We start from the raw sequence: 71,936 nt of genomic DNA on the forward strand, positions 1-71,936 counted from the left end.
AATTACAGAAAGTGCTATCTAGTGACAGGTAATAAATAGACATTTCTCAAATAGTGACACAATGTATTAAAACCTTTTTAAATAACCTTTTGCAACATAAGTGTCCAGGACAGGAAGTCTTATTTTACTTTGTTTCAATATTAAACTCCTGAATTTTACTTATCTCTGGCTCCAATGCTGAATTCAGGGAACTGAAACCCCTGAATTACTTTGAATCAGGAGCTTCCATGTCTTTAAATTTCACTGTCCTAAAACACAATAAAAATAGAGATAAAATTATTATACAATCATTTTAAATCTATAAACAGACACATGTTAAAAACAAGCATATCAATAAAGTAAACTTCAAGCACTTACTTAAATGAATAACATAGGTGTATATTCTCTGTTTAAACCTCCCGGCGTTAAAGTGCCCAATGTATTAATCCAACGCATCTCTAATTTCTTAAGAATTTGTTGTCTGTCACCGCCACGTCTTAGTGGCTCCACATTATCTATAACTTGATATCGTAGTTGTGAAATCGTGTGTTTCTTTTCATGAAAATGTGCAGGTATCGGTAAATGTAACAATTTACAACGTATGTTAGATTTATGTTGCTTTATCCTTTCTTTCACCTTTTGTGTCGTTTCACCCACATACGCCAATCCACATGGGCACTTAATCAGGTAGACTACAAATCTGGACTCACAAGTATAGTATTTTTTAATCAAAATATTTTTACCCATATGGGGATGTGTAAAAAAATAACCTTTAGTAATATTATTACAATGTGCGCAAGATAGACAGGGGAATGTCCCCTTTTGGGGGGGTCCTAAGAATTGTTGTCGAAGTTTCTTTTGGGGACCTATATCTGCTCTCACCAGAAAGTCCTTTAAATTTTTATTGAGTTTGTAAGCCATTAAAGGAACAGATGAGAATTCTTTGACATGTGAAACCCCTGTTTTGAGGATTTCCCAATGTTTTCTCAAAATGTTCTTAACTTGATCACTTGCCACCGAATACTGACTTACAAAGGCTAGTCTACTTTCTTTTTCTGTATTGTCTCTCTTTTTAGGAGTCCTTAATTGTACAGATGTTATATCTTTTATAGTTGTTAGATCTTCCAGTAATTTACACTGAGAGTAACCCCTTTCTATGAAGCGTTCTGACATTTCTTTTAAACGGATGTCACACTGTCGTTCATTGGAAACGATCCTTTTGACCCTCTTAAATTGTGTCATTGGCAGAGACTTCAATAATGACCGCGGATGGAAACTAGTATTATATAACAAATTATTCCTATCCGTCTCTTTTTTATACAGATCTGTTTCCAATAGTGTGCCATTTTTTTGTATCATAACATCCAAAAAATTCAATTTCTCCATATCATGACATAATGTGAAATTCAAGGTAGGTACCACAGAGTTCAAGATATGGTGAAATTCAATAAGTGTACTCACCGGTCCATCCCAAAACATTATAATATCATCGATATACCGGTGATATAAAGAACAGTATTGTTTGAATAGTGTATCAGTGTAAACATAATTTTCCTCAAAGTCTGCCAAATAGAGGTTGGCATAAGTAGGGGCCACATTACTCCCCATGGCTGTCCCCTGTAATTGTTTGTAAAAGTTGTCACCAAATAGGAAGTAGCTGTCTTTAAGTACTATTTGTAATAAATCCTAAAGAAAATTTTTTTCTTTTTCTGTAAATTCTGAAGATTTTTTTAGCCAATTCTCTACTGCAATCAAGCCTGCTGTATGTGTAATAGACGTGTATAAGCTACTTACATCTAGACTCACTAACACTGTCTGAGCATTAACTTTACAGTTATCCAGAATATCTAGTAATTGGTTAGTGTCCTTAAGAAAAGATTTTGTTTTACGAACAATGGGTCTATCCAAGTAAATGGACAAAGGAGAGAAAACTGAGTCTGTATTGGCCACTATGGGTCGACCTGGTGGATGTTGTAGGTCCTTGTGAATTTTTGGAATGGTATAAAATACAGGCGTGATGGGTTTAATTTTATACAAATATTTTCTAAGATTCTCATCTATCACTTTATCCACAAATGCCAATTCAACTACCTCCTTGATACTTTCTTGTATACCACTTAAGGGATCACCAGACAATAGACAATATACTGTCGCATCTGCCAATTGATTATTGATCTCATTAACATAATATTCTTTATCAAGTATCACCAACGATCCCCCTTTATCGGCAGGTTTGAATATCACATCATTATGCTTCAATAACTCTGTTAAACCCTGTCTTTCACCAGCTGTTAAATTGTTTCTCATGCTGAGCATTGAATTGGACTTCAGTTTGGATTTAAGTTTTTGTACATCACATTTCACCAATTTAATATATGTCTCCACTATTGGATCCGCATTAGCAGGGGTAAAATTGCTTTTGTTACGTAACCCTGCTTTCTTTAAATCCAATCTAGAGTCACTAATGTCAGCATGAGATAGTGTTTCAAACCCCAAAGTATTAACCTGTGAAAAGAAGGACTTCAACCTCAAATTACGAAAAAATCTCTCCAAATCTACGTCTAACTGAAATGTATCACAGCTTTTTAAAGGGCAAAAAGAAAGTCCTGTACTAAGTAACCCTATTTCCCCCAAAGAAAAGTCATGTTTTGAAATGTTGATTACCAACGTTTTTTGTGAGTCCGTGCCTTCCGATATGGTTGCTCTCTCCGTTCCTGATATCCTCCGATATCTCCTGCCGCCCCTCCTTTTTTTCTTGTAGATTGTCCCGTGCTGTACCCTAAAAAAGAAGAGGACGAAGATGCATCCGAAGTGGACCCGCCATAGCCACCGATCGCCAGAGGAACACGTGTATCATCCTCTCTTTCATTCCTTCGGTAGTTTCGCCAGGGCGTCTGTTCCTCTCTCCTATCCGTGGGATATGGCGTCCACTGCTCGATTCTGTCTGGCGAACGCGTCTGCCGGTATCCTCTCCTATCAGGTGAATATGCGCGCTGTTGTTCTCTTCTTTCAGGTGGACGCATAGGCCTATACTCACAAGGGAAAAATGGACGCCTCGGCGTCTCAGACATGCCGGAACCCCTCTGCCATTTGTACACCCGGCCAGCGGTGTAATCCGCTTCATCTCTCAGAAACTTATATCGTTTCCGCTCCTCAATTGCCACTCGATGTTTAGAGAGGTTATCTTGAATCTCTGACAAACAATCACGCTGGCCTGCACTCGGAACCAGCTTCTTCAATTTAATCTCAGCAATCTGTAAACGCTGTTTGGTATTGGCGATTTCCTTCTGCAAAAATTCAATGTTTAAGAGGATAATATCAAATGAACATTTGTTCACAATTTGTTCGTATTTCTGTGTGAATTCCTCATTGTCATTGAATATGGTAGGACGCAGGTTAACTCTCAAACCCCTGGGAATACGCCCAGCCCGATAATACTCAGTCAGTGTGATAGCATGTAAATCCAGGCCAATTAACTTTCGGCTTTCTTTTTCATATTCCTTAATCACATCTGAGTTAGGTAAAGAGAGTAAAAATGTATTGCTACCTGTATTGGATCCAATTATCCGGGCAGCCTGTTCCTCATTGTATGTAAACGTAAGCGCTTGATGTTCCAATTGTGTTTGTTGGGTCATCTTTGAAAAACACCACTTGAGCACCACCAGCAGTATAAAGTCCAGTAAATGTAGATAAAGTGTGCTTCAAAAGCGGACAAGGCTCTTTTATTTTATTGTGTTTTAGGACAGTGAAATTTAAAGACATGGAAGCTCCTGATTCAAAGTAATTCAGGGGTTTCAGTTCCCTGAATTCAGCATTGGAGCCAGAGATAAGTAAAATTCAGGAGTTTAATATTGAAACAAAGTAAAATAAGACTTCCTGTCCTTGACACTTATGTTGCAAAAGGTTATTTAAAAAAGGTTTTAATACATTGTGTCACTATTTGAGAAATGTCTATTTATTACCTGTCACTAGATAGCACTTTCTGTAATTCACCTCTTTTTGTGGCAATTCATTAATACGAAACATGTGATTTGATATTGAAAGTAATTTGATATGGAAATAGTTCACTGTGACTTATGTGGAGGTGGAATGATGTGACTCCTCCCTGTGGTGGGTATTTAAGCACGTTTAGACACTGTTAATTAATAGCTTGACAAAGGGCCTGTGTAGCCCGAAACGTTGCCTATGGCATTTGAGTAAAGTTTTTGCAATTTTTCAAAAAATACCGGAGTGCTGCTGCTTTATTTGCTACATGTATACATTGCCCTGGCAGGGGGTATAGCTTGCACCCGGGGCCGCAAAGAGACTTGTCCGCTTTTGAAGCACACTTTATCTACATTTACAGTAGTAACACATTAGTAACATATCTAGTAGAAAAGCGATCTATCTACAAGGATATTGAATGAATTGATTAAAAAGGGGGTCTGATTTACGTCAGTGTGTAGAAATTATTAGATTAAGAAAACAAAAGAACACCACTTATTTATCAATTTCTAGTACTGTATTTCTATTGAAAGGGTCTCAATTGAAAATTCTAAGACTGGATGATTGCTACCACGTACTTGTGTAATTGGTTAGAATAACCAAATAGTGTTCTGTCACCTTACTTGAAATAACCAACTTTATACCATTAGTTGTTCTAAAACATTGTTTAATTGGAAAGTGCTAGTGCAATAACTTAATAATTTAAGTACAATTCTACCCTTAATAAAGTGCTTTAGTGATATACTAATGGTGAGAATAATGAATTACTAGAAGGCTTCTAAATTAGTAGTTAATAATTAATACCTCTAAACCTCTTAAATTGTATAAGGTTATAACCCGGTGAACTATTAATAAATTATAATGTGCTTCATTGTTAATATTATAAATATCAATTCATCCAGTAAAAATTCATAATATTACTCCAATTGCTTGGATAAGTAAGCTTTCAAAAAATAATAATTCTTTATTTTCTCAATTATTCTTTGAAAGTGGTCAAATTTTTTTTTAACCTTTTATTGCTCAGAAATCTTTCTAACCTCAACATTTAGATAGGAAGGTAATGCCAAGACCACTGTCCCTGAAGTCCTGACTTCTCCATCTTTGTGGGGTCCCTAGATTATCAAAATATGAGACAGATTCACTGGGACTTCTCCACCATCTAAATTATTCCTTTTCCTACTTGTTCTTTTGTTTTCTTAATCTAACATTAGTAACATAGTAACACAACAGTAACATTAGTATGCACTAACATAGTAACACTGTAGTAACGGTAACACAGTTGTATTTAGTAATATACTCTGCCTGTCCTACTCTGCCAGTGTGTGCCACACTCTGCCTGCAGAAGGACCTGCCCATCAACACTTCTACCCTACAGCCTCCATGTCCCATTTGGGGAAAGCACAGAAATACTACCCTCACCCGCTACCAACCTCACCTGCTACCAACCCCACCCGCTACCAACCCCACTCTCACCTGTTACCAACCTCACACACTACCAACCTCACACACTACCAATCCCACCCTCAACCAACCCAAACGTCACCCGCTACCAAGCCCACTCTATACCAACCCCACCCTCACTCGCTACCAACCCCACCCACAGTCCCACACTGAGTAGTGCCAAATAAATATGAGTCAAATTCATGGAGACTTGTGTCATTGCTTTGGGATTGGGGGGGAAAAGGAACTTTCTGCACAATGCTTTGCTTGTGGCTGGTGATGATGGGATTAGTAGTGCGGTACAGTCCAGAGAACAGTTTTCTCTTTAAACATATGCCCTCCCTTTGTCTATTGCATCTCCCATTCTCTCCCCAACCTACTTAACTGCCACCCCTCTAGCCCTGGCAGAGTGGCAGGAGGAACTTGACAAATAGACATGGAACTGCTCCTGAGAGCCGAGTGCATTTCCATCTGTTCCCTTGGGGCTACCCAGCGCCATGTGTTGCACATACAGTACAGAGACAGGGAAAGAGAGATGGGGGGCTGCAGGGTGACTTCTAGACCAGGGTTTTTTAATTCAGTCAGAAGATGAGCTGAGAAGAACCAACACCAACATATTCCATAGTGATGCACTGATTGTACATCAGTCCCTGCCCCAATGAGCTTACAGTCTAAGGGACCTATCACAGTTCCCCAAATATTTGGCTCAGCCATTGATCTCTCACACTGACACTAATTATCCTACCTACAGACTTGTCCTCACACCAATAGAAATATTTTCATTAACGCCACACCCCAATAATCCAACTTCAGGACTTCCATAAACACCTGGGGCACCAATCCGGGCACATAATTTCCTCCCTTACTGGAAACCTCGGGCGGAGTCCAGTGCGGAACAATGATCCTATTTATATAGGATCCAATTAACAGAACTGACTCAACTATCATTAAAATATCACAGTCCGGCACCGGTTCTACTCGTATTGTGGCACGAGGCACATTGGAGGTTCTGGACAAACCATATAATTAGGAATGTGAAAAGCCTGCCTTGTACCTGGATCAGGGATTGAAGCTCTTAAGGAATCCGGTCACCCACTGCCACCCAACAGCGAGGGTCCCTCTTGGAATAAAATAGAGTCGAAGTGGGTTCTACTGGATCAGAACTTCTCAAACTTATTTAATTTAAGCCCGACTTGGTCAATTTGTCAGTCTCCCCAATTCTCACCCTAACTACCCCATTATATTGTTATAGTCAATAAGATAAAGGGGTTTAAGAAAATACTTTAGTTCCCCTTTAAATTAAACCATAAACTCTTCTGACTACAGGTTGGGACCCTAGGAGTCTGCAAGTTTGACCTTAGTTGACTCACTCATTCCAATGTGGGAGGGGCTACACCGTCAGTCTGTCGAGGGCTTTATAATCAGCCTTGCGATGAAGTGACTGAACTGCCTGCGAGGAAGAGGAGCCAGTGGCACACTCACGTTGTACACCAGAGGTGAGTATGTACTGACATTAACTACCAACACAGCAGTCCTGTCCTGCTTTATGGCAGCTGAGATTCTAGCTATCTGTATAACAGAGCATTCTGTCCCAGTAGCTGCACAGATCCTATCTGATCCCCATTGGAAGCAGCAGTCCTGTCCTGCTTTATGGCAGCTGAGTTTCTCGCTATCTGTATAACAGAACAAGAGAGATAAGAGAGCTCAGCGATGCAAAGGAAGCAGAGACATGGGAGGGTAAATTCTGTGGGTAGTTATTTTGCAGAAGAAAATCACTGGTTAGCTGAGCATAGAAACATAAAGGGGAATAAAACAGGGGTTACAACACCCCATTGCCAAGTACTGACAGAAACAGCAGTGTCAGTATTTGGAATGAAATGATCCACCAGTTGGGGCAGATTCTATATCAATAACATATAATAATAATATAAACAAATAATATAAAAGCAGAATTGAGAAGTAACTGTGGTGCTGGTGGGTCTCAGTGAGGAACAGAATTTTTCTTGTTCCATTGGACCAGTGAGTCCTGTGTTATTGCCAATATTACTGGGGGCTCCTTAGCCAATTCACAGGCTCATTGTGTCTTTACATTTACATCACAGATGGACTCACTGAAATGGATGCTGTCGTTATTCGGAATCTTTCTATTGAGCACAGAATTTCCAGCATGTTCAGCATTGGCTGCAAGAGGTAGAGTAGCCTTTATACATATAATCTGTGTATATAATTTATGTGTATAATGCATCTTATTGTCTTCTTGTATATGTGTGTGTGTATCTGTATAGGTGTGTGTATGTGTATAAATGTGTGTGTATATGTGAGTATATGTGTGTGTGTGTGTGTGTGTATATATGTGTGTGTATATGTGTGTGTATGTGTGTATATGTGTGTTTGTGTATATATGTGTGTGTGTATGTGGGTGTGTGTGTGTATATGTGTATATGTGTGTGTATATGAATGAATATAATTGTATAGGTATATAGTAAAGGTGTGTGTGTATTAGTGTGTAGGTGTATAGGGGTGTAAAGGTATATATGTGTATATACACATCCTGTACGGTTGCTCATTTGTATGGGGGATGGAGTTTTTGGCAGTGATGTAATGGGGCGGGGCTTATACATGTATAGAAATGTAATTAATTACTGATATTACAGTAGAATCCTCATTTTACAGTTTTCAGAGACCAGGAAAAAAAATTGTGTAAAATAGAGAAAACTGGTTAAAGGAGAAGGTTGGGGCCAGAAGTTGAGGACTCCACCCCCTGAAACAAGTGCAGACTAATTGGACCATTTGCTCACAGAACCAGGGCCCAATATGTACTGTATGTACTTAGCATATTAACCCTTTTCATCACACCAGTAAGGATTGGAACCTGGAGTTTTCCAGATAAGGGGTATTTCCCTAAATTAGATCTTCATACCTCATAGTTGAGATTAAGTACAAGGTACTGTACTGTTTTTAGAAGAGGAGAAGGATTTTTTTTTTTAAATGCCATTATTTTATTAAAATGGAGTCTATGGGAGACGGCCTTCCTGTAATTCAGAGCTCTCTGGATAATAGGTTTCCAGATAACGGATCCCATACCTGTACAAGTTGTGCTAGGATAAATGAGAGGTATAGAAATGTTTGCATCTGTGAAACACTGACAATTAAAGGGGAAGTTTCCCACTTAATGTGTTAACACTGGTAGGAAAAGAGGCAGAATGTATACTGGGCTGTTGGGCTAACAATTCAATTCTCTGTTATTATGCAAAATTTATATTTTGGGTTCCAGCCAATGGAACAGTATGACTTTCACATCAGTTTTTGTTTCCCACATTAGGACTGTATGAGAAGTTGTTCCAGACTCAGTTTCTGGAGACTCACAATAATTACCGAAAAAAGCACAACGTTCCTCTACTCAAACTCAATGAGGAGCTCAGTAAATCAGCTCAGCAATGGGCCAACTACCTGCTGTCCATCCACAAACTGCAGCACAGCAACAAGGGCGGAGAGAACCTTTATTTTAGGTACAGCTCCAGCACTGGGACCCTGGCAGGTAAATGCCCAGATAATAATAATAATAATAATAATAATAATAATAATAATCCCATTGATGCGACTGCATGTGTTACATTATTTCCTGTCCTTATACAGTTTCCCCATCAGCCCATCAGGTGTCTCTAAATTTCTGCACTTCCCAGCTCTGACCGCTAGAGAGCGCTCTGACACAAACGCCTTTATTCTATCTATTTTATCAATTGTCCATGGAGACTTCATGGAGCTGTTTGGAGACAATTATATTATATATTATATCTATTTCTCACATATCATTCTGCATCAGACCGGATACAACCCTGGTCGCAGGGGGCCCCAGCAAAGACCCCTGACTATCACTTGCACACATCCACCCTCAGTTGGCGACCAGTGACTGGGGCAAGAGATGGAAGCCGGGGGCCGGTGGTGACAGGTCTGGACAGGGAGTAGGTCTGAGCTGGTGAGGCCCATGAGAGCTGAGCCCAGTGGGTTTTTCCCACCCTGTGACACTAACATTCCATTCAGGGGTGTAACTACAGAGGAAGCAGACCATGCTGGCTTTGACTGCAGGGGGCAACAGGAGATGTAGGGGCCCCACTAGGCCCTAATTCATATACAATTTCAATAATTATTGTTAAAACAGGTCAACCTTGACATTTTGGGGGACTGAAAAGTAATTTGCCCTGGGGCCCAGTAATATCTAGTTACGCCATTGATTCCATTGGCTGGTGACCTGCCACTTACAAAAGGCACAATATACAGAGAACCTGTATAAAAATACCCCTTTAAATACAGCAAATGGGAGCTCAGGGTAAGTACTGATGAGGGGAGACTGGGGTCACTTGCCCAGGTACAGAGCTCCCATCCTCTGATGTCACACAAGTAGTCTTCCTCTGGGTAAGTACTGGGGGGACGGGAAATTAGATTCAGTTACCCAGGGGGGCTGGTCCTGCCTGACCACGGGAAAGAGAGCAGCCCAGAAGCAGAAAGTACAGTAAAATCAGATGTCTGTGCCTGGGTAAAGCTGGCCATAGATGTTGAGATTTTTAAAAGATCAGATCCTGATCGTGAGACCACGATCTTCTCAGAACGATAGTACGATCGTACGAATTTACCATCAACTATACAGACAAATTTGCCAGGAAAACAAAGGGGAGCTGCATGCTTGGCCCTGCAAACATAGATAGATTGCACTGGGACCGACAACGATTTTTTGACCTGGCCGATCAATTTCCTGACAGATGTCGGGCGAAAAATCGTAAGATGTACGATCGTTCAAATCCCACCAACCGCACGATAATTTCGAAGGATCGGTCGGGCTTCCCTAAAATCGGTTGTTCGGCAAGAATAATCGTCGCGTCTATGGGGAGCTTTAGAGATTGGAGATTGGATTCATATATCCAGGGGCCTGGTCCTGTCTGACCATGGGACAGAGTGCAGCCCAGGAGCAGGAAGTACAGTCAAATCAAATGTCTGTGCCTGGGTGTGAAGTCCTTTAAAATCACAAATGATCAATTGTTTTTGGTTTGCAAATAAATACATCATACCCAGTCTGTGACTTTACCCCATTTCTAAATTCCTTTGCTAAATTCTAGTCCCCAGTGAAGCCAGGCCTTATTATAAAACAAGGGCTTTTGTGATTCTGGGAGATTCCCAGGTAATTCTACTGCAGAGTCAAAATGGCCAGTGTAACACAGCTCTGTGCAAAGTGACTGTAGAGATGTTGTTATGGGGCAGTTATAAGTGGGATATGCTCATACAATATTGGGGGGGGGTCCTGTCTAATAAAGGTGCTATAATGACTCTCCCTTTGATGCAGGAAATGTGGCTGTGGATGCCTGGTACAATGAGGTTAAGGCTTATGATTACAACAAACCTGACTTTAAACCAGAAACAGGTAGGTAGGAGCCTGTCCCTTCCTGAGCAATCTCATAGGCTCATGCAGTTTCTTGGTGTGGCCACCAGATGGCAGACATCATGTGTGTGTATTAATGTGCCCGGGCATAAAGGACAAGGTCAAAATGGGTTTACTTCCCCTTTGAATATTGTGCATCAGACAGAAATCACATGTAACCCCTTTTTCCTGTGCACCCCCACAGGGCACTTCACTCAGGTGGTCTGGAAGAACTCCAAGGAGCTGGGAGTTGGGGTAGCCACTGACAACAAAGGGACTTTCTATGTGGTGGGACGGTACAGCCCAGCGGGGAACGTTATTGGACAGTTTAAAAATAACGTCCTGCGCCCCAACTAAATATCAAATGAGAGGACCCCTCTGGTGATGGGGTAAGTGTGACTACTGATTAATGATTGTACAGACACACACACTGTACCAATTACATCTCCTGCGTGTCCTGAGGAGGATGTGCAATTGTGCCTCTTATTCAATTAGTATATTTCTCCTCTTGGGCTGCTCTCCTTCCACAGTTCAGGCAGGAGACTGGAGCTTATTGCAGTTGGGTGCAATAGCATTTATATACATTATGGCTCCCTGAGCAGTATGTGTTTCAGAACATTAAGAGATTTGGTGCAATTTTTAGTTCGTTTTTTTGTTATTTTTCATGAATGATATAGTTTTGATACTATCATGCCATTGTCTCCTTTGCAACATATTTTATTCATCTGCATAACATTTGTTGTCATTTTGATTTCATTTGTTTAATATGAAAATCAAATAAAATATTTTAAACAGTAAGAGATTTGGTGAATGTGAAGCTTATAAATTCATTTTTAATCTCCCTTTATTTCCCCCCCCCCAGCTGCAAGTCTGTCCTTCTGTTCTGAATTACGTGAGCTGCGTCTCCTCGAATACTCCAGGGCTAAATGGGGCCCAAAGGGTTAAAGATTTCCGAATCCCCATGGAAAACCAGAAGATATCATCCGTACAGTCGGCTTTCTGGCTAACAGGAGGTGGTGGTTAATGGGTCCTAATAATCAAATGGGTTGATGGGTCCACTTTGGATGAAACCTGCGCCCATTTCCATTAGCCCCATGATGAACCCTATAGTATGTCTGGGGATTCCTATCTCCCGCAGTGATTACCTAGGTACAGAGCTCTGATTTTCTGTACTTCCTGCTCTTGGGCTGCTCTCTTTTCTATGGTCAGGAATGCTGCGTGACTTGCAGTAGATCTGACTGGAATTTTCCCCTTTTACTGATGCATATCGGCCATGTGTATCTGGAATTCCTTCTAGTGGCTAAAGACAATGGGAAGGAGAGCAGCACAGGAGAAGGATCTGAGCTCTGTACATGGGTAAGAATAGTGGGGTTCTCTTACCAATGGGGAGGTTTTAGAGGAGTGAACAGAAATACACCCTGTACCTTGCCCAGGTACAAAGTTAAGATCCTACATATTGGAGTGTGAGCCTTAGGGGCAAGCCTGCCCCTGTTCCTTTTCTCGTTGCCCTTACAGTATCTCCTCTCAGTATTTAACTCTTCTTCTGCTGCTGATTGATTATATATTTTTTGGGCTGGAAAATAAAGAAATGTGCATTTGGAAGCAGCTGTGTGTGTTCTAGATCAGTACTTACCCCTTGTCCTATCCATGGGTGAGGGGGTAACACCCTACAGCAGTGCCCAACTATGACAAGCCAGAGCCAGAATCACCAGAGAATGACTTTGGTTTCTCCCCATTAGGCCTGGGATCCAGTGCAATGCATGGCAAGTACCTAGAGGCACAATAGTGTCTGTGGCATCTCACACTGCCAGCCTGGAACCTACCTGCATTGCATGGCCTGGTTAATACGGACTATGCAACAATCAATAAGCAACATGGCAGCTCCCAGCCACCTACAGGATACTTTCCCTTTAATGAGATTCGCTGCCCCAGGAGTTGCCAGGGATAATAATAATAACCTTCACTGTAAAGCAACACTTTTGGCAGCTCCAACATCTGGAAACAGCAAAAGCTCTTACTTTCTCTGGCTCTGCCAGCCAGGCGCCCATTTCTGCTCCACACCCAGACGTCCCACACAGACCTTATCATGCGCCACAGATAAAGACTTTTCACTGGTGGGTGAAAGAAAAGAGACTACACGGGCCCCGGGGACATCAATATGAGGGCAAATAAGCTACTGTGAGGGTTCTGGGAATATTATGCTGCACCTTGAGCCTCGCCAGGCAGCAGTGCTGTAAACGAGCCTCTTAGATGCAACTGATCCTGCAGTAGGGTTTCCACCTTTTCTTGAAAAAAAATACCAGCCTTCCTATATATTTATGTTTTTTCCCTATTAATAACATTGGGATCAATACTATCCTGCAGTGAGACTACAACTATGATCTTTTACTAGAAAGGAAGTGGAGACAGTCACACGAGCACTGGGAAATACACTCCCTGTGCAAAGGAAGTAGAGACAGTGACACCAGTACAAACCTCCCAACATTTTGGAAATTAAAAGAGGGACAAAAAATTTGGTGTGCGTAGTGCGGCAAATTTTTTTTAGACCACAGACCACGCCTAGTTTTGTGGCCACACCCCCTCATTACCAGGTTATGAAAGTTTTCAAATATTGACAGCACCAGTCATGGATTTCTTTGCTTAAAATGCCTTTATTGAGACATGGGCTCAGACCCCGATACACTTGAGGCCAAGTGTATCGGGGTCTGAGCCCATGTCTCAATAAAGGCATTTTAAGCAAAGAAATCCATGACTGGTGCTGTCAATATTTGAAAATTGTGAGTGAACGGATACATGGTAGAAACCGTTGCACGTGCACCCTAAGAATTGGCAGGCTACAGGTGCTGATAAGTTAGAAACATTGTTTCTTTTTCTGGCTGTTCAGTGCAGAGAAAAACTGGTCTATCCAGTAGAAATGAGGGACTGCAGGTTGAGCTGTCAAAAGAGGGACTGTCCCTCTAAAAACGGGACAGTTGGGAGGTATACCAGAGTGCCAGGAGATATTCTTGTATTTCTGCCTGTTGGAGGCATTTGCGCTCCTATGTGAGGAGTAGGCAAGGTGAGAATCAAACAGGTAGAGGTATGCGGGGAGTCGTGTAAATGTCCCTGATAATTACAGGAAAGAGGTGACTATAAATAGCAAATGTAAACACTCAAGTGTCACCTGCCAATCAGGTTTGTCCAAACACACAGGTCTCCCAATCGTGTCACTAAATACACAGAATGTGTAACGAACAGCTACACTATCCCAACTCCCGGACACCTTCTCTGCTCCACACTGACCTGATCTTTCAGCACTACCTTGTGCCACCTCTAAAGCCCTCCATGCAATGGCATCCCTCCAGCAGAATTCTGTACTGGAACCTGTTTTTTCACAGAACAGATTTTTCTTCTTAATTTTGAAATTTGATGCAAGGCCAGCATTTTCTTACTTTCCAAAGTGCCTTCAGTCATGTGACTTGTGTTCTGATAAGCTCCAGACTCTCTTTACTGCTGTACTGCAAGCTGGAGTGATTTCACTCACCCCCCCCTGGCCCCCTCTCAGCAGCCTATCAACAGAATAATGTACAGGTAACAAGATAACAACTCCCTGAAACCTCTGCTGAACTAACAGCCCCTCCATGTTTCTATTGTCTGTACAAGAATGCAGACAATTAATTATTTTAAATATACCCAGAGTAATATCATGATAAAAACTACACCATAACAATCATAGCCGGAACCCTTTAACCAATGGCAATAATCCCCCAGAATTGCAACATTTCCTACATCTTGCAATTAAAGGGGAAGTAAAATCCGTCAATTAGAACTACAGACATATAGCAAGAAATATTGATCTTGGCCTCACCCTATACCAGGGGTCCCCAACCTTTTTTTTACCCGTGAGCCACATTCAAATGCAAAGAGTTGGGGAGCAACACAAGCATAAAAAAGTTCCTGTAGATGACAAAAAGGGCTGTGATTGGCTATTTGGTAGCCCCTATGTGGATTGGCTGCCTATGAGAGGCTCTGTTTGGCAGTACACCTGGTTTTTATGCAACAAAAACTTGCCTAAAAACCAGGTATTCAAAAATAAACACCTGCTTTGAGGCCACTGAGAGCAAAATCCGAGGGGTTGGTGAGCAACATGTTGCTCGCGAGCTACTGGTTGGGGATCACTGCCCTATACTGTGCAAGGCAATATGGCAGCCCCCACCCATATTTATAAATACTATAGACTTGCTGGTTACCAGGAATGCCACTAAAGACAAACACTACAAGGAATTAAATGAGATTATGGTTGTTCTGCTCAAATGAGCAGAGTGAAAAGCCCGACCCATGCAGGAAGGAGCCGTTTCTGGCACAAAATAAAGTCTGATTTATCTGTTTAAATAATCAGGTAGAAATGTAGCAGCGGCAGTTGTTCTGGTTCTGTGTGCAGAAGGCAATTGCTCCTTTTTCCAATGAAAAGATGACATAATGGCTCAGTCAGGTGGCAGCAGGTAGTGTTGTGGCTCAGACCTGCGGGCCCTGGGGGGTCTCCAAATTACTCCCAGTTATACAGAAACAAACCTAGAAATGTTAAAAGCAAAGTCATTTAGAACAGGGATTTCATTGCCACCAAACCAGGCACCTTCCATCCATGCTGCCAATCTCTCCCTGCCCTTCCTTGCTGCCCCCTGTACCATCTAGTGAGGCAGCTCCCTGTTGAAGACCGGTATCTGTAACTATACAAAATGTTTTCTTTCTGTTCATTTCTTATGACCCTATGACTGTAGGCAAATAGCTTGCCAAAACAGCGGGTCTTAACATGTGTACACAGCTTTAATCAGCCGGCTTCTGCTACATTGTTGCAGGAGTCAGAACCAACAGAGACTAGAATTATATTGTTTTTCATTGTGCAAAAGTTTTTTTGGATGGTGCCCCCCCCTACAACGTACAAAAATCTAAATGAATGATCGCTCCCCTTGAGTTGCAGCAACAGTAATATGAGGTACATGAAACAATGAAGCCAATTTGCCTGCAGATATCAAGTGATATCACAATGTCGCTGAGTAAATTGAATTGCTGTTTGATGCAAAATAGAGAAATGTCAATAAATGGACTCCTGCCAATAGCAGCCTCCTGGTTAAGGGCCGGCACAAATAGAGTCGGGATACAGAGTTAGTGCAACTCCCAGCCAGCCTGGCCCTGTGTTGTGCTACCTGCTTGGCTAGTAAGACTCCCTACATGCCATTTATGGGAGGGGGCAGAAGGGCCCCATGGGTGTGTTGCTTTCTGGCACCCACTGTATATCAGTCCTGGGGCGAATGAGTTTGCTTCCTGTGAGTAAAGGAGAGCCCGAGGCACACACACACACATTGTATAGCAGCTGAGAGTCAGGAGGTGTGTGTATTCAATGTGACAGAACAGTCAATAGACGTGACACAGCACCCAGGTAAGTTATCGATAGCATGTGGGTTTTATATACTGGCATGGAATAAACACAGAGGAAGGGATGGGGGTAGAGACATGATATTGGCCCTGTATTTATCCTGCCATGGGTTCTGGGGTATTATTCATGGAATAGGTACTGTATTCATGCCGCAGTGGGTTCTGGGGTATTTTACATGGAACTGGCCCTATAATTATCCTTCTGTGTGTTCTGGGGTATTATACATGAAAGTGGCCCTGTATTTATCTGCTGTGTGTTCTGGGGTATTATACATGGAATTGGCACTGTATTTATCCTGCCATGGGTTCTGGAGTATTATACATGGAACTGGCCCTGTATTTATCCTTCTGTGTGTTCTGGGGTATTATACATGGAACTGGCCCTGTATTTATCCTGCCGTGTGTTCTGGGGTATTATACATTGAACTGGCCCTGTATTTATCCTGCTGTGTGTTCTGGGGTATTATACATGGAATTGGCACTGTATTTATCCTGCCGTGTGTTCTGGGGTATTATACATGGAACTGGCTCTAAATTTATCCTGCCGTGTGTTCTGGGGTATTATACATTGAACTGGCCCTGTATTTATCCTGCAGTGTTCTGGGGTATTATACATGGAATTGGCACTGTATTTATCCTGCCGTGTGTTCTGGGGTATTATACATGGAACTGGCTCTAAATTTATCCTGCCGTGTGTTCTGGGGTATTATACATGGAACTGGCTCTACATTTATCCTGCTGTGTGTTCTGGGGTATTATAAATCGAACTGGCTCTGCATTTATCCTGCTGTGTGTTCTGGGGTATTATACATGGAACTGGTCCTGTATTTATCCTGTTGTGTGTTCTGGGGTATTATACATGGAATTGGCACTGTATTTATCCTGCCGTGTGTTCTGGGGTATTATACATGGAACTGGCTCTAAATTTATCCTGCTGTGTGTTCTGGGGTATTATACATGGAACTGGTCCTGTATTTATCCTGCTGTGTGTTCTGGGGTATTATACATGGAATTGCACTTGTATTTATCTTATATGCAAATGTATCTAATTTTAATCCAATGAGAACTTAACCTTCAGTCAAGTGATAAAATCGGTTAAAGGGGTTGTTTGATTTTAAATATGTTGTTTGCCTAATCTGCCTGATGTATAAAATGTTTAGCTGAGCATGCTGGGAACTGAAATGCTGTCAGGAGAAAAAGGTGCACAGAACAAACGCACCAGTGCAAAGCCTCTCCCCTTATCATTGCTTAGTAGATCTCTCCACCTGTTAGATAAACAACCCAGGGGTTGCTGCTGCCAGTCTCTGGTTGGAATCAGTAGCAGGAGGGACAATTCACAAGAAAATAAATACAAAAAGAGGAGACCCAAGAGGCTGTGCAACCCTGACCAAATAGAAGCAGGCCAGAGGTAAGTGACTAACCAGTCAGTACCAAGGCTAGTGGCTTTGTTCCAAATCTCAGTTTACAGCACAACCCAATGACAGGAAATCCTGCAAACGTTCAGCTGAACCGATTCCTCCCTAGATACCGCCAGCCCTCACTATATCTGGTTGCTATGCTCAGACAGCCTAGCAACCAGACAGGAGTCTCAACTTCAAACTGCCCATACAATAGGGACCATAAATGTTTTCATGCAAAACCCGGCCAGAGATTTATCCTCTATAGCAAAGTCTGGTGTAACAAACTGAAGATTTCAGACAGAGTGCGCTTCAGGGGTCTTATAGATAGAGTATAGGGAACAGCCTCCCAGCAGGGGTGATGATACAATACAGTGAAGGAATAGGAGGGAAGGAAGTGCTACAATATTGTGTATGTGTGTTTCTCTTGAATCAGCTTTTCCTTCCTCTGCGGTCAGGACACAAACGGTTCCGACTGTGAGCGGTGCCTGGTGGGTAGGTGAGTAGGGGACCAGCAGGCTGACAATCTGAGAATCACACAAATCTCCCCCAGCAGAGGAAGAGGAGTCGCTGAGCAGGTGATTCTCGGGCTCAAGGGATCCACAGAGCAGCATCGGTCCCTCCCAGCCAACAAGGTCAGATTCTTATCCAATACAATCAGATTTATACAATCACATTCAATTTTATGTTCCATTCATGGCAGCCAGATTTAACCCTTCTGCTGAATAAAACCTGTGTGGGTACTACCTATAATCAGCCAGAGAGAGACTGAGGGGTGGGCAGGGGCTGAGCGGGGTTCCTCCAGGAATCAGCAGACACAGCAATCAGCTCTGCAAGAAAGGAGACATGTTGTGCGGCCGAGCGAGATACAGAGATCCCTCCTTGGCAGTGGCTTTATCTGGTGCTGCAATAACTCCCAGCCACCCCTTTGCAGCTTCCTGCATCACTGGCTGCGCAGATAAGAAGCTTGTGCAGATTCCCAATCATGAGGCAGATCTGTTACAGCTCCCCATTACTTTCCAAGCTGATTAAAATGGGGTTCCTGTTATTTCTCGGAGTCACACACATTATCATGAATAGAACAGAGGCTTGTCCTTCATATTCTGCTTATGCTAGTGTACACTCACCTGCCTAAGGGAAGGAAACAGCGTCCACTATGTGCCTCCGCACTTACATGGGGGCTGGTTCCTGTCTGACCATGGGAAAGAGAATCAGAGCTCTGTACCTGGTTAAGTACTGGGGTAAATTGCATTCACTTACCCAGGGGGGAGGTAGTGTCTGACCATGGGAAAGAGAGCAGCCCAGGAGCAGGAAGATAAACAGAGCTCTGAACCTGGGCAAGTGTTGGGGGAAAGAGGTTCTGAGTGTGGCTGGCAGTTCACCTTTGTGTATGTTAACGAATAGCCAATACCTATTACCTCTTCATCTTCCAATCACCTATCCACACCACTGCCTGGCTGCTAGGGTATACAACACCAACCATTATTTGCAGGGGGAGGAGATGTGCTGGGCAATTGATATAAGGTATAAAGTTATTCCTGACTGAGCTGTGCTGGTTCTGTGCGGCCCATTCTGTCAGATCTCTAACTATTGGAATAAAACTCTGTGGAATCTACTGAGCATTAGAGTCGCATAGAATCTGCATCAAATCAGAAAAAGAGGATTTCCTTTATTTCATGGCGATGTTACATTTCACAAGTGCTTCCGGCCTCACGTGCCCCCCATTATATCAGAGCAGGACACTGACACAAGGTTGGCACAAGGCTGGTACAACACTGACACAAGGCTGGGATATTTTGTACATGACAGTTTGGCCCCTGAAATCCTGACAATTAGAAGCAAGCGAATAAGGAGACAATGTAACTTGTAGTTGTTGCTACAGTGTATCACTAACAACATGGCATTAGCAGGGCCCAGTCATCTCACTGGTACCAGCTGTACCGATACACAGGGGTGCAATGTGGGTCTGTGTATTGTGACTGGGTGGGAATCTCTCTTATCTCCCCCCACCCAGTAGTGACAGTAAATATAGTGCGGTTGCAGTTTCACTATTATTACAGACCGTTATTATACAGACTGATATGCAAAGTCTGACCAGACTGACAGTTCCCCTGGGGCTGCCATGTAGAATGGGGGCTCCCCAACAGTTACACGGAATTCATAGAAAACAAGAAAGAAAGATTGGGGTTTTACAGGGACTAAAAGCTCATTGCGGTGAGACAGGGAAAGAGTTCAGAGTAAGGCAGGATCCCCCACAAGAACCTCCCCCTGGGTAAGTGAATTCAATCTCCCCCCAGTACTTATTTGGGTACAGAGCTCTGATTCTCTGTATTTCCTGCACCTGGGCTGCTCTCTTTCCCATGGTCAGACAGGAACATCCCCCTGGGTAAGTGAATCCAATCTCCCCAGTACTTACCCAGGTACAGAGCTCTGATTCTTTGTACTCCCTACTCCTGGACTGCTCTCTTTCCCATGTTCTCAGTTGGATTTCTCTCTATAGGCCAATGGAAACACTGTAAAGCTGTATAAGAGCTCAATCAGCTTGCTCGGTACACCCCATTGATATAGGTGCCATGGGAAATTGCTAATTGTCTTCTTAGGGAAGGCAAAGCTCCACTCACCCACCTAACCAAGGGGAAGAGAGCAGCCCAACAAAAGAAAGTACCGAGTGAATCAGAGCTCTATAGCTGGAGAAGTACTAAGGTTGCAGGTGGTGACTGGATCTAATTGCCCAGGGGTAGGATTCTGCCTGACCATGGTAAAGAGAGCAGCCCAAGAGCAGAAGTACAAAGAACCCTTCAGTAATGCAGAGCTATTTCCATATAATGCAAGACATTAGTGAGCTGTTCTCACACTAAAAAGCATCAGCAGGTGACTCTCTAAATTAAAGAAACCACAAATTTTGATGAACGTAACAATAATATAAAGGCATCGACAAAGACCCAGTTGCCATGGAAACACAATGCTCTCCTGTTTACAACGTGGGCAAATGAAGTTGTTGTTATTGAGGGCAGCGCATGGGCATTCTGTGCAGGATGTGAGAATCCACTGCTGGGAAAGAGGAAGCACTTGGTTTTGTACATTCCTCTCCATTTGCCTTACAGGGAAATTCAACCCTATATATTCCCCTATGTAAAAGCACAGGGAGGGTTATAACTCCCATGAGTAAAGGGCAATTGCTATTGAGGGTTATATGGTACAGTGGGCACCAGGGTGGGGCAGGGTTCCTGACAGTTCCATAGTCTAAAGAAAAACAGTGCAGATCAGTCTGATGCAACAAGAGTTCCCTCTAGTGGTCATAACTGCAAACTGCACAACTCTTCATTCCTTGATCCACTGGAGATGAAAGTAAAGGTTACTATACATTGCCAGGTTGCCCAAGTGGCTCTGGGCCAGATCTGGTCACCTACATGCTGGACCCAATCATGATGATTTCCATGGTAACCACTCACACATATATATTGTACTGCTGCTCTGTGGCCCATGTTTTACTATATATATATATTATATAAAGTGCCAGGACCAGAGCAACAGCATGATGCATGGCATCACCAGTCCAATATCTGTTGGACGGGTCGAATATCATACACCAGGCAATAAAGGAACAGTAACAGCAGAAAATGAAAGTGTGTTAAAGGAATGATAATATAATTGTATTGTATTGTAACTGGTGTATTTGCTTCAGCAATTCTACTATAGTTTATATAAACAAGCTGCTGTGTAGACATGGGGGCAGCCATTAAAGAACATGATACACAGTAGATAACAGATAAACTCTATAGAATCCCATTGTATACCTCAGAGCTTATCTGTTATCTGCTGTGTTTCCTGTGCCTTTTCTCCTTTGAATGGCTGCCCCATGGCTACACAGCAGCTTGTTTATATAAACTATAGTAGTACTTATCTGTTATCTACTGTGTATCCTGAGCTTGAATGGCTGCCCCCATGCCTACACAGTAGCTTGTTTATATAAACTATAGTAGTACATATCTGTTATCTACTGTGTATCCTGTGCTTGAATGGCTGCCCTCATGGCAACCCAGCAGCTTGTTTATATAAACTATAGTAGAGTTTCTGAAGCAAATACACCAGTGCAGTACAACACTACATTATATATTCATTCTATAAAAACAAGATGTTACTGTTCCTTTAAATGTTTTGTGATGCCAATTTTTCCCTGAGCTGAATATATAGTAACAAAGAGCTACTCTAGGAGAAATGCTCACTGCTCTGGCACCACCGCACACACCCACAGCCAAAGGGGGCAGGTAACAAGCCCACACACGAAAAATCTTACAGCTCCCAGGTACAACTCCCCCTACACCTCTGGCCCTGATTATCTGCCCCACTCTTTTCTTCCCAGTGATTCGGCAACAGTCGCCATGGCCTTCAGCCAGAAGTTTGCCGGGCTGCGAGTTCGAGAACAAGGTAAAGGTGGTGAGATCTTCATGTAACTGTACCACATATTTCTTGGGGGGGGGCAGTGTCTCTTGCAGCGCAGACTTCCTGTTGAGACATGGGTGTGATGAGATTATGTGCCCCCAGACTGAGGGAAACCAATTGAGAACCAGGTCAGAAGGGTTATGTCTGTTATCACTTTGGGCAGGATTTGACCTGAAACAGTTTGAAGTGGATTTCCTGGAGGTGCACAACAGTTATCGGAAAAGGCACGGGGCCTCTCCCCTCCAAATCAGCCGTGAGCTCTGCAGGTCAGCTCAGAAATGGGCTGACCACCTGCTGTCCATCCGCACCCTGAAGCACAGTAACACGGAGCACGGGGAGAACCTTTTCTACAAGTACAACTCCAGCACCAAAGAACTGCCAGGTATGGGTTTTAATTACACTCTCCGAGCTCTGCAACTGCCCTCTGTACCCCATTGTGCCCTGGGAAAGTGAATCCAGTGTCTCCCGAGTACAAACACAGCTACAGAGCTCTAACTCTATTCCTGCTCCTGGGTTGCTCTCTTTCCATGGTCATCAGGAGGGGCTTGGTCCAAAATTAAAGGACTCTCTTTATATGCCTGACGTGGGGAAGAAAGCTGCCCAGTGGGCAGAAGTACATTGATTATCCTGTAGAGAACTGTCTCTTACTGATAGCCAGAGAAGAGGGGATTGGACACTTTTGATTGGTTCTCCAATTGCAATGATCTCTGTGGGTCAGGGGCAGCAGTCTGATGAGACCAAAACTCCAGTGACCAAAGCTTTATTACCTGCACTGACCTTTCAGATGAGACCACGCCCCTCTCCTCTGCCTAGAGCAGTGATCCCCAACCAGTAGCTCGTGAGAAACATGTTGCTCTCCAACCCCTTGGATGTTGCTCCCAGTAGCCTCAAAGCAGATGATTATTTTTGAATTCCAGGCTTGGAGGCAAGTTTTAATTGCATAAAGACTAAGTATAGTGCCAGGTAGAGCCTCTTGTAGGCTGACAGTCCACAAAGGGCTACCAAATAGCCAATCACAGTCCTTATTTGGCACCCCAAGCAGGGGCGATCCGCGGGCTGCTGCCGTCTGAGGCAGTAACCCCGATGCTGCCCCCCTCTCCCGATCCGCGCTTAAAAGTTTAGAGTGGGTCAAATGTGGCAGCATCCCTAGCGCAGCAAGTGCATACTGCGCTTTCTGCTCTTGCAGAGCAGAATATACGGTTTAAAAACCGGAAATTCGGCTCCTAAAGTTATAGGAGGCGGCTTTTTGCTGCCCCTTGTAACTGGCCGTTCGCTGCCGCCTGAGGCAAGGTGCTCACCTTGCCTCATGGCAGGAACGGCCCTGACCCCAAGGGACTTTTCATGCTTGTGTTGCTCCGCAACTCTTTTTACATTTTTTTCACGGGTAAAAAAAGGTTGGGGATCCCTGGCCTTGAACATCTGTGCACTCCCTGCCTCTGGGCAGCTCTCTTCCCCATGGTCAGGCGCAGGTTCAGAATGGGAAAATCTTGTCCATTGTTCCATTCAGGATTAAGCCCAGCCTGTCTGCCCAGGGGAACGAGAGCAGCCCAGGGAAGATGCAAAGTGCAAAGATTCAGAACTATCTATTTATTTGTTGGGGGCACAATGAAAGGAGTGAAATATGCTGCATATAACACTGAGTAAGGTATATAGTGAAATCGGTATGGCAGCTCAGCTTTTTTATCCTCATATCCATGAAACACTAACATTGTGGCCTTTAATTCCAGGTCATGAACCCGTGGACTCTTGGTACAGTGAGATTAAAGATTACAGTTTCTCCAGACCTGGATTTGGGGGCAACACAGGTAGGCGTTGCTCTGCCCCACATATATCTTTACCCTGTGTAATTTCAACAGTTCATTAAAAACAGGCAAATTGTCATGATGATGGAGGTAACCGGACTGCATGCATCTCACTGCCATGACACCTGAGCCCTTTTCCCAGCACTGCAATAAAGCAAATCCTAAATGGAAGGGACTATACACAACTTTACTCAAAGCAGATCCTTTGGGGGAAGTACCAAGACTTGAGACTTGCAATAGCCACACAAGGGGTATCCTGTGCTTAACTGACATCCCCCCCCCCCCCAGTAGACTATACCCAGGAGCTCTGATTTTCTGTTCCTGGGCTGCTCTCTTTCCCATGGTTAGAGAGGAACCTCCCCCTGGGTAAGTGAATTCAATCTCCCCCAGTACTTAACCAAGTACAAAGCACTTATTCTCTGTACTTCCTGCTCCTGGGTTGCTCTCTTTCCCAGGGTCAGGAAGGGGGTGGGGCGCTGCTCCAACTGAGCCAGCATTATAATGCATGAATGTCAATGATCAGTATAATATTGGCTAATTATATTATTACTGAGTGACCAGTAAGTCTTGTATGACTTTACAACAATGTAATGCTAAGACCACCCTCTCTCGTGGTATGTACCCCGCAGGGCACTTCACTCAGGTTGTCTGGAAGGAGTCTAAGGAGCTGGGAGTTGGGGTGGCCACAGACGGCAATGGGCTTTTCTTTGTGGTGGGACAGTACAGCCCAGCGGGGAACATCACCAACCCGGGATATTTTGAGAAGAACGTCCTGCCCGCCGGGTGTGTGCCCACTGAAGATAAGGTCACATACAAGACCCCAGCAGAAGGCAAGAAGGAACCAGAGCCAAACTGGACACCCAGTGACAAGAAACCCAGTGCAGAATATGGCAGAAAAGGTGAGAGGGAGTTACATTGCTAATTTATTACCCCTTTTACCATTAGAAACCCTTTCACGTTGCCGGGTCACAAATAATGGCACAAGGTGCCTCCCACTGGGCCAGTATAGCAGCCCCCTTTAACTTTCCTCCTGTTACTGGGCTGCTCTCTTTGCCTCTTTGGTCAAACAGAAATCTCCCCCTTGGTTAATTAATTCACTCACCCCCTAGGCAAAAAGCTCTGATTCTCTACTGATTCTCTACTTCATGCTCCTCCTGGGCTGGTCTCTTTCCCCTGGTCCCAAGTGAGAAGCAGACCAGTGTCTTTCACCCTATCTCTATCAGCAGTGTAAGGGCTGCTAGAGCTCTGGCCACTACAGGGTGTTGTTCCGTCAATTCCCTTCACTGCTTCTCCTGATTTAAAGATATCAGTGCAAAGGGTAATCCCTTTGATTGACCAAGCACTGTATGACCAAAGGAAAGAGAGCAAAGGAAAGAGAGCAGCCCGCGAGCAGGTAGCACTAAAGGAAAAGAAGCAAAGCCAATGGAAATACTGGGAGCTGGCATACACAAATCCCAAACCCCCCACAAGCTTCTGACTTTTTCCACATACAAACAAAGCAGAGGTCAGATACTGAAACTTCCCAGCAATGATTAAAGGGCAAGTAAATTGGTACAAAGTGCTGACTGTGTGGAGCTGCCATGTGCTTCTCTTTGTAGGTCAGCTCTATGTAAATCAGTCTGCACGGCGCTAGGGGAGCCTTGAGAAGGACTCTCAGTATTGTACCAGAGAGGGGGCAGGGGTTATTTTATTGGGGTGGAGCAGGTCTGGACTGGGATTCAAAATAGGCCCTGGCATTTTAAGTACACAGAGACCCAAACAGTCCCCCAGCAGCCCACTAAATAGGGACTGTCTATAGCAACTTACAGCAGAACCCACAGATTGCCAGTCCGGGCCTGGGGGGGAGACAAACTTGTCTGTGGGTAAGGGAGGGCGGGGGTGTGAATATATTCAGGCAGAATCAAAAGCACCAGCACTTGGCTGTGAATTCTCACACTCAGAACAAAGAAAGCCCCCGGCCCCCAAAACACACTGTGAGAGGGAAGGGGTAAAACAGAGCAAACCAATTAACTGTTTGACTGCCAATAGGAGCTCAGCAGCAGGGGAACCCACATATAGTAGAATATCTGCCAATATGCAAAAAATAATGATTATAATATTCCCATAGCAACAACAGCTACACCATTGCACATCCCAAACTCTTCTGGACTGTAATATGCTTTGGGAAAGGGACATCTTATTGGTTGCTGTGGGTTACTGCCCTTGTGCACTTTTGCGCTTCTATCAGTAAGGTAATATTACAAGCCCTGCCCACATTAAAACAGCTCATTGTCACCCAAGCCCACCCATAGTACAGTAGTGTCACTCCCAAGCCCCACCCACATCCCTCCCCTGAGCAGCGTTTTGGACATACCTCCCAACATTTTGGAAATAAAAGAAGGACAAAAAAGTTGCCTCGCGCAGCGCGGCGAACATTTTTTGGTCACGCCCCCTAATTACCATGTCCATTTTGTCCAAAATTTGGCAGGTTATGAAAGTTTGCACATATTTCTGTGTTTTTTTCAGTTATTACAGTTTTGCTATTGAAGTTGAATTGCCCTTTGCCCTAAGCTGTAAGTCTAAGTATCTTATCTCCTGCTGTGGCTGTTCTGGGCTCTCTGACAAAAGCCAATTAAGTTAGAAACTTTGTTTCTTTTTCTGGCTGTTCAGTGCAGAGAAAAACGGGACTTTCCAGTACAAACGAGGGACTGCAGGTTGAGCTGTCAAAAGAGGGACTGTCCCTCTAAAAACGTGACAGTTGGGAGGTATGCCCTTCCTACAGATAGCACAAAGTATTTACAATATGTCTGCCTGGGACTGTAGTGTTGGTATGCCACCTGTCATTAAACTACAGCTCCTCGCATCCCTGCTGACTGTCCCTAGAAATCCAAGGTGCCCAACAACAGTATAACGTTACTTCTGTAACAACCTTCCCCCTCCCCAAGTTACACTTTCTTTGCCCCAAATACATTTCATTATCACAATTATACAAAAAGTAGCCTCTAACAAATGTGAGACTACAGCTCCCAGCAGCTCCTGCCACATACTGTAGTCTTAAAGCTGTATCTGGCTGAGGGGAGGCATTATGGCATTTACAAGGTATGGATTCTGTACCTTAAGAAAAGTCTTGTGCTTCATTGGGTCCTGTTGGCCAAGGGGTTAATCCCACACCTTTCTCCTGGGCATTAATAGGTGTCTCGCAGCTCCTTTGCCCACATGGATCACAGGAGTAATTAGTAGCAACTCATTTAGGTGTCATTGATTCTTATGCAGCCATTGACATTATTATTAATGCAGTTGCAAAGTGCTTTGAGCTGTAGTTCTGCATCCAATCTGTGTTCTAGTTGATGGTCATTATTGCTGTGGTTCATATGGCTACTCCGTTGCAGGCTGCAGCATATATCATAATCAGTTGCTGCTATTGAGCCATGAAACGTGTGTTTTATAGTGTTTCTTAGTGCAGCTCTAAATAGAAGCCCTAAGGCTCAAACAGCTTGCAATCTAAAGTTGCTGCTTGGTAAGCATTAGGGATTTTTACCCCTGTGTAACATCTGGGTTAGAAATAGTTAATGCCTTCCATTTGTCACAGACTGTGAGGGGGTGCTGGGAGCTGTAGTTTGACAGCCGGAGCCTTGTAGATAACCAAACATGCCGTGGGCACTGAAAACTAGTCATGTCTAGGGAACTACAGCTCCTAGCAGGGGGTGCTGGGACTTGTAGTTCCTAAACTGTCCAACAAAGCCTATTGGGATCAGTATGAAAGGGGATGTATCAAAGGTGAGTTTCTTGGGGGGGCTTTTGGCCATATCCCAGTACCCATTGCAAAGCGGCAAACAGGGGTACAGAGCAGGATACCAGGGATCAAACCCTACCATATTGCTGGACCTGATGCCCAAATTCCAAGCTTGCCTGGTACCCTCCCTATTTATGCCAATGTTATTAATAGGGAAGAAAGAGAAGGATACAGGGTGCCAATATATTAACACAGGGAAGGTGCCAGCACCACTTGGGAAGGGCAGGACTTTATGGAGTATAACTTTCACTTTGAATTGGCTGTCTTTACTTGCTGAGCAGAGCATGGTCTGTTACAGCTTTATGCTGTTGTGTCGATTGTAAGCTCTTTATCCTAGAGAAGCCGAGCTTGAAAAAAAGACACCTATGCTTCAGTTTCCTTTACAATGAGCAGGGACTTGTCTCTATTTAGTTTTGTTGGCCTTTTCCTATGGAGCTGAGCGCCTGTTGGTGTCCGTGTGTCCTGGGGCACAAGAGGTTGGGCAGATGTGCTGCTGCTGTACAGGGGGCAGCAGAGAACAAGCAGCTGTTGGGGGAATGAGAGTTCCTGGCTGGGCTCAGTCATTGGATCTCCTCCTCCTCCTTGAGGTCTGAGCATAGGCAGGCCCATGCCTTTCTTCTCTCCAAACAAGCCCCTGTCACATCCCAGCAGCTGGGCCAAGTAATGTGACTCAGCCCTTGTCTTGCTGAGCGGCTGCAGGAGGAGGCCAGGCTGGGGGGCACACGCCCGGGATAAAGCAGGACACGCAGAGATGGGAGGCTGCGTCTCACGCCGTCCGGCAAGGGGTAAGTCTACGGCTGGGGGGGGCACAAACTGATAATGGGGGGCTAGTGGTGTGTATGTGCCGTGATAGGGCTCAGTTACCCCAAGTCTGTCCCTTCCCTCACCCTGTGCTACAAGCTCACTAATGTTTGCCACTTTAGGAAGCTTCAGTTTTAGGCAATGAGCCAGGATGAGAAGGAGGGGGCAACTTTCCAGAGGGGCAGCAGGGCATTGTACTCAAGAATGGGCTCATCCCTCAGAGATGTATAGTGAGAAAGTCCTGCCATCCTCCATAATAATGTCTCACTGGAGCTGCTGGGTAATGGTACTCTGAGGAATGGAGCAGAGCGAGCACATGGCAGCTCCCATTGATACATATGTAAAGGAAGAGGATCCAGTACATAAGGATATATGAGTAGGAGCAGCATGAAGGATGATATACAACCCAGATCATTGTCTATGTATGAATGAACTTAGCCTTTAATTCCCCCTGCCAGAATGTGGATCTGGGACAGCCCATGTCTGGCCGGGGATGTATGTTGGGTAATCAGGGAAATATTTCCCAACACCCCCCCCCCCTTCATCTCAAGTGACTGCCCCCTCCCAAGTGATTCCTGTATTGAGTATTGTGACCTTAGCAATGCTGCCTGTGCTCTCAGGCCTCTATTGGGTTAGGGACACAGGTCAGTGCATGACCCATAGATAAGGGGCATGTTGTAACCTGCGTGGGGCAGAGAGAGAGCGAGAGGGAATGCTGTGGGCACTGAGGAGAGAAGTGTTCTTTGCTGATAAGGAGATGAAACTGGTGCTGCATGGCTTGGGGGAGATGTAGCGATCCTGCTCCAATTGTTTGTCAGTCTACTTTGTGCAGTTTGGTATATAGGATGCAAATTGCCCCTCTCTGACAGACAGCATGAATGTTTAGTTGCACAAAGCTGCTCCTCAACATGTGGCATAACCATGGGGGGCGTGGGGGAGGCAAAGACTGCAGGGGGGCACTAGTGACCAGTATGGCCTGAAAAGTAACATCTTCTTATCTCAGCCATTGTCTGGCCCCAATCCGCAACTCCCTGCAATCCCCACTCACCTCTTTCCAATGGCAGCACAAGATAAAGAGCTTCTTGTCAGTGGAACCAGTAATTGTCTTTTGGAACTGCAATTGGGACAGGGTGACTGGAAGTTGCAGATTTGAGCAGAGAGCTGACATCTGTTGCTCTGGACATTGAACGGATTTATCATGTGTAATGGAAGCTGCCCCACTCCCCACTAACAACTCACACACCATGTTCCTGATAATTCAGCCTCTATTCCCAGCCCTGCCTGCCTGGGGGGGGTCACACATTTACTGTGATCAGCACAAATTAGCACTTTAACAGCACCCCAGTCTGTTTCTGCTTCATGGAAATCAGCCAGAATCACACATACACTCTCATTCATCTACCAATCAGACGGCCCCATTTCTCCAACAGTCCCTGCAAGGTGAGAAAGTTAAGTTTTCATGCTAAAAAGTTACCGTTTCTATTAAAGCTTCACTTACAGCACTGCTGCTACGAGAGATAAGAAAGCTAAGTGAAGGCATTGCAAAGAAAACCACTTTCCATTCTCCTGGATACAAGCATCTCCCTCAGTCTCATTGGTGTAGGAATATTTATTCATGGAATATGTTGCGGGGGAGGGGTTCCAGATATTGTGTCACTCTGCTGATTGGAATGAAGTGGATTGGCTGATGGGACGTGTAGTGACTATCAGTCTGGGGCACAGGGTGTAGGCTATCTCGATGGGGTTAAGTATTCTCATAGTGTGTCATTTCTACTGTATAAACATTATGTTGCACCGGGGTCTCTAAATAACGGACAGGAAGTGTGATGTGTGCTGGAGAATGGCTTCCCCCATAGCATATGCCTTTCTCTGGAGTTCTAGAGCATTGCTGCCTGTATATTACAGGATGCCCCAGCAGCTATTTCAACAAGAGCAACTTGCATTTAGGAAGAACCCAATGGCCTAAAATTGGCCCCTTTCTCTTATTCAGGTGCTGAGGGGAGTGCGTTTGAGCAGGATTTTGTGGCTGCCCATAACACATACAGAAGGAAGCACGGGGCACCCCCATTACAGCTCAGCCGGGACCTCTGCCGATCTGCACAGCAATGGGCTGACCACCTCCTGTCCATCCGGACCCTGAAACACAGTGGGGGAAACACAGGAGAAAACCTCTACTATAAATACAGTTCCAACGCCAGGGAGCTACCAGGTATGTGTTCTGTCTGCCCCATCTCAACCTACTCCTGTCGCAAACCCTTAGCTAAGTGAATCCACTTTTATCTCCCATCAGGCCAAGAACCTGTAGACTCATGGTATGATGAAATCAAGAACTATGACTTTGGCCGACCCGGGTTCCGCAGTAACACAGGTAATATTAAGGTGCAGCAGGTCCTGCAAAATGATTCCATTAACTTTGATGTTTATTTTGGACTCAATATTAACTCCTTGACTAATAGATTACTGGAATCCTATTGGCTTCACTAATTCAATATTTATTGGTTCCTTCTTATAAGGGCACTTTACTCAGGTTGTCTGGAAGGAGTCCAAGGAGGTTGGAGTTGGGGTGGCTACAGACGGCAATGGGCTTTTCTTTGTGGTGGGACAGTACAACCCAGCAGGGAACATCACCAACTCTGGTTACTTTGAGAAGAATGTTTTGCCTGCCGGGTCTTCTCCTGGAACAGATAATGCTGAGTCTGGTGGCTCACGATGGAAACCAACAGGAGGCTATAAAGAACCAGCTGGAGGCTTTACAGAACCACCCAGAGCCTTCAGAGAACCTGAAAAGTTATCTACCAACCGGAAACCTGTATCAGGATTAACCAAACAGGGTAAGTGATCCAGCAGTGTCAGGCATTTACATCTTTTCCCTAGTGCAGAAGTCCAAAGCTGCCAGCTGGAGACAGGAGGAGAGTACTGGCCCACCATTGTTATGCTGCTCACGAGTAATGTTCTACACAGCCCTAAATAACCCAATTGTGCACCAAAGCTCTATTTCATTTTCTTGAAGTGAATCGGTGCAATGTTAAAATGCACATTTACATGTAGAAAAACTTTGATGAAGCTGCTCTTGAGATAAAGTTCAATGTTCCTGGTGTGTGATAGTCAGAACCTGAATTTACATGTTCAGCAGGAGCTGGCAGTTTTGAGCAGGAAGCTCTGGACGCACACAATAAGTATCGACGTCAGCATGGTGCACCATCTCTGCAAATGTCCCGAGAGCTGTGCGACTCCAGCCAGAAATGGGCCGACCACCTGCTCTCTATCAATGCTCTGCAGCACAGCAACACGGCCAACGGGGAGAACCTGTGGTACAAGTGGAACTCCAGTATGAGGGATGCATCTGGTAAGGGTTCTGCGGCTGTAGGGGGGCCCAGGAGGTATAGGGGCCCTATGAGGCCCAAATAAAGAGAAATGTCAACATATATATTGGTAAAACAGGACAACCTCTGTATATGTGTTGGGCCCTAAAATAAATTTGCTGTGGGGCCCATTATCATCTAGTTAAGCCACTGACCCACAATATACAATGGTGGTATTATATAGGTTAGGTCTGTTCACCTTTATTCAACTTATGTCCAACTTGTGTGACTCAGGTGCGGAGGTGGTGGACACATGGTACAATGAGATAAAGGACTATCATTTTGGCCGGCCTGGTTTCCAGTCTAACACAGGTGAGTGGTTCATGTCAACACTTTTCCCTTCCTCAGTACCGTCATGAAATATGAATGCTCAGTGATTAAATATGATGGAGTGCCATCAGTTGGGACTGGGTGGGATTTAGCCTGTTTCAACTTGTTCCCATAGCTAACAGTGAACTTGCTGGATTCTACAAACCAACAACTCCACCTGCAAAGGTCATGGAATATTTAGCACTGAAAGAAGCTCCATTGTATTAGAAACTGGTCATACTAAGGACTCCAGTTGTGAGGGTGGGGTGGAACCATGTGGTGACTCCAGCGGCTAGGGTCACGTGGTGATATTGTCACAAACAATTTGCACTGTTGACTCCAGCTCTGAGGGTTGTGTGGAGTAGCTGCAGTGGGTCTGGTGGAGCATCACCACATGATTAACGATTGCAATGAGCTTCATGACCCTCTTAGAATTCTTTTGATCTGTGGTTAAGTGTGTAGGATACCAAACACTGGACTAAGTGCAACCAACCTGAAGCACGTTGGCTTTTCTTCCAGGTCACTTTACACAGGTTGTCTGGAAAGACTCCAGGGAGGTTGGCATTGCCAAAGCTGTGGATGGCAAAGGAATGGTTATAGCAGTTGCGCAGTACAGTCCAGCTGGCAACATCACCAACCCTGGCTACTTTCAGAAGAATGTTCTGCCAAAGGGTACGCCTGTATCCGATGCAGGAACAAGTCCCACGGACAGAGGTACCTCCAACAGCTCATATGTGGGGGCGCGTGGAACAGACTCCGCATCATCACCTACAGGTAACTGATCTTTGTAGATTTCTGGCCCATGGGACAGTAACATTTAACCTCACCCTTGATTTTGATTATGTTCATCTATCCAGCAGATGCCAGAGAGTTTGCGCTTGAGTTCCTAAAGGCTAACAATGCTTATCGATCACGCCATGGAGCAAAACCACTTCAACTCAGCTCTAAGATAAGCCAGGAAGCCCAAAGGTGGGCAGAACATCTCCTCACCCTGAAGACTTTGAAGCACAGTGATACGTCTCACGGAGAGAATATCTGGGCTAAATCTGGAGGCCCCTCCATTACCATCACTGGTATCAGGCCTATTTGTTCTATTGCTTGTCCTGGACTGTGTAATAAGGGCCGAAAACAGTGGTTTCCAAACTGTGGGCTGGCCTCCCTTTCAGCAATAGGCAGGGGTTCCAGGTTCAATGTTTGGCAACCATGCCCAATGAGAGTCTAAGGACAAGTCTCTTTTATAGATACATGGTATTGTTGTTTTAATTATTTCTCTTTTGTTCTTACGCAGGACAAGAAGTGGCTGACAGCTGGTACAAAGAAGAAAAGAATTATAACTTTTCCAAGCCTGGGTATCAGGCCGACACAGGTGGGCACTATACCCAAGTAATGGCTTCCTTTCTGTTTCCTTGAGTCATAGTGCCTTCTGTCCCAACAGTTTCTCTGTCTTGTCCCTGCAGGTCATTTCACCCAGATGGTGTGGAAAGCTTCCAATGAGGTGGGAGTTGGCCTAGCCTCCAGCGGCAAGGGGATGATCATTGTCGTGGCTCAGTATAACCCCAGTGGGAATATCACCAACCCAGGGTTCTATGCACGCAATGTCTTCCCTCAAGGCTCAAAGGTGACAGATGATGATGGTGATGAGGATGGCTTTGTGAAGGACACAAGTTCTAGTGCTATCCTTCCCATTCCAGGTGGGCACTGCTTGTACCATCAGATGAGAAAGTAAAGCCTCATACTGTGCCCCCCCCCCCACAAGATGTATTATTATACTCTGTGTATTATTCTCTGTGTATGCTGTGTCTTCACATGGCACAATGGCAGGTGGAAGAATCCAACCATCTTGCTGAACATGAGTTTTCCATTAAAGGATAAATGAAAAAGTCCACTAGTGGCTAAATACTCTTGGCCATGAAAAATGTAAAGCGAGAGTGGAAACCTTCCCCTAAATGTTACAGAGAAGGGTTGAGATTTTTGTTACAGAGGGGAGAATCCTATACAAAAAGCAAGGCTGTTCCGTAGGGAATTCCAGGCCTTGCGAGTCAGGCGGTTTCCAACTGCAAATGATTAAGTGATTAGTCACTATGTTTCGGAAGAACTGCCCCATGATTAGACACTGCAATGCACCCCAAGTATGTCTTCTTTACCCCAGAAGCAGCTGGGAATGTAATGTAGGCTATGGATAGAATTCAATGGCAAGTGGTGGGGCTCATAACTAAAGATTAACATGGGCAGTGTGTGTGTTCCCATGGCTGGCCATCCCTGTCTGCACTCCAAACCCAACTCTATACACTGTTCATGGAGGCACAAAGAATTATTTAATCTTTTCCATAATTACAGAGAAGGAGCTGAAAGCCTTCCGTAAGGATCTGCTCAGTGAGCACAATAAATACCGCAAGCTCCACAGTGCCGGAGCCCTCCAACTCAGCGCAGCCCTGTCCCAGGAAGCCCAGACGTGGGCAGATCACTTAGTAGGGAAACGTGCCCTACAGAACAGCGACACTCAGCATGGGGAAAACCTATGGTACCGATGGGGCACTGACACCAGCTTGCCAACAGGTAAAAACTACTTACCCATAGAAAGAGCTCTGTTATGTCTTTACTTCCTGTTCCTGAGCTGCTCTCTTTCCTATGGCCAAGGAGAAATATCATCCTGATTAAGTGAAACCAAGCTTTCCCCAGTATTTACCCAGAGCTCTAATACCCAGATCTGGAAGCTGGGGGTCCTCTGCTTATTGTTCCATGGTCAGTCAGAAAACTCTCCTTATGTGAATCCAGTCTTCCTCTTGTACTTATCCAGGTATAAAGCTTTGGCCCTCCGTATTTGCTGCTCCTGGGCTGCTCTCTTTCCTATGGTCAGACAGAAATTCCCTCCTGGGTTAGTGAATCGGTACTTACCCAGGTACAGAGCTCTGGTTGTCTGTACTTCTTGTTCCTGGACTGCTCTCCTTCCCTTTGTTAAGAAGGGGAGGGGCTTGGCACTGATGGTCAGGGTTCCCCCATTATATTTTATTTAAACTTAAGGGGGCTGAAGAGAGATTGGCATTGAAACTAGTAGCTATGGTGACTGCCCCCTACCCATGATGTATTTGCATATACTGCATTTTGGATACAAAGTCCTGTCTCCTTTCTGTCTCCCCCAGGGAAAGAAGTGTCTGAGTCCTGGTACAACGAGAATACCAAATACAGTTTCAGCAGCCCTGGATTCCAGAGCGGTTCAGGTGAGAGAGATCATTAAAATTCCCCAAGCCATTAGTAGTTATTAAGCTTCCATTTCCCTAAAAGGAGGTAAAAAAAACCCATTGAGTTACCATACCGATTGCTCATTTCAGTCTGCAGTTTACAACAAAGACCAGCAGAGGGAAGTCTTTCTCGAATGAAATTTGCTCCAAAATCACTGCCACTACTGTCTGAAATTGTGAAATTGTACATAACACAGGGGCTCCCTCTTCTGGTCAGATTTGCTAACTGCAGCTACAGATCAATTGGCTCTATTTCTTGCATTGTTCTCAAGTCAACCTTTGAGAATAATGACATACAATTCAGCTTCATGTTATTTGCCACTGTCCTCTTCTAGGGAACTTCACGCAAATGATATGGAAGTCTTGCTCCCAGGTGGGCTTTGGCCTCAGCACGGACAGCAAGGGAATGTACATTGCTGTGGGATTTTACGACCCAGCAGGAAACATTGCCAACAAAGGCTACTTCGAGGATAATGTCCTGCCCAGGAAGAAGTGATGGCATCTCATGGCACTGAAGGATGAGCCCAAGCTATCAATCAGGATGAAGAACCCCCTTCCCAAGATAAGTTCCTACTTTGCTGGACTCAGGGAATCTGAATGGTTTATTTTTTTTTAATAATTCTGTGCGAGGGTCAGGTGGAAATGTCTGGGAAAGACACTGGATAACATACTGAATGTTTCCATCACCCATGTATGGCAGCACCGCATTCTCTCCGATGCAGCTCCACACAATTATACTTTTATTTGCTACAAAATGATGTGGTTAAAAGGAACCTCAGGAGCAGGCATGGGATATATACCATACAATAGGCTGTTAGTTGGGTTAGGTGTTGCCTTCAGGCCTGACATGGCCATGCTACACTCAGCCCAGGGGTACGAACCAGAGGCACAACTAAATACCCACACAGCCTGGTGCAACATTTTCAATTGGGCCTTGCTCCACAATCTAAGCTCACACCACGCACCTTTCCCTTACTGATACCCCATAGCATCGCCTGGGGGACATCCTGGTGCATTTAATCAGTCCACTTGTATTCAGCCCCATTTGATGGCCTCCTGGGCCAGATCTGCTTGGTGAGGTGGGCAAATAAGTCTTTAACCAATTTAGCCAGCAATGTACGGGGCCCAATCAGGATGATCTGATTGAAAGCGAATGCCAGAGTTTGATAAATGTATTCAGAGTCTTGTCCTTAGCAATGTAGGGGTGCAAGTCATGAAGCGCCTTATAAAATAGGTTTATATTACCTTTATTCTTTCCTATAGTGTTTACACATGCTGTTTCACCCGGGGATGCTGAATTATCCTAATAGTTAAGTGTATTACCTAAAATAGAAGCAGCCATGATTGTTGTGACATGTCTACAGACCACACCCCCACCACTGGCCAACGGTAAAATGGTTATTTGGTTCCCCAAAGGCACACTGCTTGGTAGACGTTAAAAAAAAGGAATGGCCCCCGCTAAGCACTTTAGCTATAACCGTGTGTGTCACTTTAAGGACAGGTGGGTTTCTGGGTATAGATCTAAACATGCATTATTGGTCAAACTGGGAATTGTGAAATTGTGATTGTTCCCGCTCCCTGCACCTTCCCACTGGTCCCATTTGTGCATTGCTTATATGGTACTGTGCTTTTATGTTGAGGTACTGCTGTTGAATGGAATAAAACCACTAATACTGCAAATTATTGAGCTTGCACGAAGGTTCTGTCTGAATGGTACAGACACTTGTCTTTTAGAGATTTTATTTTCTATTAAAGCACAATTTCCCCATATATTTGGCCTGTGCATATTATTTCAATGGTTGGTTACATTAATCAGTGTGTGCCAGCCAGCAGAGTCATGCCATGTGTACTAATGAATATTGCTCCTAGAGGGCAGCAGCTCCATGTGTTATGTGCCAGGCATGGGAATAAAATGCTCCCTGACAGTACACAGCATCCCTATCATACATGGCACCCCACAGTGGCCCTGACACACATTTCCCAGTGTTCCTATTATTTTAATACTCACACGTTGGCATACATTCCTCAAGACCTGGATTCTCATAAATATGACTGAAAGCCCACCCCTGAGGTTCTGGACCCTTGTTGTAACTGTTGCACCAGTCCTTAAATGCAGGGGTTACATGGATGCAGAGGAAAAGCAATATTTTAGGCCAGTGTCGGACTGGGACACCAGGGGCCCACCCAAAAACCTTAGACCAGGGGCCCACTCTCAGTACAATTATTCTTCCTCTCCTCACTCAACCTCTATTCTCCTAGTCTCTTTTCTTTACATACTATAAGCTGTTATTCCATCTATTTAGCCTCTTTTTTCTCACAGAAATAGGAAATGACCATGAAATAGGCCAAATGTTTAGCAGCATGAGGGCCCACTGACACTGAAGTTTTCCTGATATCCCAGTGGGCCAGTCCGACACTGTTTTAGGCTGAAACTGGACTACTGGGATACCAGAGGAAGTCTTAGTCAAGGACACTGCCCAGGCCACCAGCCCTTTTTTCCCCACCACACCTAATTCATTTATCAAGAGTGGACCCCTCTCTGGTGGGCCCTAGGAGGCCCGGTCTGACACTGTATGTTGCCCTGGCTTTTTTTGGTGCCCTTGTTGCCCTTCTTTAGCTTACCTGGTCTATGTGCCTTGATCCCACCTACAGCTGTAAGAGTTAATAAACTTAGCGTTGTTGGTTCAGTCCTGCAGCCCCAATATAAATACCTGCCATGCCAGCGGGGTGCCATTTTTAGATAAGCCGGACGTCACTGCAGAAGGATAGGGTTCCAGAAGCTCATGGGGGTGATGTGCTGGAGAGGTTTCCATTGCAGCTGAAGAGCCTGGAATAGCAAAGGTAAGTAAATCAGTATTGTTGGGCAGATTAACCCTCGCACAACATACACAGTCACTCATGGACAACTCCCAACATCCAGCTGCTCATTGGGTTACATTACCCCCTGCTCAGATGGTGCTTGGGCAATAATACTGCTGGAACTACAAGCCAAGAGAACCCTAGTAGGAGGACAGACTATAGTGGCACTATGGGAAAGCAGTGGCCTCCACTGATCCATTAAATACCCCACGAAGAAAGAGCAAACGCTTATTTCCCCCAGGAAGGGATAATTGGCATTCTGGGAATTTTAGTTAATGGCACGGGGGTGAAATATAGCTTTCCTACAGTGTTCCGGGGGGGAGGAGGGAATACAAGTCATGGGGCAGTGTTTGTCTGGTGAGCTCATGCCAGATGCTCTATAAACCTGTAGGGTGGCGAGGCCCAGCTCTCTACTGGGAAGCCTGCAGCTAACCACCCAACCATAGTCAATATCAGGCTGTAATGCAATGCACCCCCCAAAGACAATGAAATTCAAAGGGCTGACCCAAAGTAAATAGTTAGCTCCTATGTAATAGCCTTGTTTCTGGGGATAACGGGTTGTTTTTGCACCTGCCCCAGGCCTGCTGGCACATTACTGACCAGATTAAAGGAGCACTGGGCAAACACAGACCTGATGTAAATTAACTTTTAAGTGTGTTAGAACTGAGGCTATTCCACGAACAGAAGAAATTGCCCCTTATTCTGCCCATATCATTAAAGGATAAGTAAACCTTTAAAATAAGTGAATGTAAAATTGATAAGGGGCTGTTCTAAACCTTTGTCATTTACATTCATTATTTATTTTGTTTTAATTCCAAGATATTAAGGGATACATGTACTGTTTATATGAATGAATTTTGTTACAACAGCGCCACCTGCTGGTCAGTTTCTGCCCAAGTAGTCAAGGAAGTTGTCAGAAGAAAGAGGCTGCTCTGATGTTCTGCTGCTAGGGGAAAAAAATAGAAGCCTTTCTTAAATCTTTCCTAAGCAGAATAACATCAGAGCAGCCTCTTGCTTTCTCCTGACAACTTCCTTGACTACTTGGTGGTCAGACTGGTCAGAAACTGACCAGCAGGTGGCGATGTTGTAACAAAATTCATTCATATTAACAGTACATATCCCTTAATATCTTGGAATTAAAACAAAATACATAATGACAACAATTCATAGAACAGCCCCCTTATCATTATATTCACTTATTTTAAAGGTTTACTTATCCTTTAAATCCAGTGAGTTGTTGTTTGTGGGATTATTGGATTGAATGATTATTGAACCTGCAGTACCATTTCTCACCACTGCTGAAGCGAAATCGCTTCCATAAGATGACTACAGAACAGCGACCCCAATTGACAGCCTTGATTGCTTTTGGGCTGCTCTCTTTCCCATAGCCAGACAGCCGGGCAGGGATGGGAGTGATCCTGCTACAACTCTTGTCTCTTCCTACATTGGGGACACATTGTTACTGCCATAAGTAACCACAGGGCCCTTTCTCAAGGGGGCCTCAAGTATTAATCAATTTGGGCTACTCGGGTGGTAGAGCCTTGAATAAATCTGCTTTTATAAATACATATATACACACACACACCCAAACATAAACAAGCCATGCCAGTTGCTAGTGTCCCGGGGTATAAATACTCAGCTTCATGAGCTAAAAATACTCGGCACTCGCACACCAATCCCAGCCTTGGAAAGAGTTATTTTGGTTGCCGTGCACACTCTATTTAGAAACCAGGTTACCAGGCCTTGCAGGGATGGGAGGTTTAATGAATAATTAACCCTACTGCCTTGAATGGCCTAAAGGGGATGTAAACCCCCCAAACTGAAATGTTGACTAATGAAGGAATATATGATTTGTATAATGGGCAAGGGCAAAATAATGATGCCCCCATAATCTGCACCACAGCCCAACACTACTGCTCTGTCTGTACCCAAATATCGCCTAATTGCCACCCTTCCTGGGTAACATACCCTGCCATGCCATATTCAATCAGTGCCAGCCATAAAGCAAGATTGGGCTGCTGTGCTTGGGTCATCATTCTAAAGGAAGAATGTGTTCATTCCATGTATTGATTAAAAGTCTTGGGTGGGAAGTGGGTTCCTTTTACCAGATTGAAATACCTAGAATATATACATATATTATATATATAAACCATATTATTTAGCAGGACTGCAGATGCACAGGGATGTGCCAGAAAGCATTGTTTCACACTGGAGTCGGCCACAGACTGACTCTTTTTTCTCTAGGAAATAGATCAGAAAAAAAGAGAATTATTTGACCAAAACATTTACCCAGGCACGTAACTTGGCAGTGCCCAGCTGAGCTTGGTATTTATATATACCTTGCAGGCGGCGGCAGCAGGAAGAAATGACATTCGGCCACAGGAGCTAAAAATAAGAACAATTTTAAAGTCAGATTCCAAGAGTCCTGCTGGGTCCAGCGGAAAAATCAACCAGGCTGTTTGTTATACAGAACTAGATGTGCCTTTCCTCAGAAGCCTGGCACTGTGCTCTAGTACAGCCCTGCCAACCCTCAATCATACTGTTCACCCCCTGGCACCTCAACTGCCCTCTAATTACCCAGGGGAAGGGTCCTGTCTGACCATGGGAAAGAGAGCAGCCCAGAAGCAGGAAGTGCAGCGAATCAGAGCTCTGTACCTGGGTAAGATTCACTTACCCATGGGGAGGTTCCTGTCTGACCATGTGAAAGAGAGCAGCCCAGGAGCAGTAAGTACTGAGGAACAGAGCTCTGTACCTGGGTAAGTACTGGGGGGGGGAGGGGGAGATTGGAGTAACATACTTAGTGGGAAGTTCCAGGCTGACCATGAGGAAGAACAACCCAGGAGCAGGAAGTACTGGGGACCAAAGAATTATAGCTGGGCAAGTACTGGGGGGAGACTGGATTCACATATAAAAGGAGAGTTTGCTTACTGACCATGGGAAAGAGAACAGCCGAGCAACAATAAGCAGAGAGGAACTATATGGGGGAGACTTCCATACCTAATTAAGCAAATGCTCGTGAGGTCACATTGCTCCAAAACTGCACTTGGTTTTTATGATGACATGATTGTTCAGTCAGGCCACATACAATGTTATAGCAGAGCAGATTTCTTGGTTTTTACAGGGGAAAAAATAAAAGTTGTAGCCATGGAAAGGGGGTTAAGCCTCCTCTCATTGGGGGGCTCCCAGAGGTGCAGTCTAAGCCATAAAACACAGGGCAGGGCTCTGCTGATTGACGTCAGTGTCTCAGAGAGATTCCCTGCACACTGTGTGTTTAGGGCTTGACTGCTAGCAATCCATCTGTTCCTCCGATCCCTAAGAAGCCATCGGAGCAGGGGGAGCGTCCGGTGACGTCAGGCCTTGTCTCCAAGTGGCTGCAGGTGATATTAGCACATGGGGCTGGAACTTGGCACAGGTTTGTGCAGGACAAGCCCAGCTGCTAATGATGTGCATGGAAAGGGCCCAAACATCTGGCATTCATGTGCTCCCACAAACCCATTCTCAGCCAAGTGGCATAACAAATGGAAAGGCCAGAAAAACCCTGGAAGGGTCCTATAGCCGGGATCAGGTGGGAGACGCTTAGTGGCTTGTCCTGGGAACTCACTGCATGTTCAGCTCTTTGCAACCCCCCTCCCATGTTTATACATGTGTATATGAGTCTGTATAATGTATTTCTAGGCTTAGAGCATTCTCCCAACAGCAACAATGTAAAAGCAATTGTTTTTTTACCCACATTCTTTATACGATGCAGCATATTCCTGCTCTGGGTAAACTTCTGATGGCCTATTAGTCAGGAGCAAGCTCTGGCCCCTGCCTGAACACAGGGAAGAGAGCAGCCCAGAAATAGGAAGGGAGTAGTAGGAGCCTTGGGTCACATGCATTCACTTGCATCACCTGGTCTCATGCGCTCACTTGCATTACCCAGTTTCATGCGCTCACGTGCAGTACCCAGTCTCATGTGCTCATCTGCAGTACCCAGTCTCATGTGCTCATCTGCAGTACCCAGTCTCATACACTCACTTGCATCACCTGGTCTCATGCGCTCACTTGCATTACCCAGTTTCATGCGCTCACTTGCAGTACCCAGTCTCATGTGCTCATCTGCAGTACCCAGTCTCATACACTCACTTGCATTACCTGGTCTCATGCGCTCACTTGCATTACCCAGTTTCATGCGCTCACTTGCAGTACCCATTCTCATGCGCTCACTTGCATTACCTGGTCTCATACGCTCACTTGCATTACCCGGTTTCATGCACTCACTTGCAGTACCCAGTCTCATGTGCTCACTTGCAGTACCCAGTCTCATGCGCTCACTTGCCTTACCTGGTCTCATACATTCACTTGCATCACTAGGTCAGTGTTGGAATGGGGCAGCTGGGGCCCACCAGAGGACCTGACCCAAGTGCCCCCCGCCCTCACAATGCACTGCCTGTGACACACACAATGTGAGACCGAAGGGAGACACAAATACTGCCGGCAGAGCAGTGAAGATCAGGGCCCACTGTGATTGGTCCTGCCAGACCCTGACCTGGAGCAATGGTTTCTGCACCTTGTACCAACTGCCATGGGTAGGTGGAACTTTGCACCTGTCAGTGCTCACTAGCTTGTGCAACTGAGTGACAGCTATGGGGGTCCAGGGAGATATCTATGTGCTGCCCCCCATGCACACAGTGTTGTCATATTGGAGTGAAAGATATGTGCCTATGGGGACTAAGCACCTACAGTCATAATAATTGACTCCACTTTCAACAAAAAAGATACCAGTGGTATGTCTTTCATTTCCCAGAAACATCTGAGTACTGGGTTGTTTTTTGAACAAAGAGTTTTCGTGAAGCAGTATTCAGTTGTATTTCAAATGTGAAAAACTGTCTGTGCAAAAATGTGGGCACCCTTATAATTTTGCTAATTTGAATGCATGTAACTGCTCAATACTGATTACTGGCAACACCAAATTAGTTGGATTAGCTCGTTAAGCCTTGAACTTCATAGGCAGGTGTGTCCAATCATGAGAAAAGGTATTTAAGGCGGCCAATTGCAAGTTGTGCTTCTGTTTCACTCTCCTCTGAAGAGTGACAGCATGGAATCCTCAAAGTAACTCTCAAAAGAAGGAAGGGTACAAAAAGCTATCTTTTAGAGAGATTTAAACTGTCAGGTTCAACTGTAAGGAATGTAATCAGGAAATGGAAGGCCACAGGCACAGTTGCTTTAAACCCCAGGTCTGGCAGGCCAAGAAAAATACAGGAGCGGTGTATGCGAATGGTTACAGACACCCAAAGATCACCTCCAAAGACCTGCAAGAACATCTTGCTGAAGATGGTGTATCTGTACATCGTTCTACAATTCAGCGCAATTTGCACAAAGAACATCTGTATGGCAGGGTGATGAGAAAGAAACCCTTTCTGCACTCAAGCCACATACAGAGTTTCTTGCTGTATGCAAAAGCTCATTTAGACAAGTGCTTTAGACTGATGAGACAAAAATTTAGTTATTTGGTCATAACAAAAAGCACTAAGCATGGCAGAAGAAGAACACTGCATTCCAAGAAAAACACCTGCTACCTACTGTCAGATTTGGTGGAGGTTCCATCATGCTGTGGGGGCTGTGGGGCTAGTTCAGGGACTGGGGCCCTTGTTATAGTCAAGGGTTGGATGAATTCAACCCAATATTAATAAATTCTTCAGGATAATGTTGAAGCATCAGTCACAAAGTTGAAGTTACACAGGGGTTGGATATTCCAACAAGACAATGACCCTAAACACACCTTGAAATCTACATTTATACAGAGGGAGAAGTACAATATTCTGAAATGGCCGCAACAGAACCCGACTTGAATATCATTGGAAATCTATGGGATGATTTGAAGCAGGCTGTCCATGCTCAGCACCCATCAAATTTAACTGAACTGGAGAGATTTTGTATGGATGAATGGTCAAAAATACCCCCATTCAGATCCAGACACTCAAAGGCTATAGGAGGCGTCTAAAGGCTGTTAAATTTGTAAAAGGAGGCTCAACTAAGTATTGATGTAATATCTCTGTTGGGTGCCCAAATCTATGCACATGTCTAATTTAGTATGATGCATATTGCATATTTTCTGTTAATCCTTTATGTCACTGCTGAAATAATACTGTTTCCATTAGGCATGTTACATATTAGAAGGAAGTTGCTACTTTAAAAGTTCAACTCAGTAATAAACAAAACCAGTGTCGGACTGGCCCGGCGGGACACCGGGAAAAAACCCGGTGGGCCCCGACCCTCGTGGGCCCCCGCCGGGCCAGGCCCCCTCGACCGATATCTTGTTTTTTGAGGAAAAAAAAAAAATCTTCGTCGATGCGCAGTGTGCGCATGCGTGCAGACGCAGCGCCGTGCGCGCATGCACACAGAGGGTGCCACCGTGTGCGCATACACACTGAAGCGCGCCGCACGGCGCGTTGCAGCAGGGGGACGGTGGCCTGTAGGGGGGCCCTGGACTGGAGTCCCGGTGGGCCCCGGGCCCCCCAGTCCGACCCTGAACAAAACTCCAAAGCATTAAGAGAGGTTCCCAAACTTTTTCATATGACTGTATAATACACAAGGCCTTTAATCTATAAATGGACATTATTCAGAGCTCAGGATTCAGACTCCACTGCCCTAGTAAGAAAGGGAGGAAGCCCAGAGAAGTAAATACATGGGGATCCCCGCTGGCTGCACAGCATCATTATATCACAGCTGACACACACTGAAATACAGGTTCCTGCTCTGCTTTTCCACTTGGCCCAAACCCAGTTTGTCAGTAATCCCAGAAACCACCAGTCCTACTGAAGTCATAATGACTTTCCTATAGGCACTCGGGACAGACAAGGACCCCTCTGTGTTCGCGCTGGTACCAAACATGGAAAATGTTTCCCGTCAGTGTAGTGCTATTGGAAAATAATCTTCAGCCTTCTGTCGGGCACCTGATCCAGCCAATTGGTGCCGTGTGCCCAGTGCGTAAAGCTTTAGTCACTTCCACTGATGGAAATGGTGACAAACATCCAAACATCCATTAAACTTGGGTTCTGAGAAATAGTTTGTCTCTCACAGGGTGGGACGCTTCCCGATTTGCCTCTAAACTTACTGCCCCCTATAAAGGAGAATTTGTGGTTTGTTCCTTGGCCAGCCTTGTCTGCCATTCACACATGGAGATGATTCTCATCCAGAATGAACATTTATAGAAGTGGCGATAGGGAGATTAAGCAGCTCCAGTAAACAGAATAGATTTAGGCCAGGCTCACCCACTCGGATTCCAAGGAACCCTGGTGGGCCCTTGACAGCATCACCTGCTGAGTTGATCCTAATATAATTCTTTATCTGTCTGTCAGGACACACGCATGCACACAGCCTAGGTGTTAGTCATTAGGCAGCCACACACAGACAGGCCAGGCTCCAAGATTGCTTGTGCATATGGTGGCCCTTGAGGTCAGGTCCTTTGGTGGGCATCAAGTCTGACCTTGCTCTGTAGCTAAGCATTAGAGAGAGATCAGCTCAACGCTCAACCACTCCTGTCTAATCATGGGAAGGAGAGCAGCCCATGAGCAGGAAGTACCTGCCAAATTTTGTAAAATGAACATGGCAATTAGGGGGTGTGGCCACAAAATGGGAGCATGGTCAAACTATCATTGTCTTTCTTTCTGTTTCTAAAAAGTTGGGAGGTATGCCATCTGACCGAGATACCATGTATAGAAAGTAGTTCCCCAAGATTGACGTACTCCAGGACTTCGTAATGCAGTTATGTCCTGAGAAAGGCCCAGAATGGGACCAAAACATTGACAATAAATTTTCTTTTCTAAACTGCATTATGAAGTCCTGGAGTGCGTCAATCTTAGGGAACTACTTTCTACAATATATTTGACAGCACCCAGGCATGAAGACAACGCTTGACTGGAGTGCACCACAGCTGGAACTATATATATATATATATATATATATATATATATATATATATATATATATATATATATATATATATATATATATATATATATATATATATATATATATATATATATATATATATATACACACATGTTGTCCCATGCTTAGGCAATGTACACACGGGCATCTTTAAATCCAATGGACTCCTGCACCAGCAGCAAAGAGCCCAGTGGAAATCCACCCACGACTTATTTTTAACCGGCCTTTTTATAGTTAGGAATTCTGTATATAATTCTGTATATAAACGAGGCTGAATTTTTTTTCGAGATGCCAAAACATGGCAAAAAGAAATAGGCAGTAAATCTTATTTTCAGATTTATTATAGGGCTCTTAAGTGTTTCTATATCTGTACAAAGAGAAATAAGCGAGAGCCTAAAACATAAACAATCATAAACTATCCATCCCTGAACAAGAGATGAATTGTAATCCCGCTGGTGTTATTTTGGGCAAAGTCCCTCCACTGTATCACCCCTTTGAAAAGAGAGGGAAATGTGTACGACAACCCCCCTGCAGTTAAAGAGATGCAATTCAACTGCCTCCTTGTGCTTGGAAGTCTTCCTAATTTCAGGAACATTTCCAGACCCTTAATAAATTGCCAAAAGTGGATGAGATCAAAGTGCTCCGTCGTGAAGCCTTCCCCTACTGCTGAAATTTCCAGTAAGTGACATTTAACCCGTGCTGAGGTCCCAGATAGCTGGGGGTACAGAATGGAATGCTCTGGGCACAGCTCTGGGGCACTGAAGCATTGCACAGGGCATGTCGCCTCACTATTCAATGTGATTTATTTTTCACACTCTAAACAAGCATCCCCAAACTTTGACCCCCTGTTGCCTGGAGGGAAGAAGCATTTGGTGTAGAAAGCAGCAAACAGTGGGTGCGAGAGAGCAAACACATCAAATGAAACTACTGCACAAGAATTGAGCACCTGACTCACTATTGGCTTCAGACAGTGTGAAGCAGAGAGTGGGGGCCACTGTGGCCTCTGGATGTGTAACAAGTGACACAGACTAGACAAGAGACGCATTACTGGGCAATGTCAGCTCGCCAGCACTGTCCTCGCACACGCCTGTGTATAGCTTGATGCAACTGTCATCCTTCCACCCAGCGGCAGGCAGCAACGTGATGCAGTCGTCATCCCCAGAGTTATTAGGCCGACCTGGGGCCCAGAATCTACAAAGGGAGCAGAAGATAATCATCAGGAGCCTTATTGCAAGGCTAAATATAAAAAGGATAGAATTGGCACACAGCACCAATGTCCTATAAATAACATATGCCCAACATACTCACAGTCAGTTAAATGGTTAAATTGTACTTAGGGGCCCTTACTATAGCAGTGGTTATCTATCAAACAATGAAATACCAGTGCAATACAAAGGTATATTGTGTATTGTATCAGTATATACACAGGTAGGACTTGCCCACAACAAGTGCAATACAAAGGGGCATCCCTGGAATTTGTGTATTTATAGAGATGGGCTTGGATACCTTTGTTTTCTTGTGTTATAGTTTAGTGCTTGGACCATGTGTCTGCCATTGGCACTTGCTTCTCCAGATGAATGCCTGCTGCACCTCACACTGCCTAATCTCATCTATTAAGCCTAAAAGCCTTAAACGTACAACTAGTGGGGTATACTCAAATAAGAAAACGATATCTGGGACCCTCAGGCTCAAACCTGCATTGAGCTTTGTCCCAAGGCCTAACTTTCTCCTAGCTCTTTACTAATGGCTAGTCTCCTTTGCTCAGTCCCTGCCTTCACCTGTTGCTCACCTGGGACCAGACCCAAAGGGGCTTCCATCTTCCCAGCGCCATTCTCCTTCCACTTCCCGGTCTGAAAGGCCAATCCAAACAGTCTCATTCACCAGGTCTTGCAAAGAATTCTGTGAAAGAGAAGACAGGCAAGAAGGAGATGTTGTCTTTTTGTATAAACAGCTGCTCTACATTGTACAGTGCACACAGGCTGATTCCTACCTGCTCCTCTATACTGCTAATCACCACCAGATGGCCCCCTTCCTTTCTGCACCACAGAGAGCTCTCCTCCCAGCTTTGAGGATCCGAGGACAGCAAATAACAGGACATGCCAAAGAAATACCACCCATGGAGGCAAAAGGGGCACACGCGGTCTGCAAGAGATTTAGACACATGAGGACCTGCAGTGTATTTTATAGTGATAACCTGTGGTATATATTGGTGGGAGTAATAAGACCCCCTGTTGTGTTTATAGCAAATGATTTATTACACTAGACATCATTTGAGCCTTAAGGTGGCCATAGACATAACAATTACGATCTTTATTGGAAAAGATCTTTCCAAGAAAGATCGTTAGTTTCAATACACACGTGTAGAGCTGAATCGTCAGATATACAGGTAGATATACGGGAAGAAACTATAGAATTCTGCCTGTATCTGACGATTCAGCACTAACAATGGGCGATGTTTGGGTCCCTTCAAAGGCACCCAATCAAAATTTTCTGTCCAGTCCGATCGGCGAGCCGACCGATATCCAAGTGTTCTGCTGATATTGGTCGGCTCTTTTTCCACCATACACGCAACGAATATCGGACGAAAATTTGTTTTGTATGATATTATCTGTGCGTCTATGGCCACCTTTATAGTAAGTGTGTGTAAGGTATGACATGTTTCAGTAGGTATTGGTGACACCCTGTGGTTATATATATATGGTTATATATATATATATATATCACAGTTGGTGCTCATTATAGGTGTATCTTGAGAGCCTGAGTGCAGTTCCTTGACTCACAGCCATTCTTGGAGTCCTGTCCATTGCAGTTGTGAAGCAGTGGGCTCTCCTTAGGAAGAAAGTAATAACTCCCTTTCAGGTAGGCATAGGTTTCCTGCAGGGCCCCATATTGGTCGGTTTGGTTGCGATAGCTTGTCTCCAGCCTCACTATGTCCTGCAGCAGTTGGGTTTGGTTCAGCCGGAGCTCAGGGATGAGGACCTCGTGCAAGAAACTGACATTCTGCTTTAGGGAAGACACATTATTAGAAAGTAGGTGGCTAGCTTCTTGGCGTTTTATTCTTTCCTCCATTGAGTCACTCATATTCAGACGTAGCGCCTCCATTTGTTGTTGGTTTCTCTGCAGGTGGGAGTAGTCCTGTAGGTCTAAGAGTGACAAGACACAATGATTGGGAAATGTACAGAAAAGACACTGGGAGGGAAGTGTGAAGGCAAATATGGCAGTGATGAAAGATGAAGTCACTGCAGTTGGGTTTCCTGCACTCTGGGAGTTGCACCTCTTTTTGGCAGCTTTTCCAGAGTTTTACTTATGCAGCTGAAGTTTAAGAGAAGATGAGTAAAAATGATCTATAATTAAAGGGTATATCTTGTTAAAGGAACAGTAACATCACAAAATAAAAGTGTTTACAAGTAATAAAAATATAATGCAGTGTTGCCCTGGTAAAACTGGTTTGTTTGCTTTAGAAACACTACTATTGTTTATATAAATAAGCTGCTGTGTAGCAATGGGGGCAGCCATTCAAAGGAGAAAAAGCTCAGGTCACACAGCAGATAAGCTCTGTAGAACTTCGTGGTGTTATCTGTTATCCACTATTTAACCTGTGCTATATAGCCTTTTTTCAATTTCCACCATTGCTACGCAGCGGTTTGTTTATATGAACTATAGTAGTGTTTCTGAAGCAAAAAGATCAGTTTTGCCAGTGCAGGGCAACACTAAATGATATTTTAATTACTTTACAACACTTTCATTTTTTTGTGTTACTGTTCCTTTAACCCTTTGTACAGCCTGTGTAGCATTTAAGAAGCGCTCACTCTAATGGCCAGAGCTCTCATCACCACTTTACATTGCCCATAGGAATTGATGCAATTAAAAAAAGTATAGATCAAGCAAAACCCCTTCCCCGCCATGGGAAAAGGAGCAGCTCATTAGCAGGGAGTACAGAGAATTAGAGGTCTGTATTTTGGAAAGTCCTTGTGGAATTCTAGATTTACGCAAGTGAGGTTCCTGCTTGACCATGGGAAAGAGAGTAGCCTCATGTGATAGCAACTTTTTTTTTACCGCTTACAAAGTAGAATTTCGGTCCTTTAAAAGGGCAAGGAATGGAGGGATTGATGTACAATACAGCAGGACTCACAGAGAGGCAGCAGGAAGATGATGGCAACAAAGAACAGGATCACAAGGAAAATCTCCCCTGCCAAAAGGCAGCGCCAGCGGCAACTTCTTTGATTCCTAACTGGTTTCATACAGATTCTAGGGAAGAAAGAAATGCCTAAAGCAATCACCTTACACCAAAATACAAAGTAAAAGTGACAACAACAATGAGTTAATAAGCGAGCACCTAAGGGAAAAGCACCACTATTAATACTGTGGGGCTAAATAGGCAGCTCGGCACTGTCGCAGGGGGGCTCTGGGTCAGCAGTTTGGAGCAATGCAGATTTTAATTGCTGGGCATGTTGGAACTTCTATATAAAGCTGCCTACTCCACACAATATATATATATATATATATATATATATATATATATATATATATATATATATATATATATATATATATATATATGTATATATATATATAGATATATATAGATATATATAGATATATATAGATATATATAGATATATATCTAGCAATGCCAGTCGCTGAATTACTGGGCTGTTCTGTTTCCCAAATGGCCCCACCAAATAGCCAACAGGGAAATGATTAAATATATGAGACTGGATCAACCCTACTCTAAAGACCAGTTAGTGCAAAATTTGGGCCAACCCCGGAAACTATAGCAGGGTGACTGTTACCCCAATGTTTCTCTTACACTGGCTTTTATATATATATATATATATATATATATATATATATATATATATATATATATATATATATATATATATATATATATATATATATATATATATATATATACGAAAATAGTAGCACACTCCTGGGATTTCTTCAATAAAAAATTAGTTTATTTTGTCATAATTCCAGTAATCAACGTTTAGGCTCTGTCCAGAGCCTTTATCAAGATCTGGACATGAGCCGAAACATTTATTACTGGAATTATGACAAAATAAACTAATTTTTTATTGAAGAAATCCCAGGAGTGCACTACTATTTTCGTTTGTATCTACTATTCCCCAGGAGCAGCACCCGGGTGTGTATGAGAGGAACTGCCGAGAGGAGTACAGATCATTGAGACTGTTATATATATACGTATTGTGTAATAGGACAAGGGGAGTCTGACGTAACGCTGTAAAGAAAAGATGGCCTGGAACCCTCTAAAATATGGAAAAAACCTGTGGTATCCACACAAGACAAAAGGGTATGACTCACACATTGTTGGTAGACATTGCATCCCTTCTTAGAGTGTCAGAGTTCCAGCACACCTGGTCAGTCAGTGTCCGAAATTCCAGCTCGGCAAGCGCACTCCTGTCCATGGCTGAATCAGCCACGGCTCCTCTAGTCATTGGGGACAGCCTGAGATTCCTGCCAAGATCTCTACTCCAAAGAGCCAGGTACAGAACCCTCTTACTCTGACTTACAGTCAATGTACAATTTTCACTCATCTCTTGTTCTGACTCTATGTTCCAGGGCTCTGAGAGCCTAACTTTCTATGTGCCTCTCCCTCCCAGGCACATGTCACTTTGTAGCATGTCCTTGCTAACTCCCTCCTGCCAACCCACAATTGTTACACGGTCACCAACAAACACACACCAACTTCTCTCTTCCAGTACCCAAAAGCACAAGTATTGTGGAAGCATCCGACTTTAGTACCACTCAGTTCTCCCATGCTATATGCCATTGGAGATGCCACTGCAGAACTACAGGCTGAATATTGGGGACAATTCCCAGAGATAATTGTGTCTGCAGAGAGGCTTTCAATATATGTGCAACAGGTGCACCCCAAGTCCTCTTGGCTCATCACGTTAGTTGTTGGGTGCACTAGGGCCTCATATCATTACAAGTGTCTACCTATGCAAACAGCCTTCCTTAATCTACTGGCCATGCACGTACCCAAAACAATTGCCTTCTTGACAAATGCCTACAGAGCAGCTATTGTGTTTGTTGCTACTCTGTGTCTGGTTGCAGGACGGTGCCCATATCTGTACTATCTGCAACACTTTATCCTGGCACTCAAGGCAACAGCCTGTTTATTTTTATTTGAATAGCTGAAGAAAAACAAGATGCTGGCTCAAACGTAACCAATAGAAAGTTTGTGCAGCTGCAAAAATTCCAGGAGTCTGTGTAACCCTTTAAGTAATCAGGATAATTGTAGAAACTGGAATAAACAGCTTTAAGGCAGTGATTTCAAACTGCAAGTTTTCATTTATTTTAGCAGTGTAAAACACTACATGTTTCGGGTAGAACCCTTTTTCAAGTGTACAAAGTGCAGAGTATCATGGGAATAAACGCCCTCTCCAAAGCCCATACACCTCTTAAAGTGACAGAAGTTATACATTGTTGTACATGGAATTACTAAAATTACTAAAAAAATAAAACAATTACAAACTGATATTGTTAATTTCTTTCCTCAGGTACTAAGAACCAGCTAGCCCTTGAATTCACGGAACTCCTGCCGTGTAAGTAAATAAATAAATAATGTGTAAATAAACTCTACTGATACAGGAGCTACATCTTAACAAGCTGGTTATCTATATATAGTAATGATTACTGTATACTACAGGTCTACCGTAACCCTTAGGGTAGGGACACACTGGGCGATTTGGGGAGATTTAGTCGCCTGGCCACTAATCGCAGCGACTTTTCTCCCCGAATGCCTCCCCTCACTCTGCGCCTGGATAAAATGAAAAGTCGCCGGCGCTAATCACACACGGCGATTCGTTTTCCGAAATCGCCCGAAGTTGCCTCATGAGGAAACTTCGGGCGACTTCGGAAAACAAATCGCCGCGTGTGATTAGCGCAGGCGATTTTTCATTTTATCCAGGCGCAGAGTGAGGGGAGGCATTCGGGGAAGATTGGTCGTGGAAAGTCGCGGCGATTAGTCGCCAGGCGACTAAATCTCCCCAAATCGCCCAGTGTGTCCCTACCCTTAAGTAGGCTTTCTCTAGCGGTACTTATATGTTTACCTCTGTTATGGACTCAAAAGACTTGTAAATAGCACACATTATAACGGATGGATCACATGGACATACCAAATCGGTTGATTGAACTAAATTACTATGAACATGTGGACATTTTTAGAATTGTTTTTTGAAATTTAGTAATTTCCACAACATTGTGTACTACAATGTATAAATTCTGTCACTTTAAGAGGTGAATGGGGGAGGTTCCTGGCTTTGGAGAGAGTATTTCTTCCCATGATACCCTGCACTTTGTACACTTGATAAACATGTAGCATTTTACACTGCTAAAATAAATGAAAACTTAAAGCTGTTTATTCAATTTTCTATTTCTATTTTTTATTCACTGCTAATTCCATTGGTGTGATACACTCCCATTATTCCTTGCTTATTCCTTTCTGTAACTGATACAAGGGTTAGGACAGCTAAACAAAGATGTTAATATCACACAATATCTTCATGGAAATGGCAATTTTATGAAATATCCCAAAGAAAAACTCATTGAATGTCTCTTGGATTTACAAAAGCATTCCCATTAAAGCAATGCTCAAGCCTTTTGGGTGACTCTATGAACAGGCTTCTTGAATTCTGTGCCATAGAATTTGACTGCTTAAACTTCAAATGGTCTTTTGAGGTGAACTTGCCCAGTAATAGATGACTTCTGCTCTGAGGTTCTATGGTGCAATCATGTATCCTCTTTACTAAAAGCAAAATTCGGCTTGGTTCCAGGATATTTCTATTTGGAGAGAGAGCATTCCCCCATAAATCTTTCTCTCTCTGCCCCGTTGGCTGCTCTGAATTAACCAGAGGTTTCCAGTTGCTGGAACAAGCCTGAAATCTTTAATGACATCACTTCTCACTGGTCAAAGTGCCTTTTTTTCTCCTTCCTCTTTAAGTAAATAGCCATGTGGATCCAATTAGAGAACTAAAGCATTTTCTCTGTTTAGCAATGAGTTGCTGTGAAGGAATCCCAGTTAGATAAAAACATAAAAACAGAAACTTTATCATCAGGTGGGACGGTTGCTAGAATGTTACGGATTTTTTTTAATTTGGCATTGGGGGTCCACTTTTAATGAATTGGCTTAATACAACTCTACTGTGATAGTAGCCATTATACCATAAGATATGGGTCAAATAGACAGATACAGTAGCAGGGACAGTACAAGACATGGGCATCTTCCCATTCATCAGATCAACAGCTCTAACATCGGAAAATACGATTTTTTTAACCTACTTGATAAATGGGCCAACCGATGACCATAGTGACAGATATTAGTCAGGATCATATGGATATAATGCACATATGAAGAATCATGCAAACAGATGTGTATAGTCCAATGTTGAAGATATTTTTATGCTATGAATTCAGATGAAGTTTGGATTCACACAGCCGTACAAATTCATTCATAATTCATTCCAAACCCGCCGGTGACGATCATTTCAAACACTTTATAGTCTGTTGGAAGGCTATTCAACTTTCCTTTCCTGGATTCCCGTGTAGTCAAACACTGGTACTGATACTTGGCAGCCACCGCTTGGAATGTTGAGTTTCTTCTGTCCCACAGCATACAGAATATTGTTGGTTTTCTGGAAACCCAGAACAGCCTAATTATAAGGTGTCAATGTCAGAAAATGGTCAAAGTTTTAAAATATTGTAAATTCTTTTTAGAAAATGACAAAGTCTTATTCTGATGCACGTTCATCCAGTTCTCTTCCAGGAAAAGACCACACGGTGGCTGTAGTCAGAAACCAGGGCCTCAGTCAGGTGGAATGATCACCTCTGAAGCTGATTAGTTATTGATTGGGATTTCTGTACATAGTCTACCAGATATGCCAGCGTCTCCAACAATAAGGGCACCTTTGGATCACAAACTCAGATGGCGTGGGAAAATTTGTGTCTGAAAGTATGCCACTGCTCAAAGAAAGATATTGTTTTATTATTCTCGGAGAAGATTTCAAATAGAAATGGAATTTTTATTGGGTTTGAAAATGACCTTTTTTGTTACAGGAACATTCATTTAAAATGAACGGATGATTCCACAGAACGGAATTTTGGCCACCTAAATTATATGACTCCCAGGTCTAGAATAAATTCTTGCCATTCTTTTTTTTCATAATATTTGTATTAATTCCTTTCTTATTTCCATTGTTTGCTTGCCTTACATCCGCTGCCACCCTACAGTTTATTTTCCAAGGCTTCATACCAGTAGCAAGTCAGGAAGCCTCTTTCATAGCCAGCTGCGGCCTTTGCACTTTATTGACACAAGTTGCAGGGGGATTAAGATGAAAAGCCGATACATCTAAGTGAGGAAGCTTTGGGACATTTAAACACCCTTCTTGAATTCCATGTCCATGACTAATACAGGCTCCATTGTCATTATAGTTTTTGGCTGGTTGACTGTGGGTTTTGTTTTGATTTGCAAGTGTTTTTCCTGGAGCCGGCTGTTGCTGATGAATACAGTTTGTACAGCATGCTGTTAAGGAAGAATAAAGGAGGGGGGTATCCTTAATGAACGCAAATATTGTTTTGCTGCCCTAGGCCTCATCTGAAAGGAATTAGAAGACCTGTGAAATGATTATTTCCCATGTGATGGCCTCTGTAACAAAGGTTATGGTATTCAGGTTGAATTGTGACCTAGTGAAACAAAAGGTGCCTTCCTGATGGCTTGTATTCTTATCCCAAGGAACTACAATATCACATATTCTAATGCAGACAAAGTGCAATGACAAGTGTAGGACATTGAAATGCTTCCTGTTGTTTGCTAGTGTAATAACATCATGACTCTGTAGGTAATCCAAGGCTTGGCAACAGCCAATTCGAGGTGTTGCTACATTATCCCAAGGCAGATGAGAAACTCATTGATGGTGGACCCTCTCCATTGTTTGTAAGAAGGCTAAACCATTTGAAGTCAGTAACCCCCCCCCCCCCAATTCCAAAGCCTTGGCTGTCAAGTATAAACAATGACAGTTCCGCATACATCACATTGCTGTGGTTCTTTCTTTCCCAATGTCTTTGCTGCTGAATTGTTGAAGTGTTGGTTGTCCTTAGAAAAGAGCGCCTGTCCCAGCACATGAGCATGCCATTCAACACATTTTTGGCTGTGTTGTACTCTTTTTAGTAAAGGACATTACCTGTTGAGATCAACAGAATAATATTACAGTTAGGGGTGACTTTCTTCTTTCTATCCCTAGTAATTACCTGTCTGCCAACTACAAATATTAGGGCAAGTATTTTACAGATACGGAAGTATATCAATATAACTGGGATCAGAAAGGGTCCTTACACAACGAGAGGCCTCTATTATACACATGAACCCAAACAGCAACACTTTATGGAGGACCCAGCATATACTGTAGATATCATTCTCTTCAGTATTACATGTCTAATGCAATTTATTTACAATGATATCTTCAACAGCATTGCAGCCCCCTACTGTCAGCACTCTGCTTTTTATTTCTCTATCATCTATCTATCTATCTATCTATCTATCTATCTATCTATCTATCTATCTATCTATCTATCTATCTATCTATCTATCTATCTCTCTCTCTCTTTCTATCTATCAATCTCTGTCTATCTATTGTTGTCCCTAGTTATCTCTCTAATCTATCTCTCTTTCTATCACTCTCTTTCTTTCTCTATCTCTCTTTCTATCACTCTATCTCTCTCTATATTGCTCTCTAAATCTATCTCTCTCTGTCTATCTCTCTCTCGCTCTAGCTTTAATCTGTTATCTATCTATCACTCTCTCTCTCTCTCTCTGTTGACCTCCCGTTGTGGCGTGTGTATAGGAAATTTTTCATAAGATGATAGCAGTCCTATATGTGTAAACATGTTTCAAGATTGCAGAAATGTAAACACACACAATGCTCCCATTTTAGAGAAGCGTGTTTTTAATTATTTTTTATTATTTGTTGAAGGAATAAGACAAAAAAATGTGGGATTTGGGGCGGAATGCAGAAATGTGTAGATGTGGTCATTTTCAAGGAAACGGCAGGACAGAACAAACTGGAAATGAATGCTGACATCATGTACGAGCAGAGAATGCCTGGGTTATCAGAGGCAGCCAAATAGGATTATAACTACTTTTATCTTGTTCTTTTAATCATTCTAACAAAATGCACCAGGAGTTTGACAAATACAGTACACATTCTGTATATATGCTCAGCACCTTTATAAACCCTTGGGGCAAAGGCACACAGGGCAGTTTAAGAAAATCCCCCATTTGCCAATGCTGCAATGAGTGCAGGGATGACAATCACTTATTCATGCACATTTACATGACAGCTATTCCAGTGCAACGTGTTTTCATAAAAAGCTTGCCTCTTCTCTTACTGCCGCCATGTTTATTCTGTTGCATTTGCTCAGTCAGTCTTGTATTGTAGCACATTGTACACAGAACAAGTACTGGTATCATGTGTAGGATGAAGAAGTCACTTCCCCTATGTATTGTCAGACTGGGATGCCAGGGGCCGACCACAAAACCTTATACCAGGGGCTTACCATAAAACTTTATACCAGGGGCTCACCACAAATATTATAACAGGGGCCCACCATAAAACCTTATACCACAGGCCCCCTTTCCAAATGATTATTCCTCCTCACTCAACCTCTTTATTCTCAAAGTCTTTATATCTACTTACTATATTCGATTCTTTTTAATGGGAATGACCATGAAATAGGCTAAATGCTTAGAAACGAGAGGGCCCACTGACACCTGGGCCCAATTCCTACACTGCCCCTATGGGCTAACAGTCTAAAAAATGTACACATGTGGGGCTAATCTGTCAGATAACCCCAGAAATGTCCCATATGTAGCCATGTTAACTCCCACAGTGGTCTCAGTCAACCTCAAGGTGATGTCTCCTCTGTTGCTTTTGTTGTAACATTGTTTATAGGAATAGGTCATGTTGTACAATAGGACAGCACATATCCTTCTGCTTGAGAATAATCAGGCCAGAAAACTGGATCCTGAATATGAAATGATTTTCCTTCACTAAACACTTGGCAAGGTTTCTTATTCTCCAGAGGCCAATGATTGTGGTTAGCAGAGTGTATTGAAGGAAGTGCATTGTTGTTCCCCCATAGCCCCATTGTGTGCTCAGCAGAACAGAGCTGGCTGTGCAGGCTCCCGGCAGCAAGTGCGTAGGCAATTGTACAGCAGCAAAGTGGGGCATTTCCTACTGATGGATGTTTATCGCATTACAGGTCAGGGGCAGGAAATTCACACATTTCTTATTTATGTATCAAAAATGTCAAAATGATTCCACTTTAGACAGGAAAATAAATAAATAACTATGTTATCACGCAGCTATTTATTTGTCGGGAGAGAGAGAGTGTTCTGTCCTGGAGCTGGTACCAGAATATCATGCATTCTTATTGTAGAGTAGATATGCTCTCCTGTCTGCCAACAAACACACAACTCTGGCAACACAAACACCGCTTATTAACTTCGATTTTATTGGATACAATCTGTAACCATCTCCCAAATTTGAACCAATCTGCAGTTAATCTGAAATATAACATGAATATATTTGTTTTAAACCTACATATAAAGATAGACACCTCTGCAGATCTAATTGGGTGGGTCCACACCCAACAAGCCATATTTTAAGCTACATGACCCAACAGAGCTTCATCCTAAAACTCAACCCACTACCACTGCCCGAAAACACAAGTAATGCTCATTGGTTGGGGATCACTGTTGTAGAATATGAATTTATTTTCATAGGAGTCTCATTAATGCTATGTATATCTTTAAGCGCAAACTGCACATGAGTTGGCTTGTCTTCCTCTGGAAATTGCACTTCCATAGGTGAAACATCTGCAAGTCTTTGTCTTGTGGATCACCTGTTGCAAATTATTCTAATAATGCGAAAAATGCTGACGAAAGTGATTGTACAACATCGAGCTGGGTTGGAAAGGTAGTTGCACTGCTTTCAGTGGTACAATGCTATTTTTATTATGTTTATGAGAGCCTTGAACCATTTGTATTCTACAGCATCCCAACAAATAATGATGTACCTTCCTGCTATAGCTGTATAAACGTTGGAACTTTCCCCAATGGCTACCTGCTTTCTACTTGACGAAGATTAGCCATTCCCATCAAAGATATCACATTTCACAGATGAGAGATGAGGCATGGAAATCAAGAAGCCCTTAGATTCCATATGGACTCCATCAATGAGTTGATTGCACCCCTAGGATTTCAAAAGTGGCCTATTCCAGCTCCCTACAAATACTCCCTACTCATATCATATAAGTGTATTTAAAGCTGTAACATTCAATAACAGAATCATTTTATCAAAGTTCAGTAAAGAACTATTTATTTCGAAAGGAAAAGAGTCCCTCGCTGATGTACAACCCTAATATTGTGCTTGTTCCCATTCAAAAAAGGGGTCTTAAGGGATTCCTGACGCTAAATTCCGCATTGGAATGAGTAAAATGTGCATATGCGTTAGAAAGAGATCTGAAGATAACAGTGCAAGACTATTCCAAGAATAGAGGGTGCCCATCGCTAAACAGTAATGCCACACTGATGCCATAAAAGTGGGTAAATGTTAGTAACAATATGGGGAATGCACACCCTAGGAAAATTACAATCCACTGGAATCAGCCCACAAATGATCCCAAATCCATTAAAAAAAAAGAAGCTGAGGGATTGGCCACTCCATAAATAAAAATACAAAAGTCTTTATTAAATAATCACATCATAAAAAAGCCCAATGCGGTTCAACCACAAAAGGTGGTCTTCATCGGGGGCAAAAATGTAGAAGAAGTGGCAGTAGAAGTAGGAGAAGACAGCACATGCCATCATGCACCAATCCAGGGTTAAGTTGAGAATTTCTATCAATTCTAATTCAAGATCCACATGCAGTCAAGGCAAAATCTGAAACCTAAATGTCACATAAGCACACAAGACTACCTAAGATATAAAAAAGGTTGCCAGTATGTACAAAAAGGACTGTTATATACATTATTATATTTGGCCTCCACAGAAAACCATTTGAACAAGGCAGCTAACAGCAAAGAAACCCTTTCAATAACATTTTCATGAAGTTTATAAACAATCCCAGTATTTCAATGAGAGACAAGTTCCTTGCAAAAATGCATCTACACTCAGCACGACCCCGTGCAGCATGAAACATGTTTACAGGCCCGTCACCATGAAACAAAAGCAGTTTGTCTTAGCATTACGCTGAACTTTCCCTCATTCCTGTAAGTGGAGAGTTCTAGTTTCATTGTTTCGGTCTGCTTGTAGCAAGAGCCAAGAGGAATGGGGATAAATACTAACAAATTGAGTAAGAAGTTACTCAAGTGCAGGAACTATAAAGAATCAAACTAATGATGAGGGTTTTAGCTGCTGGCTGGGCAGGTTGGGCCAAAACTGAGCCCTGGTAGCAAGATAGAGATGGTGGTGGGGGATCAGGGCCAGATTTACATAGCACGCACCCCTAGGCCCACTTCCATTCATCACCCAGTCCCCTTTCCTTTGCTTGTGGGGACTGGTGCAGAAGAGTCTAGCAACTATTGCATCTCATGCGAATCATGCTAATCACCAGCAGTGGCGGAACTACCGGGGGAGCAGGGGGTGCGAGCAGGTCAGGGCCCGCACCCCCCCAGGGCCGTGCGCCACATACAAATGCGGCCAAATGCGGCCGTACCGAGGGGGACGGGGCACGGCTGCGCGTCACGCACCAGGGCCAGTCCCCCTCTAGGATCGCTACTGATCACCAGTGCTTCCAAACAAATGCAGGTGTGGTTGGGCACCATGCCGCCCCCCTAAAATCCTGCTGCTCTAGGCCTCGGCCTTTGTGGTCTTTCCACAAATCCTGGCCAGCTGATCCCATCCATATATGTTATCAGATGGGAGTTAGGCCAGGTGTACATCATAAAATAGATGAGGAGCTTCGGCTGGTGTGGATACATATTAGGAATCAGAGGCAGAGACGTAACTTGAGGGGGACGGGCCCTGGCGCGGGACGTGCAGCCGGGCCCCACCCCCTCCGTAAAGCCGGAAACGGACGCATTTCCCTAAGGAGAGAGTGGCGTGCGAGCTGCAGGGGGGGCCCTGAGGGGGTGCGGGTTCTGGCCCAATCACACCCCCTGCTCCCCCGGTAGTTACGCCACTGATCAGAGGGTTTGGGTTGAATTCAGGTTAATTTGGGCAAACTCATCCCTAAATTAAAGCCTGTATGTGAGTGCTTGGATTCACTTGCTCAGGGGAGATTTTTACAGCTTTCTAATGATGCACCATATTTCATCCAACTACCCTCTCAATGAAGTTCTCCCTCTAAAGGAACCTGTGCATGAAAGACAGAATACAGGCAAAAAATACATTTGCCATCAAATATTTTCTGCTTATTCAAAGTTACTTTGCTCCACAATTCGGCACAGCTGTTTTGCAAATAGCCCCTCCTTGTATTTTAGGGTGTTCATTTGAATCTTAGAGAGACACACCAGAGACCATTATTAAGTGTTATTAATGGCAAAAGAAACTTAGACTGTCATAGGAACCAGCAATTAGTTCTCAGGAATGCATTAAATGTGAGTTCTTGTTTTGATCTCTTCGTTGATGCGATTTATGGTGAAAACGGGGCAATAAGCTCATTCCCGAAAACCTTTAGAATTGTCTTCCGCTGCCTTCATTGTGTAATGCAAATTCCCTTAACACCCTCAATGCTTATTTTTTTTTTAAAAAAAAATGTAATTTCTGGTAATGGTTCCATTATACTGGGACTTGTGTTTGTTAAATGTAAATCTTGCAGTGTCTACTGCCCAACTGACACAAACCTCAGTGAGAACTGAATGTTTTATAAGACGACATTCTATTGAAAACCTGAGCAGCCAATCAGTGACCAGACAGCTGGGTTTTCATTATCCAAGAGAAAACAAGACATAAAATGGCTGTTTGCACTTGGCTGTTTTTGCTGGCGCTGATTTTCTGATAAATTTCCAGCTGACGGAAAGGATTATTTAAGGTTTATAACCAATCAGAGCCAAATGAATTCTGTTGCCTTGGACAAATAAAAAAGTAACAACTAAAGTATCTTTATGGCCTGTATCCTGCCCAACTTTACTATAATCTCCCTCCACCAACCGCAACTGCTGCTCAGCAAGGCCTTGGCATTCCACCCTATTAGGACCCCCTAAAGACAGTTCAGGTGGGTATTTGCGGATATTCTTCAGATCAACCTCATTTGGCAAAGTGCAAAAAAAAAATGTCAGATAGTGAATGCACCCTCATTCCAAGAATGTTCTTGGGAGAAGTTCTAAAGGCAAAACACCAGAGATCTGTTTGCTTTGTGACCTAAGACAAGGGGGTATCTGCCAGTGCAGGGCCAGCTTTACTGGGTATAAATTACTCAGTCGCTTGTCATCCTTTCACCTTGTGAGTTTAGCACCACCATCCTGTGTAGCCAAGGGACAATATACTGAATACCTGTGGTTACATGCTACAGTACAATTTGTAATCTGTTAGGATCCAGATTATGGCACCGCACCTGCTAATCGTTCCGACACATTGAATGAAACGAGCATGACGTCCAGTCTCGGCTATTAAGCGAATCGATATTCGGGCACGATTCTTCTTTTTCAGAGCTTTTTAGACAGTTTTTTCAATATCATTAGAAAGCCTAAGTGCACTGTGCTATTATAATTGTTTCTGGCTGACAATCGGCTGCTTGTGTTCTAGAATAGTAGAAATATATTGGCAATGTATGTTGTATGCTACCCCAATGCTCCTGATAAACATGAGCCGGAGTAGGCAAAACCCATAAAATTCCTATCGCATTGCATGTGATTTCAGCCAGGAACCTCTCATCAAACACAGCCTCTGACTTCAAAGGCGCTTCCTGTTACAAATGTGGGTTTTCTTTGGACATATTGGGCTGAATGACTAAGAGGCCATCGAGCAGGCGGCTATTTTCGGTACATGAGCAAACTTCAAAACACTGACGCCACCATTTTTTCAACTTTTATTATAAGGCATTTTTTTTTACCTGGAAATAGTCATATACTCCTGTTTCACAGGGCAAATTGTCACTGCCACAAGGCAAATACAGCAATAGTGGCCATACATGGGTTGCCATTGAGTGTAGGCCAGACTGGCAATGTGTGGATTGTGGGGCTTCTGTAAGGAGCCATAGACCAGGGGTGCCCATACTTTACTAATGTGGGGGTCTACTTTTAGTGATGTTGTCCAGTTATGAACTATATCCATAAAAGCATTGTTAGCATTCTGTTCCATGGATAATAATACTTAAATATTATATTGATTTATGAAATTATTTATATTTGTTTAACAAACAACTATTTCTTGTTACCTTAACATAATAAATATCTGAATGAAAAGCATGAGACAGGAGGGTAATTTATACAAGCTGTTTGTTGACAGTGTCTTGAGATTTACTGATCACCAGCTAAAGGTCTACTGGTAGATCCCGATTTACCTTTTGGGCACCCCAGCCATAAACACTCTGTTTCAACGTCACTTCAATAAATTGGTCTTGTGTCTAACAAACTTTTTGGTTATTGTTTTACTGAGAAATATGTGTGATCTTTGTAATTTCTTGCAGTAACCAGTGCAAATTCTATATCTGAAAGTAATGTTTTGTCTTTCGGAATAGAGTCCAAACCAATCAGCAGCCCACTAAAAAGCCCTCTGTATAACCAAACCCTTCCCTTCCTTTAGCTCCAGTGTGATAGTTTAAGGTTAAGCCCTGGTCAATAAATTAGTGTTGAGAAACTGGTTCAATTGCCCATTCAACACATTGGTGTCCATTTGTCTGATTGCCATTGCTCAAGCCTGTGGCCATTAGTGCCCCCCCCCCTCCCCCAGTTATCTGATTCACATAATAGTAGATCTTCTGCTTACAAATCTGGCCGATTGTTGGGTCAGAAGGATCTTACTGTGTCTGGCCAATATAAGTTTCTGTAATCTTCAGTTTGAAATGATATCTCAGATGTTTAACTCTCAGTTATTGAGGCCTGGAAACCCAAAGTATCCCCAGTGAAACATTGGGAGGCATAGTAGAACTTCATGACAGCAGCTGGAACTAAGGAAACCCAGTTGTTCCATAAAGGTGAGTTGCAAAATCAAATAAATATACAATAAGTGCTCACAGGAGCAAGTACAGGGAGCAGCCTGGTAGAGGTTATTACAGATGTCTCCCATTCAGACCTCACACTTTGAAAAACATGTCTGCTGGTGCTCCATGTCTATTGAATGGCCTGACATGTAATGTTCTCACCCATAACAGTACACAGGTATGGGATCTGTTATTTAGAAAGATCTGAGATATGGCATTGCCATTTGCATTTTTGTCCTATTTATAGAGACAAACCAATGTTTTCGACAGATTGGACATTCGAGCTTTACAATAGACATCACAGAAGACCAAGGCATTTGTGCATTTTTCAGCCGGAATGCCAGTCGCAGAGGAAAGGGTTAGTTTCCTCTGTCAATTGGCACCATTTCAGCTCCTTTATGGTTCATTGGTTTAGCAAGGAAGGTAACAGCAACACGTAATTAGCTGGGTATTTTTCTGTTCTTTTCCGGTTTCCTATTAAAATAACAAGGGAGAGGGGGGTTGCAAGGTAAATATTCAGGCCTCGAATACTTGGTTCTATAGGCAGTCTTTGCCTGTTGATCAAACACTATACAGCTATCCCCAATATTAAAGGAAAACTATACCTCCCAAACAATGTAGGTCTCTATTAAAAGATACTGAGTAAAACAGCTCATGTGTAAAACCCTGCTTCATGTAAATGAACCATTATCATAATAATATACTTTTTTAGTAGTATGTGCCATTGGGTAATCATAAATAGAAAATTGCCATTTTAAAAAATAAGGGCCGCCCCCTGAGATCGTAAGATTCACTGTACACACATACAAACCACATGTAAGGTCACATGAGCCAATTAACAGACAGAGTTCTGCATTTTGCTTCCTCACTTCTTCCGGTTACAGTTAGTGTTGTAGTATTTCTGGTCAGGTGATCTCTGAGGCAGCACAGATAGAGTCACGAAATGGTGGTTCAAGGCAAGAGATGTAAAAGGGCAATATTTATGTAAATATATATTCCAGTTTGGTAAGATTCTTTAATATGTCATTCAATTTGATATAAACTATCTGTTGCTTAAGTATTCATTTTGGGGGTATAGTTTTCCTTTAAGCTGGCCTTAGACACAGAGACAGAGTCATACGAATTGAAGTTTCGAATGATTTTCGGACCTGACATTTTTTGTGTCATGGCAATCGCTTATTTAGTTGATGGGACAGATTAGAAGATTTCTGCTGGTTTATGATTATATTTCTGAACATATCAGTAGCTAACTGTCACTTTTATTTGTGGAACATGACTTTCCTACGATTGCTGTCATGGGATGAACATTTGTTGTATTTCATGAATGCTAAATGGTTAGTGGCAGGTTGGAATATTGGAATGTTCATTCGTCCATCGGCTACAAGGGTAAAATCCAGTAGCGCAACTAGAGGGTGGCGGGCCCTGGCGCGCGTCGTGTAGCCGGGCCCCCACCCCATCCGTATAGCCGAAATTAGTAAAAAACTCAGTGGCGCGCGATCTACCGGGGGGCCCTGAGGGGGTGCGGGCCCTGGCCCAATCGCACCCCCTGCTCCCCCGGTAGTTACGCCACTTGTAAAATCTGCACAAGCTTTAGGCTTGTAAGCTGAGGGCAGGACAGGACTAGGCGGAAGACAATTTTAGAGGTAGCTGTCCAGCACCCCCCTATCATTGCTCCCTAGACAGCTCCCTCTTCTGCCTACCCCTAGTTCTGGCCCTGGCTGAGGGTAACTAAACAAACAAAACACATGTATATAAATGACTTGCGCCAGGCCACATCCCCTAACCCGTCATACTGTTTGGATGGTTTAGATGGATTTTTAACTCTAAACACATTTAGGTAGGAGGAAGTCCTTTGTGATAGTGTATTAAATCCATTTTACCATTTGTTTTCTATATAATAATGTTCTGCTCCTGGGCTTGTAGCAGATTTTGCTAATTCATGTGTTTATAAGCCAGACGGTGTCTTTCAAATCTTGAGAACCTCGCCAAGAAAAATATACAATAAGATGATTTTTAGCTCCCTTTGGAATCCAGAAAATGTAGATTACTCGATGTACAGAACAGGCGTGCCTTTGACTTCTCGTATTGCAGTTGGACATATTTTATAGGGATTAGTGGCATTCCATCATGGGCAGAATACAATTGCACATACATAGCGGCATCTTTCAGGAATGGCACCAGGAATTGCTCTTGTCTGTGTGTGTGTGTGTATGTGCTCGTGGGCTGTTTACTAGCAGTTCAATCGCTCATTTGGGAAGACTTTTCTTTATAACTGGTACATGCAGAATGCTGTATATTAGCTTTAACACCTTCTTCAGGCGTAAACATGGCCATATATTGAATGATTCCATACGGTACCCAACTGACCAACCTAATGCATGGGCAACTGTAACGTCTGACAAACTGACATCTATGCATGGTAGAGTATATAGATATTGGTCGGGATCGTCGGGCCACCATATGTGTACGGAATATGTATTTCTTCTTATTGTTTTGCTACATATATGGGCAGCTTTAGAGACAAAGTATCCCACGACCCCATTCACTGAGGAACAAGGCGACTGGCATAATTATCTATTTCATTTCTCACTTATCCATCATTCTTGATGTATGTGCCACGTGGTATAACTGAAGCAGTAATGGTACGTTCAGGGCATAAACTGGACATAACATACTTTGTGTAATTGTGCCTATTTCTACAGCAGACTGTTTACTGTAATAACATTGCCATTGACAAATCCGGGCCTTCCATAAGAGCATGCAGGAAATTAGCCGTCTGGAGAAACAGCAAAGCAACATGCATGCTATTATAATTCTCCTTGGCTTACGTGTGCAAAAATTATATGAATTTGCTCTCACAGAGTGGCCTTTATATAAAACCTACATAAACGATTGCAAAACATCATGAGAGTCGGTACAGCTCATGCCTGGCAGCCGGAGGTACAGGAAAATATTCCTCTGTAAAGTAAGGAGGGGAGGACACAGCCTCACCCAGAATCTTCCCAATGGCTTGTTTGTTCATGGACCTAGTGTCCTTTTCCCTTTTTTTTCCCACAAGCTGAGCAAATACCGCATCTTCCTTTCTCTCTACTCCAAATAGGCGAGTTAATGGAAAAAGCGTCACTGGAAACACTAACAGTGCAACGGGTGAGCGCAGACTGCTGATTGGGAAGGGGCCTTCTCTGCAAGGTGTAAATGGAAAGATAAGTGATTTGTTCAGCCTATGGAAGGTACCTAGGAAGATCCTCTTCTTGCCCTTGGAAAACGAATTAGAAGTAGGGATGGAAACCTCTAGGCTGGGACCTTAACACCGAGACACACTGTTTTGTATTATTATTATTGACTGGATTTTTGCCATTGTGTCAAATGTACTTTTTAAGTTCTAGCATATGTCATAAGGCAGCAGTTGTCTTGCCCCATGCCCAGACCCATTCTAGACACGGGCACTGTGTTCTGCCAGGATCATTAGCAGGGGCAGCTTCTCCTAACTATAATAAGCATAGGTTATTCTTGTCAAAAACCAACTGATTCTAATAGTGGTGCTCTGCCCATAACTGCTGGGAATAACCCATGAAGGTTTTATGCTCTTGTGATCTGGTTTTTGTTTAAGAGAAACAGACTCTGTTCCCTATGAAAGTTCTGGGACAATCCAAAACTCCAAAAATGAGTCATAATTCAGCCCTTATCGATGTCTACTCTGTTCATAAATTAAAAATAATAATGCTTCTCCATGTTATGCTCAAATCTGTGCAATTCCTGCAGGTGCCTTTATTGATTAACCCAGCCAAGGCAATAGGCTATTGGTATAAAACTTATGTCGAGTAAGGAATGGGATCCGTCATCCGGAAACCCGTTATCCTGGAAACCAGTTATCCGGAAACCCATTATCCACAAAGCTCGGAATTATGGAAATAAACAAAAGGAACACCAAGAGCCCCAATAGTGTAATATGTATTGGTAAGGGATAATGAAATAAGAGTAGATAACATATACTCACAAACCAAGGTTACCAATAGGCAACCACTGTAAAGGCAGGTGGGGAGATTGTCCTGACCCCACTCAGGATTAAGAAGTCGCTCTCTGTAGATAGAAAAAGGACGGAATTATGGAAAGGCCGTCTGCCATAGACTTCTTTTTCAATCCAAATTTTTTAAAAAGATTTCCTTTTTCTGTGTAATTCCTTTTTCTGTGTAATAATAAAACAGTATACTTGATTCCAACTAAGATTTAATTAATCCTTATTGGAGGCAAAACCAGCCTATTGGGTTTATTTAATGTTTAAATGATTTTCTAGTAGTCCAAAATACGTAAAGATCTGTTATCTGGAAATCCCCAGGTCGCAAGCATTCTGGATAACAGGTCCTATACCTGTACAAAGACAATAAAGACCAGCTGCACCTGTGACTGTATATAAATATATAGTGAGAGGAGAGAGTCCTTTCATTAAAAACATCAGTGAAAGAAGGAGCATGTGCTTTTATCCTCCCCACACATGTCTCACACAGAGGTGCTCAGAGGCTCCAAGTGATACAGTGGAATTAAAAATGAATGGATCTGTTGCACAGGGTATGAATAATATGATGCATAAAAGGCAAAATTATTCATCCTTTCACTTTGTGGTTTCAAATCTGTGACTCTTTGGCTTGGGTGAACTCATTTACAGGCTAATATCTTCATTACAAATGCATCAATTCCCAACCATATTAGAGATGTAAAACGATGAAATTCATTTTGTCGTATGAAATATGAGGGCATTTTTGGGCGTAGTCGCCTGCTGTGTTCTTGCTCACATTCTCCTCATGGGTCGGAAGCTGATTGCGACTTACCAGACACCATAAACAGGAATCTATCTGACCCCGAGGGGGTGAAAGTTGGAATGGTTTGTGCCTTAGAGGCAAGCGGGATACGACTGGAGATAAAGTGCTGTAAACAGAACCTTTCCTTTCCGACACGACAGCAAATTCATTTAAATTTTTTCGTTTTATTGTGTTCACTGCCAGGAAATGATGATTCATTAAAAAAATGTTTTGCACCTCTGGCGTGTGCCAATGTGCTGTGGGAGTAAGGTGTTCCATAGAAAGCGCCAGTTCTTATTATGGCTACCGTGTTAGAGGTCAGCGCTGGAAATAATAGCATGTTTTTGTGCACATGGTAATAAGTTTGATTAGCGAGAGGTTCGCTTTGTCCTTGGATATTATTATATAATCACTACTAGGAACATGACACAATGTAACTGACAAGTGAGCGTTGCATGTAGGGTGCTGTTCCAGAAGTTTGTTTGTTAAAGGAGAAATAACCTGGGCAGAAATAATGTCTGTAGGTGTATAGCTGAAGTATTTGGAGACCATTACTTACCTTCCTACACCCAGGCTGATGCTTCCACTTGTCTTCTTCATTGTACCGTCTTTACAGTCTTCCCACCACAAAGCTTCCATGTTGCTTTGGCCAAAAGCCAGGGCTCTTGCTACTTTTGCCACTGGAATTGCTGATAGAATCTGCACATATGAAAAGTGCATGGTTTTGCTCTCGATAATATTCAGTTTTTTTGGGAATATGCTGTTTTTGATTAATATCAAGCTTGACATAAGCCAAGATGTATTTCCTACTGACGGTTTTCCTTTTCAAGTGCCATTTTATTCAACAAACTTTGCTTCTTTCCTTCCTGTCTTTTTATTTGGAAACGTGATGCTGATCACACAGTCGCTGTCATTTTGATGAAGTCAATTAGTGGTCTGCTCTCTCTTCCTTGCAAAGGTGCCAGGCCAGTACTGATGTGCTCCAGACATACACAGGAAGTCCAGAAGCATGGCAGCTTTATTTTGGCATTGGGTCATGTATGTTTAGGGTTTTCTACGGCACACACAGTCTCTGCATTCACTAACATTAGCAAGGTAGCGCTCCAGTTGCCATATTGATCCTGGAGAGGACTTGCAGGATGTTCTACTGCTTACTGGGCCAACATGAAAACTCTTCGTAGGTCATTTATATGCCGGTGACCACAAAATCACAGATGTTGCTTTTCATGAAATAATCCAAAGGCTCCAAATTCCGCTTGGACCATTCGATAAATATTTTTATTTTAGAAATAACCTTTAATTATCAGATTTCATGCTCTTTCAGTTGAAAGAAATGTTGGTGTAATTTTTTGAGGTCTTATTAACATTCCCTGGATTCTGTTGGTTTTGGAGCAAAGGTAAAGTTGGGTTGTGAAGGAACGTATTATGAATTAATAGAAATGTACCTTCCAGGGCAGTGCTTATTGACAGAAAACACAAGGAAAACAGGTTTTTGACTTCTTGAAATTCCTCCAAAACCTTTTCATAGAAGAAGATGCTGTTTCCCCGCTGTTCCCTGTAAACCATGGCCTTCAACAAGGATTTTATCTGTGGTCAATGCAAGAAAAGCAAGTTCTGAAATGCTTGAGTATATTTATCATGTTCAAGCTGCCATGATTCACATCCTTTCCCTCTTTGCCTACTTTGCATACGCTCCTTTTGCCTTTGGTAGTTTGTAGCTTGTAGCTTTATCCTAATAATCCAAATTTTTAAAACCAATTTCCTTTTTCTGTGTAATAACAAAACAGTAGCTTTTACTTGATCCCAACTAAGATATAATTAAAGGGCTTGTTCACCTTTAAATGAACTGCTAGTATGATGTAGAGAGGACTATGCTGAGACAATTTGGGGGTCAGTGACCCCAATTGGAAAGTTGGAAAGAGTCAGAAGAAGGCAAATAATTAAAAAAACTATAAAAAAAGGAAACAATGAAGGGCAACAGAAAAGTTGCTTAGAATTAGCCATTCTATAATATACTTAAAATTAACTGACAACTGAAGCTTCCCTTTAATCCTTACTGGAAGCAGAACCAGCCTATTGGGTTTATTTAATGTTTACGTGATTTTTCTAGTAGACTTAAGGTATGAAGATCAAAATTACAGAAAGATCCATGACCTGGAAGACCCCAGGCCCTGAGCATTCTGGAGAACAGGTCCCATACCTGTATCTATTAAATGTTTCCTTTGTACGGGTATGGGACCTGTTATCCAGAAAGCTCCAAATTATGGAAAGGCCATTTCCCATAGACTCAATTTTATCCAAATTATTCAAATGCTTAAAAAGTATTTTCCTTTTTCTGTGTAAAAACAAAACAGTCGCTTGGACTTGATCCCAAAAGATATACTCAATCCTAATTGCAAGCACACCAAGCCTATTAGGTTTATTTCATGTTTACATGATTTTTTAGTAGACTTGATATATGAAGATGCAAATTACAGAAAGATCCCTTATCCGGAAAACCCCAGGTCTTGAGCATTCTGGATACAAAATAATGTCCAATAATCTATATATATATATATATATATATATATATATATATATATATATATATACTGTATATATATACATTGTAGGCAGATTTGCATGTCAAGGGCATAAAGTTTAACCATATGTACCAGGTACCACTTATTAGATTCATTGAAGAAATATCACTTTAAAATTTAAAGCAGGTCGTGGGTGGCTTCAAAGGTTCTGTGTGAGGGTCTAATTCTACCTGCAGCATGGCTTTCATGGTAGCAAACCCCTGGGAAAAGCTAATGAAGCTCAGATGGAAGTAGTGACTTCCCCAATCAT

The 71,936-nt window shown here is 43.3% G+C and overlaps 3 protein-coding genes across 9 annotated transcripts; 2 read left to right on the forward strand and 1 right to left on the reverse strand.

The window, feature by feature from the left end:
* The first annotated feature begins 5,189 nt into the window (after nt 1–5,189).
* LOC108699866 (Golgi-associated plant pathogenesis-related protein 1) lies at nt 5,190–12,418 on the forward strand. Its single transcript, XM_018232505.2, has 6 exons — nt 5,190–6,899; nt 7,506–7,593; nt 8,726–8,941; nt 10,739–10,816; nt 11,019–11,202; nt 11,676–12,418. The coding sequence occupies exons 2-5, from the start codon at nt 7,506–7,508 to the stop codon at nt 11,168–11,170; spliced, it is 534 nt and encodes a 177-aa protein (XP_018087994.1). The 5' UTR covers nt 5,190–6,899; the 3' UTR covers nt 11,171–11,202; nt 11,676–12,418.
* A 3,656-nt stretch (nt 12,419–16,074) lies between these two features.
* On the forward strand, nt 16,075–37,120 carry glipr2.S (GLI pathogenesis-related 2 S homeolog). 7 transcript variants are annotated; one of them, XM_018232082.2, is made up of 18 exons: nt 16,075–16,229; nt 18,081–18,257; nt 21,986–22,050; nt 22,229–22,447; nt 23,793–23,870; nt 24,497–24,766; nt 30,431–30,649; nt 30,731–30,808; nt 30,954–31,271; nt 31,571–31,786; nt 32,037–32,114; nt 32,631–32,885; nt 32,969–33,184; nt 33,400–33,477; nt 33,569–33,802; nt 34,449–34,667; nt 35,252–35,329; nt 35,686–37,120. In XM_018232082.2, the coding sequence occupies exons 3-18, from the start codon at nt 22,005–22,007 to the stop codon at nt 35,844–35,846; spliced, it is 2,763 nt and encodes a 920-aa protein (XP_018087571.1). In that variant the 5' UTR covers nt 16,075–16,229; nt 18,081–18,257; nt 21,986–22,004; the 3' UTR covers nt 35,847–37,120.
* A 9,344-nt stretch (nt 37,121–46,464) lies between these two features.
* LOC108699867 (C-type lectin domain family 10 member A) lies at nt 46,465–51,774 on the reverse strand. The gene is made up of 6 exons (XM_018232506.2): nt 51,470–51,774; nt 50,274–50,389; nt 48,922–49,284; nt 48,132–48,283; nt 47,931–48,040; nt 46,465–47,332 (listed from the first exon to the last, which is right to left on the reverse strand). Exons 1-6 carry the CDS (start codon nt 51,700–51,702, stop codon nt 47,170–47,172), a joined length of 1,137 nt encoding a protein of 378 aa, XP_018087995.1. The 5' UTR covers nt 51,703–51,774; the 3' UTR covers nt 46,465–47,169.
* Nucleotides 51,775–71,936: the final 20,162 nt, after the last annotated feature.

This window comes from Xenopus laevis, chromosome 8S (assembly GCF_017654675.1).
Source record: "Xenopus laevis strain J_2021 chromosome 8S, Xenopus_laevis_v10.1, whole genome shotgun sequence".
NCBI lineage: Eukaryota > Metazoa > Chordata > Amphibia > Anura > Pipidae > Xenopus > Xenopus laevis.

Excerpts from the sequence above, each read along its gene's own strand:
- LOC108699867 (XM_018232506.2), bottom strand. The coding sequence starts at position 51,702 with ATGAGTGAAAATTGTACATTGACTGTAAGTCAGAGTAAGAGGGTTCTG. Across the intron at positions 50,390-51,469 it reads GCAATGTCTACCAACAATGT|AATCTGTATGAAACCAGTTA; the intron begins GTGAGTCATACC and ends TTTCTTCCCTAG. Across the intron at positions 48,284-48,921 it reads ACAGGACTCCAAGAATGGCT|ACCGCGTGTGCCCCTTTTGC; the intron begins GTGAGTCAAGGA and ends AATCTCTTGCAG.
- glipr2.S (XM_018232082.2), top strand. The coding sequence starts at position 22,005 with ATGGCCTTCAGCCAGAAGTTTGCCGGGCTGCGAGTTCGAGAACAAG. Across the intron at positions 30,809-30,953 it reads CGGGTTCCGCAGTAACACAG|GGCACTTTACTCAGGTTGTC; the intron begins GTAATATTAAGG and ends CCTTCTTATAAG. Across the intron at positions 32,886-32,968 it reads CTCCGCATCATCACCTACAG|CAGATGCCAGAGAGTTTGCG; the intron begins GTAACTGATCTT and ends TCATCTATCCAG.
- LOC108699866 (XM_018232505.2), top strand. The coding sequence starts at position 7,506 with ATGGACTCACTGAAATGGATGCTGTCGTTATTCGGAATCTTTCTATTG. Across the intron at positions 7,594-8,725 it reads TTCAGCATTGGCTGCAAGAG|GACTGTATGAGAAGTTGTTC; the intron begins GTAGAGTAGCCT and ends TTCCCACATTAG. Across the intron at positions 10,817-11,018 it reads TGACTTTAAACCAGAAACAG|GGCACTTCACTCAGGTGGTC; the intron begins GTAGGTAGGAGC and ends GCACCCCCACAG.